The sequence below is a fragment of the Arctopsyche grandis genome, chromosome 13 (assembly GCF_051622035.1).
Source record: "Arctopsyche grandis isolate Sample6627 chromosome 13, ASM5162203v2, whole genome shotgun sequence".
Classification (NCBI taxonomy): domain Eukaryota; kingdom Metazoa; phylum Arthropoda; class Insecta; order Trichoptera; family Hydropsychidae; genus Arctopsyche; species Arctopsyche grandis.
The window spans coordinates 3,819,606-3,891,694 of NC_135367.1; the positions used below are offsets into that span (position 1 = coordinate 3,819,606).

The 72,089-nt window shown below is 35.6% G+C and overlaps 8 protein-coding genes across 10 annotated transcripts in view; 2 read left to right on the plus strand and 6 right to left on the minus strand.

Moving 5' to 3' along the window:
• Window positions 1-783: 783 nt before the first annotated feature.
• Window positions 784-2,920, minus strand: LOC143921568 (uncharacterized). Its single transcript, XM_077444920.1, has 4 exons — window positions 2,798-2,920; window positions 2,733-2,748; window positions 1,701-2,078; window positions 784-1,556 (listed from the first exon to the last, which is right to left on the minus strand). Exons 1-4 carry the CDS (start codon window positions 2,918-2,920, stop codon window positions 784-786), a joined length of 1,290 nt encoding a protein of 429 aa, XP_077301046.1.
• A 1,715-nt stretch (window positions 2,921-4,635) lies between these two features.
• Window positions 4,636-7,406, minus strand: LOC143921519 (uncharacterized). The gene is made up of 2 exons (XM_077444847.1): window positions 7,205-7,406; window positions 4,636-6,218 (listed from the first exon to the last, which is right to left on the minus strand). The coding sequence occupies exons 1-2, from the start codon at window positions 7,325-7,327 to the stop codon at window positions 4,770-4,772; spliced, it is 1,572 nt and encodes a 523-aa protein (XP_077300973.1). The 5' UTR covers window positions 7,328-7,406; the 3' UTR covers window positions 4,636-4,769.
• Window positions 7,407-8,554: 1,148 nt separating this feature from the next.
• LOC143921518 (uncharacterized) lies at window positions 8,555-13,542 on the minus strand. The gene is made up of 2 exons (XM_077444846.1): window positions 13,326-13,542; window positions 8,555-10,628 (listed from the first exon to the last, which is right to left on the minus strand). The coding sequence occupies exons 1-2, from the start codon at window positions 13,446-13,448 to the stop codon at window positions 8,688-8,690; spliced, it is 2,064 nt and encodes a 687-aa protein (XP_077300972.1). The 5' UTR covers window positions 13,449-13,542; the 3' UTR covers window positions 8,555-8,687.
• An 8,815-nt stretch (window positions 13,543-22,357) lies between these two features.
• On the plus strand, window positions 22,358-27,180 carry LOC143921521 (uncharacterized). 2 transcript variants are annotated; one of them, XM_077444849.1, is made up of 5 exons: window positions 22,358-22,631; window positions 22,694-22,927; window positions 24,346-24,870; window positions 25,313-26,508; window positions 26,900-27,180. In XM_077444849.1, exons 1-4 carry the CDS (start codon window positions 22,362-22,364, stop codon window positions 25,616-25,618), a joined length of 1,335 nt encoding a protein of 444 aa, XP_077300975.1. In that variant the 5' UTR covers window positions 22,358-22,361; the 3' UTR covers window positions 25,619-26,508; window positions 26,900-27,180. The 2 variants fall into 2 exon arrangements, with proteins under 2 accessions (XP_077300975.1, XP_077300976.1); XM_077444850.1 differs by having other exon boundaries at window positions 22,372-22,631; window positions 24,346-24,865.
• A 1,342-nt stretch (window positions 27,181-28,522) lies between these two features.
• Window positions 28,523-30,282, plus strand: mRpL11 (mitochondrial ribosomal protein L11). The gene is made up of 4 exons (XM_077444857.1): window positions 28,523-28,728; window positions 28,818-29,007; window positions 29,087-29,253; window positions 30,143-30,282. Exons 1-4 carry the CDS (start codon window positions 28,594-28,596, stop codon window positions 30,239-30,241), a joined length of 591 nt encoding a protein of 196 aa, XP_077300983.1. The 5' UTR covers window positions 28,523-28,593; the 3' UTR covers window positions 30,242-30,282.
• Window positions 30,283-30,306: 24 nt separating this feature from the next.
• LOC143921525 (N-acylneuraminate-9-phosphatase) lies at window positions 30,307-44,945 on the minus strand. 2 transcript variants are annotated; one of them, XM_077444854.1, is made up of 6 exons: window positions 44,888-44,945; window positions 39,377-39,498; window positions 36,014-36,188; window positions 33,533-33,617; window positions 33,235-33,457; window positions 30,307-32,094 (listed from the first exon to the last, which is right to left on the minus strand). In XM_077444854.1, the coding sequence occupies exons 2-6, from the start codon at window positions 39,464-39,466 to the stop codon at window positions 31,804-31,806; spliced, it is 864 nt and encodes a 287-aa protein (XP_077300980.1). In that variant the 5' UTR covers window positions 39,467-39,498; window positions 44,888-44,945; the 3' UTR covers window positions 30,307-31,803. The 2 variants fall into 2 exon arrangements, with proteins under 2 accessions (XP_077300980.1, XP_077300979.1); XM_077444853.1 differs by lacking the exon at window positions 44,888-44,945 and having other exon boundaries at window positions 39,377-39,796.
• On the minus strand, window positions 36,405-39,287 carry Neurochondrin (neurochondrin). Its single transcript, XM_077444844.1, has one exon. It carries the CDS (start codon window positions 39,131-39,133, stop codon window positions 36,926-36,928), a length of 2,208 nt encoding a protein of 735 aa, XP_077300970.1. The 5' UTR covers window positions 39,134-39,287; the 3' UTR covers window positions 36,405-36,925.
• A 13,588-nt stretch (window positions 44,946-58,533) lies between the features above and the next one.
• The window catches only part of LOC143921569 (B-cell receptor CD22-like), a 520,711-nt gene continuing 507,155 nt past the window's right edge, over window positions 58,534-72,089 (minus strand). Inside the window, exons 15-16 of the mRNA XM_077444921.1 lie at window positions 62,476-62,639; window positions 58,534-58,724 (exon numbers count right to left, since the gene is read on the minus strand). Coding sequence (XP_077301047.1) covers window positions 58,596-58,724; window positions 62,476-62,639 — 293 coding nt within the window. The 3' untranslated portion in view covers window positions 58,534-58,595. The remainder of the gene's footprint in view (window positions 58,725-62,475; window positions 62,640-72,089) is intronic.

Consider the following 72,089-nt stretch of genomic DNA (forward strand, 5'->3'; position numbering starts at 1 on the left):
CACAAGTTACTAGTTAGGCAGTTAAATCGCAAGTGAGGTTCAATAGATCCATATAAAAAGAATGATAAGTTTTAACCAATGATAGAATTTTGGTAAAACAACAAAGTGATTAAGATATAAGCAGCATCGGCGTGTAAGACATTTTTTGGTATTTGATTTATGTATACTTTGAGAGCATCGAGACATTATTGAGTAGATACACAATTGATCATAAAGATAAAGAGCGATAATATTTGAGGGTTACACGTGTCGTGAGACAAAATGCAGCTATAGCAATAAAGATTATTAAAAATAATAATTTGGATTTCAATAGGTCATTGACTGTATCGTCTTATATAACAATTGTATTAGAAACTCGTATAAATTATAGTCGATAAAAGTTAAGTAGATAGGATTGAACAGAATATGTAACTGTAGAGTCCGGGAGCAACAAAGATATTGAAAGTCTCATAAATAACGAGAGATAACTTTAAGAGAAAACATCATAAGTAGTTTAAAATTAAACGGATGTTCGATCTTGAGGTTAAAGAGTGTTATACATAAGTAGATACATAGGTTGCTCATAATGTGATTGCTAACAGAAAAGATTTTTCACTATTTTTGTGTTTGCTGCTCATAAGAATCGATGCGGTGCAAACGATCGATGCAAACAGTCTGTCTGGCGCTTGTCGATCGTTTGCACCAAACCCCATAAGAATGGCTGCAATGGAAATTATTGGGATTTACCTGTAAAGCCTTCCTGGTATATTTTAAAAATCTAAAATCTAAAATTACACGTTGTTATCATTTCTCTCCAGTATGAGTTTTAATGTGTCCACTTAGATGACATTTTTGAACAAACGATTTAAAACAAATGTCACATTTGTATGGTCTTAATCCAGTATGAGTTCTTTCGTGTATTGTGAGGCGGGTTTTTTGAGCAAACGATTTTAAGCAAATTTCACATTTATATGGTTTTATCCCAGTATGAATTTTAATATGCTCAACGAGATATTCTTTTTGAGAGTATGATTTCAAACAAGTGTCACATTGATATGGTTTTTCCCCAGTATGAGTTCTTTTGTGTAGCGTGAGGCGGAAATTTTGAGCAAAGGATTTTGAACAAATGTCACAATTGTATGGTTTTTCTTTAGTGTGAGTTATTTTATGTTTTGTAAGGTTGGCATTTTGAGAAAACGATTTTGAACAAATGTCACATTTGTATGGATCTATTCCAGTATGATTTCCTATGTGTAGTACAAGCAAAGTTTTTTCAGAGAATGATTTTGAACAAATGTAACATGTGTATGGTTTTTCCCCAGTATGAATTCTTGTATGTATCGTCAGTTTTGATTTTTGAGAAAACGATTTTGAACAAATGACACATTTGTATGGTTTTTCCCCAGTATGAATTTTTGTATGTACCGTAAGTATTGATTTTTGACAAAACGATTTTGAACAAATCTCACATTTGAATAGTTTTTCCCCAGTATGAATTCTTGTATGTATCGTAAGTATTGATTTTTGAGAAAACGATTTTGAACAAATGTCACATTTGTATGGTTTAATTCCATTATGATTTTTTATGTGTATTACAAGGGAATATTTTTCAGAGAATGATTTTGAACAAATTTCACATGGGTATGGTTTTTCCCCAGTATGAATTCTTGTATGTATTGTAAGTTTTGATTTTCGAGAAAACGATTTTGAACAAATCTCACAATTGAATGGTTTTAATCCAGTATGAATATTAATGTGTCGTATAAGACTGCCTTTTAGAGTGAAAGTTTTGAAACAAATATCACATTTATATAACTTTTCCTTAATCTGATCTTTAACAGGGATGTTAACGTTTGGTGGCGTATTAACATCAGACTCGTTTTCCCATATTAAATCTTCCAATAGAACTTCTTCTGGTTTGATATCCACACGCTTGTTTAGCTTCCGTTTCGAAATTTCATCATTTCGAAGACAGACTTTTCGAAAACTGATGAACAATTCCAGATTGTTGTTACAAGGACGACATATGGTATCTGGCAATTGGTCGTCTTTCTTGATCTGCAAATGCGAAAGTTTTAGTTTATAATGAATTCGAATGGCTAGATATTGAACAAACAGTTAAATACGAAAAATATTATAACAAATGACACATATTTGTTCAATCAATTTGTTGTATTAAAAATATATATTATAAAGACAATTACAATCTACAAATTGGAAAGGAAAATGAGTAGTTATATTTTCGCAAATAAAAATAGAATTTTCCGAACAATATAATGTACAATAACAATATATATAATATATAATATAATAACAATATAATATATCGCATTTGCGAGTATATTTTGTCCAGGGCATATTGAGAAGGTGAATAATATTCTCGTTAGTTGAGATAAAAATTTCTGATTTTATATTTTTATGCAATATAAATTAAAAATTAAGTATAGCAAGATAAAATCTTGGGGAGAAGAAAAACTAATTGATATAATATTATTGATTTTTTCGAGTTGGGGGGTCCCGGATTGACTTGGAAGTAATCTGGCAACCCTATATTGAGGAAAGCATAGAGGAGAAACTGTCATCGAATTTTTTGCAACTGATGAAATAATCGAAATGTTTATTGACAAAGAAATCGAGGTTCAAAACATTGAAGAAATATCTAATGTTGTCGAATCTATTCACACTGACCAAATTGGTCTTGGTAATTATCTGCATAAAAGTATTTTAGATGGGACTAAAAAAGTAGTCGATACATTTGTTTGGTTCTACCTTAAACATATTGATCAGATTTATGAGTAAAATTTAAAGGGTAAACGACCTGCAGCTGACAGTAGGACGAAATGCGTTCCGCAAAATGTGGCTGAGGATTTCCATGGATGGAGACGAAAGCCTCGGCTGGACCAGAAGACAAGCAAAGTCTGCACTGCATTGGAAACTCCATTGTGCATTGAAATTGATTATCAAATGTCAAATTGGCGTTCGTTGCAATTCACTCTCTAGTGAGATTTGGTCGAAAGAACACACATTTTACAGCTATAGCTTAATGGTAATTGGATTATTAGTCACATTGCGATGGTCACAAAAACAATTTTTGCTATGAAAACTGCGAATTCAGAATATTTGACACTCGAGTTTTCGTTAGTATGATAGTTATCATTAGTATGATGGACTTTTCGGCTGCCAGATGTTTCGTTATAGAGATTTTACTGACTTTAGGGAGAGCGCTTAGTGACCAATGATCACCGAACCATTATTTGTATAATATGAGAAAAAGCTACCTCTACAATAAGACACTTTTGAAGGCGTCTTTTTGAAGATTTTCTCTTACACTGTATGAAAAAATAAGGTATGATCAGACTTTAAACGAGAATTGCACCGCCAAAAATTATTTTCAAATATCGCCTTGTGACCTTTTTTGCAGTCTTTTATGATTTCTCAGGTATTATTCGTGGACTTTTTTTTTTGGCAATAGTATATATGTATTATCGGTATCATCGTGTAGAAGTAACTAAAGAGCTTTGAGTTCGTTTTATTTTTGAGAACGTTTTAATTGAAAAAGTATGAATGCAGGTGTAGGCGGGGGTATGGATGTTGACCGTAACCCGGCCTAACGATACACGGTTGTGTTTTGTTGGAATAAATTGTTTTTATTATATAGTTTTGAATATACAAGTGTATAAAAGATTATGTTGATGAAGCGTTCTGGGAGTTCTCGAAGCGGCTGGATTCGGCTGTGTTCGGGAGCGGTTCTTCCATGTTGGTTGTTGCAGGTTGAGTGAGTCTGGCTGACTGTTGCTGGTCGGTTGCTACTGACTGGTTGTTGGTGTAGCATGTTGGTTGCTGGTCTGCTGCTTGGTGTAGACTGACTGTTGACCCACTGTGCTTGTTTATAGTGGTACGCTGTATGCGACCGTTTGCAAGGAATACGGTTCGTTCCATTTGATGTGTTAGGGTGGAACGGTCTCGAATATGTGGCGTCGTCCCACTCGATTTAGTTTTTATTACTCTTTGTTGCACGGATTTTGGATGTTTGTTCAATGGGTTACAATGTAGCCGTTGTTTGTACAGCTGCGCTTTAATGGATGCAGGTGGTCTGCGACTTCGCGTCGTTTCGCTTGATTTGTTAGGGTGGAACTTTCTCAACTCGACATGACGTCAATGGTTGAGCGTGGGAAATGTATCCTCCGTCGGAGTAGGTGTTTCGATTGGGGTGAATGTGGATTCCTACACAGGAAATGATACTGTAGGAATATAGCACAACTTGTGCTATTCCGAATCAAAACCAGTGATCTTTTATATTTTACAACAATACACAAGTCTTACGATGGCATCATGATCGTTCCCGTACAAAAGTGCAGAATTAATATCGCTAGGAATTATCTTTACTACTCGAGGGCAATGACCGAGCAGAACTAATCTCGCCTGGAATTTACTTACTTACTTCTTACTTCTCCGAAGATGAGCAATTAGCTTCTTCGTCATACAATTACTATTGTAACAACTGAACATAAATAAACGATCCTCTTACAAACACAAACAGTGTTCTCTTAAACCGGGATATGGTCAACACATCTGCCCCGCGTACTACAATTCCATTTTAAATATCTTACATTCTTAAAATAATATTAATCGGAAATAAAAAAAAAATCACTTTTTTGGGTGGTCAGCAACTTTATTGATTGTCTATGGATTTTGGTTTGATACATCAAGTATTTGTAATATGATTTCTGTAAAAAAGTACAGTATATAAAGAGTTGCATTTTTTTTTAACATGGAATGAGATTATGTGTCTAATGAGAGAAACTTGAAATTGATGGTTCCTCTCCGGTATGAGTTCTTTGGTGTATAGTAAAGCGGGATTTTTGAGCAAACGATTTTAAGCAAATGTCACAATTATATGGTTTCAACCCAGTATGAGTTTTAATGTGTTCAACGAGATAGCCCTTTTGAACGAATGATTTAAAACAAATGTCACACTGGTATGGTTTTTCCCCAGTATGCGATCTTGTGTGTGTTGTGAGGCGGGATTTTTGAGCAAACGATTTTAAACAAATGTCGCATTTGTATGGTTTCAGACCAGTATGAGTGTTAATGTGTCCACTTAGATGATATTTTTGAACAAATGATTTAAAACAAATTTCACATTTGTATGGTCTTAGTCCAGTATGAGTTGTGTTGTGTATTAAAAGGTCAGGCTTTCGAGCGAATGATTTTGAACAAATGTAACATGAGTATGGTTTTTCCCCAGTATGAATTCTTGTATGTATCGTCAGTCTTGATTTTTGAGAAAATGATTTTGAACAAATGACACATTTGTATGGTTTTTCCCCAGTATGAATTTTTGTATGTACCGTAAGTATTGATTTTTGACAAAACGATTTTGAACAAATCTCACATTTGAACAGTTTTTCCCCAGTATGAATTCTTGTATGTATCGTAAGTATTGATTTTTGAGAAAACGATTTTGAACAAATCTCACATTTGAATAGTTTTTCCCCAGTATGAATTCTTGTATGTATCGTTAGTCTTGATTTTTGAGAAAACGATTTTGAACAAATGACACATTTGTATGGTTTTTCCCCAGTATGAATTTTTGTATGTACCGTAAGTATTGATTTTTGACAAAACGATTTTGAACAAATCTCACATTTGAACAGTTTTTCCCCAGTATGAATTCTTGTATGTATCGTTAGTCTTGATTTTTGAGAAAACGATTTTGAACAAATGACACATTTGTATGGTCTAATTCCATTATGATTTTTTATGTGTATTACAAGAGCATATTTTTCAGAGAATGATTTTGAACAAATTTCACATGGGTATGGTTTTTCCCCAGTATGAATTCTTGTATGTATTGTAAGTTTTGATTTTCGAGAAAACGATTTTGAACAAATGTCACAATTGAATGGTTTTAATCCAGTATGAATATTAATGTGTCGTATAAAACTGCATTTTAGAGTGAAAGTTTTGAAACAAATATCACATTTATATAACTTTTCCTTAATCTGATCTTTAACAGGGATGTTGTTAACGTTTGGTGGCGTATTAACATCAGACTCATTTTCCCATATTAAATCTTCCAATAGAACTTCTTCTGGTTTGATATCCATACGCTCGTTTAGCTTCCGTTTCGAAATTTCATCATTTCGAAGACAGACTTTTCGAAAACTGATGAACAATTCCAGATTGTTGTTACAAGGACGACATATGGTATCTGGCAATTGGTCGTCTTTCTTGATCTGCAAATGCGAAAGTTTTAGTTTATAATGAATTCGAATGGCTAGATATTGAACAAACAGTTAAATACGAAAAATATTATAACAAATGACACATATTTGTTCAATCAATTTGTTGCATTAAAAATATATATTATAAAGACAATTACAATCTACAAATTGAAAAGGAAAAATGAGTAGTTATATTTTCGCAAATAAAAATAGAATTTTCCGAACAATATAATGTACAATAACAATATATATAATATATAATATAATAACAATATAATATATCGCATTTGCGAGTATATTTTGTCCAGGGCATATTGAGAAGGTGAATAATATTCTCGTTAGTTGAGATTCTATGGACTAATGAAGTAAATATAAATATAAATTCTATAGATGTAAAACGATGATTTCAATTGTTGACACATATATGATTATGTACTTAAAATAAAGAAGGCTTGCAGAAGGCCAAATCTAATGAAAAATATACGAATTGATGTTTAGCATTGTTTTTATTCCCATATCTATGTTTTCGTTTATTGTTGACTGTTCTTGTTCCAATTAATAAATAATAAAAGGTAAAAATTTCTGATTTTATATTTTTATGCAATATAAATTAAAAATTAAGTATAGCAAGATAAAATCTTGGGGAGAAGAAAAACTAATTGATATAATATTGTTGATTTTTTCGAGTTGGGGGGTCCCGGATTGAATTGGAAGTAATCTGGCAACCCTATATTGAGGAAAGCATACAGGAGAAACTGTCATCGAATTTTTTGCAACTGATGAAATAATCGAAATGTTTATTGACAAAGAAATCGAGGTTCAAAACATTGAAGAAATATCTAATGTTGTCGAATCTATTCACACTAACCAAATTGGTCTTGGTAATTATCTGCATAAAAGTATTTCAGATGGAACTAAAAAAGTAGTCGATACATTTGTTTGGTTCTACCTTAAACATATTGATCAGATTTATGAGTAAAATTTAAAGGGTAAACGACCTGCAGCTGACAGTAGGACGAAATGCGTTCCGCAAAATGTGGCTGAGGATTTCCATGGATGGAGACGAAAGCCTCGGCTGGACCAGAAGACAAGCAAAGTCTGCACTGCATTGGAAACTCCATTGTGCATTGAAATTGATTATCAAATGTCAAATTGGCGTTCGTTGCAATTCACTCTCTAGTGAGATTTGGTCGAAAGAACACACATTTTTACAGCTATAGCTTAATGGTAATTGGATTATTAGTCACATTGCGATGGTCACAAAAACAATTTTTGCTATGAAAACTGCGAATTCAGAATATTTGACACTCGAGTTTTCGTTAGTATGATAGTTATCATTAGTATGATGGACTTTTCGGCTGCCAGATGTTTCGTTATAGAGATTTTACTGACTTTAGGGAGAGCGCTTAGTGACCAATGATCACCGAACCATTATTTGTATAATATGAGAAAAAGCTACCTCTACAATAAGACACTTTTGAAGGCGTCTTTTTGAAGATTTTCTCTTACACTGTATGAAAAAATAAGGTATGATCAGACTTTAAACGAGAATTGCACCGCCAAAAATTATTTTCAAATATCGCCTTGTGACCTTTTTTGCAGTCTTTTATGATTTCTCAGGTATTATTCGTGGACTTTTTTTTTTGGCAATAGTATATATGTATTATCGGTATCATCGTGTAGAAGTAACTAAAGAGCTTTGAGTTCGTTTTATTTTTGAGAACGTTTTAATTGAAAAAGTATGAATGCAGGTGTAGGCGGGGGTATGGATGTTGACCGTAACCCGGCCTAACGATACACGGTTGTGTTTTGTTGGAATAAATTGTTTTTATTATATAGTTTTGAATATACAAGTGTATAAAAGATTATGTTGATGAAGCGTTCTGGGAGTTCTCGAAGCGGCTGGATTCGGCTGTGTTCGGGAGCGGTTCTTCCATGTTGGTTGTTGCAGGTTGAGTGAGTCTGGATGACTGTTGCTGGTCGGTTGCTTCTGACTGGTAGTTGGTTGCTGGTCTGCTGCTTGGTGTAGACTGACTGTTGACCCACTGTGCTCGTTTATAGTGGTTCACTGTATGCGACCGTTTGCAAGGAATACGGTTCGACCCAGCAGAACTAATCTCGCCTGGAATTTACTAACTTACTTCTTACTTCTCCGAAAATGAGCAATTAGCTTCTTCGTCATACAATTACTATTGTAACAACTGAACATAAATAAACGATCCTCTTACAAACACAAACAGTGTTCTCTTAAACCGGGATATGGTCAACACATCTGCCCCGCGTACTACAATTCCATTTTAAATATCTTAAAATAATATTGATCGGAAATAAAAAAAAATCACTTTTTTGGGTGGTCAGCAACTTTATTGATTGTCTATGGATTTTGGTTTGATACATCAAGTATTTGTAATATGATTTCTGTAAAAAAGTTCAGTATATAAAGAGTTGCATTTTTTTTTAACATGGAATGAGATTATGTGTCTAATGAGAGAAACTTGAAATTGATGGTTCCTCTCCGGTATGAGTTCTTTGGTGTATAGTAAAGCGGGATTTTTGAGCAAACGATTTTAAGCAAATGTCACAATTATATGGTTTCAACCCAGTATGAGTTTTAATGTGTTCAACGAGATAGCCCTTTTGAACGAATGATTTAAAACAAATGTCACACTGGTATGGTTTTTCCCCAGTATGCGATCTTGTGTGTGTTGTGAGGCGGGATTTTTGAGCAAACGATTTTAAACAAATGTCGCATTTGTATGGTTTCAGACCAGTATGAGTTTTAATGTGTCCACTTAGATGAGATTTTTGAACAAATGATTTAAAACAAATGTCACATTTGTATGGTCTTAGTCCAGTATGAGTTGTGTTGTGTATTAAAAGGTCAGGCTTTCGAGCGAATGATTTTAAACAAATGTCACATGGGTATGGTTTTTCCCCAGTATGAGATCTCATATGTATTGTCAAGTTAACTTTGTCATAAAATGATTTCATACAAATGTCACATTTGTGTGGATTTTCACCAGTATGCAGTCTTTTGTGACTTACAAAATAAGCTTTTCGAGCAAATGATTTTAAACATATTTTACATGTATATGGTTTCAACCCGGTATGAGTTTTAATGTGTCCAACGAGATAATCCTTTTGACCGAACGATTTTGAACAAATGTCGCATGTGTATGGTTTTAATCCAGTATGAGTTCTTTTGTGAATCGCAAGATGGCATTTAAGTAAGAATGCTTTTAAACAAATGTCACATTTGTATGGTTTTAATCCAGTATGAGTTCTTTTGTGTATTACGAGGTCAGATTTTTGAGCGAATGATTTGAAACAAATGTCGCATGGGTGTGGTCTTTCTCCAGTATGAGTTCTTGTATGTTTCGTAAGACTGGATTTTTGGGTAAAAGATTTTAAACAAATTTCACATTTGTTTGACTTTACCCCAGTGTGAATTATTTTGTGTGTTACAAAGTTAGCTTTTCGAGCGAATGATTTTAAACAAATTTCACATTGGTATGGTTTTTCCCCAGTATGATATCTCATATGTATTGTAAAGTTAGATTTATCAATAAATGATTTTAGACAGATATTACATTTGTGTGGCCTTACTCCAGTGTGGAGTCTTTCATGATTTTCAAGATGAGTTTTTCGAGAAAATGACTTTAAACAAGTATCACATTTGAATGGTTTCATCCCAGAATGAGTTTTAATATGTGCAATGAGATAAGTTTTTTGAATGAATGATTTTAAGCAAATGTCACATTTGTATGGTTTTAATCCAGTATGATTTCTTTTGTGTATTACGAGGTCAGATTTTTGAGAGAATGATTTGAAACAAATGTCGCATGTGTGTGGTCTTTCTCCAGTATGAGTTCTCGTATGTTTTGTTAGGCTGGATTTTTGAGTAAATGATTTTAAACAAATATCACATTTATTTGATTTTACTCCGGTGTGAATTATTGTGTGTGTCATAAAGCTGGATTTTCGAGCGAATGATTTTAAACATATGTCACATTTATATGGTTTCAACCCAGCATGAATTTTAATGTGTCTAGTGAGATAAACTTTTTGAGCAAATAATTTAAAGCAAATGTCACATTTGTATGCTTTTAATTCGGTATGACTTTTAATGTGTCTAATAAGATAAATTTTTAGAGCGAATGATTTGAAACAAATATCACATTTATATAACTTTTCCTTCATCTCGTCATTTTTAACGTTTGGTGGCGAACGAACATCCAACTCCTTTTCGAATATTAAATCGTCCAGTATTACTTCTTCATGTTTGATATTCACACGCTTGCTTAACTTCAGTTTCGAAATTTCTTCACTTCGGAGACAAACTTTTCGAAAACTGATGAGCATTTCCAGATTGTTGTTACAAGAACGACATATCGTATCTGGCAAGTTGTCGTCTTTCATTACCTGTAGAAGAGAAAGGTTTAAATTAGAATGAATTCAGATGGCAATAGGTTAAGGTAATTATTTGTTTCAAATTGAAAATCAGGACATTTTTCCAAAAAAAAAAAACAACTTCTAAAACCCTCAATTACAATGACCCAAAAATAAGTTTGCTTTGTATGTACTTACGGGAACAAAATATAAAACTGGCCCAATTAATGCATAGTATCATGGAAAAATGTGAAAAAAAAAGTATATTTTTGACTTTCAAAATTCGCTAGAAAATTAATTAAAAGTATTTTAACGCAATAAAAAATCGCAATCAATAGGAAAAATATCTGACTATTGATCCAGATACTCACTTTTGTTACAGCAATACTAGATTTTGTGTTAAAGAATGCAAAAGCCGAAAAACTGTAAAAATTGCGCTTTTTTTTTTAATCGCTGATATCTCTTAAAAGAAAGCAAACTTAGATAAATTAATGTCATATTAGAATTAAGTGGGTCAAACTTGGTAAAGATTAGTTAATTTTCGCTCCGGTAATTGATTTTGTTGCTCAGTGTTATTAAAAACGCTCATTTATAGTTCGGAACAGATAATGAATGTAAGTGAACTATTTTTTAAGTCTCTTAGCATTGTTATGTTCCGTTGAAATCGTTACACTTGCCTTTATTATATATTTACCTATTGTGACTGCGTGAAATATAATGGTCATAGTGTTTTAAATAATTCTAATAAATAGTACCACAACTATGTAGGGTTGCCATCTCAGACCCAGGTCTCACTCGGAGATTATTACAAATATATTGTTTATAGATCGCTTCAAAGCGACATGTTCACTTTAAACAGATACAATACAATCAATCTACAATATATATAAGCATTTTATAAATTGCGAATTCATACAAATATCCAAAGTGACATATATGGAGAAATTTTGCAGCATTTTATAATAAAATTGGCGAACCTCTGAAAGTCGCCAAATAACTTGAAATTAGCAAGAGAGATAGGAAAGGAGATGACAATTTTACAGGAACCTTTACAATGAAAATCAGAAAAGTTGGCAAACTATGATAAGAAACGATCGACCTGGAGTCACAAACCAAGGCCTGGCCAGCAGTGGGACTCTAGTGGGACTCGAATCCGGGATACTCTGCTCGAAAGCATAATATTGTAGCGTATGCTAAAAGGAGCCGCCGTTATAATTGGTTTCGAGGATTATCTCCAGGCTAAGTGCAAGTAGGCTAAACAATGACCACCGAATTGGCTTAGTAACGGCACCCAGTCCCTTCTCAAAACTGACAGCGATAGCGTGGAACCGAGTGCCGTGGGAATGTATATCCGAGTACGTGACTAAACAATGGGGAAGTAACCGGACGTTGAAGATGCCCTGAGCGCGCACCGCCAGTGCTCCGTCCAGAATCTCTTGATATGGTCTAAGTACCTCCTTATAAAGGACAGGTCGCTCAGTTCATCTTCGACGTTCGGTTACTTCCCCATTGTTTAGTCGGGTTTTGTGCATCCGCTCTAAAATCGCCAGACAAACGAACGACAGATTAACAGAATGGCAGCTTTAAACGTAATTCTCGTTTTTTCGAATGATAGATTGCACATCAGATGACGAGTAACCTTTCGATGTGCACAGATGCAATTCGAGAAGACGAGAATTGCATTTAAAGCAGCCGTCCGTTAATCTGTCGTTCAATTTGTCTGGCGATTTTAGAGCGGATGCACCGCATCCGTTTAGTCCATACTCGGATATACATTCCCACGACACTCAGTCCCACGCTATCGCTGTCAGTTCTGAGAAGAAACTGGGTGCCGTTACTAAGCCAATGCGGTGGTCATTGTTTAGCCTACTTGCACTTAGCCTGGAGATAATCCTCGAAACCAATTATAACGGCGGGTCCTTTTAGCATACACTACAATACGCTATCCACTAGTTCACGCCACTAGTTATATTATGATATTTTTAAGAAGGCAGATATGTATATCATCATACAATTTATCAGCATCTATGTAATTCTACATTTACGTATTTTGCAGCATCTAAAAAAACTTAGTGTTTCAAATTTTCGTTCTTAAGATTAATTACTGGAAGATATTTCAAAGGGCTGTTTTCAAAATTATAAAATTTTTATCAAGTAATCAATAGCTTAAGTAATTAATATGTGCCACTGACCTCTTTAGTTCTTTATACGCTTTGCGTTTAAGTTATGAATTTCTAATATATGCACATAAGTACAGTTTTATTTATTTTTATGATTTTTTGGTGGATTTACTACATACCCGGAGAAATGATACTCAATCTCGGAACTTGAATACGACTGGCTGGATCTCAGAGACTCTGGGTCAAAACCATGACATCATTTTGTTAAACAGTCACTAGATGATTAAGTGTCACGCAAAGTGATAGTGTATGGTAGCTTTCACATGAAAAAGTATACTGATTTTTATCTCACGATTTACCGGGACAGATACCCAAAAAACCAGTACATATTAATTTATATATTTAGAAAAATTTATCGATATTGGAGGTATATTTTGTGTCAGGACGTTGAGTCATGGGGGAAGGATTCCTACTACTTTTATAGCTTGTTAGAAATTCTACTTTACGGTTAAGGTAAGAAATTATGAGACTGTTACCGCACAATTGTTAAAGCTTTATATTAAATATATACGACTCAGATGCGTGGGGTAAACCATAAAGGGTGAATGACCTGCAACTGACAGCAGGTTGAAATGCGTCGAACCAAATGCGGATGAGGGTTTTCATGGATGGAGACGAAAGACTCCGCTGGACCAGAACACAAACAAAGTCTACACTGTGTTGGAAACTCCATTTAGTCAATTGCGCAAAACGAGAAGTGCTGACGAATGACTGAGAACTGTCAAACGTCAAATCGTACGATTTGGTCTAAAGTACACACATTTTACAGATATAACTTAATTCGGCAATAGTGGGTCCATGATCGAATAATTGCTAAATACAAGATACAAAAAAAAAAAAAAAATATATACAGTAACGGGCGATGAAAGGTGTCCACCTCGAAAAAACTCATATTTTCTTGTTTTTCGGACTTATAAACGATTGTATTTATTTTTTTTGTTTATTAAAATTGCATTTATGAAGTTTGAAAGAAATTCAAGTAGTAATGCGAAGAAATTAAAACGAAACTACAATGTTATTCAAATTATTAGGAGTCGGTGATGTATGGAAAGATTTAGTAGTGTAATTAAAAATTTTTTTTTTCATAAAACTAATGTATTAATAAAAAATCTAAAAATCACATTTCATTTATTATAATAATACTTATATATAAAATTTGTTTCAATATTTGATTGGCCCCCCCTTATTTTTTATATTAGCCTCAACTCTTCGAGGCATTGATTTAATTAAATTTTGAATATATTCATCTGTGATATCGTTATCCCATATATATTTTATTTTTTCAATTAATTCTAATTTAGAGGAAGGTTTCTTATTATTAATTTTAGAACCCATTATAGCCCACAGGTTCTCTATTGGGTTCAAATCCGGACTGTTACCCGGCCGTTCCAAGGGCGAAATGCCACTTTCCGCAATGAAGTTCTTGACCTAAAATTTTAGATAATAACTTAATGATATATTTTTATTTTTATTTGTTGATTAGGATACATAGCAATAAAAAAAAAGATTACTTACAGTTTTGGCAAGATGACATGGTGCAGAATCGTCTTGAAAAATGCATTCAGATTCCCACGCATAGTGCATTTCTATTGCTGGTATCAAATGTTCTTTTAAAAATTTTTTATATGTTTCGGCGTTAACTGTCCCATCAATTATGGCCAATGGACCCACCCCATGGAAAGAAAAACATCCCCAGACCATCTGGCCCGCACGGTGTTTGACCGTAGGCTGAATACATTCGTCACTCAAACGTTCGCCCGATCTTCGTCGAATGTAGTGGATGCCATCGGACCCAAACAAATTAATTTTGCTTTCTTCCGAGAAGATAACACGCCTCCAGTCCATTTCCGTCCAATTAATAAATTTTTTGGCCCAATTCAGTCGTTGCATTCTCATTTTCTTGGTCAAAAATGATTTTTTCGCCGGTATCCTGGCAACTAAACTGTATTCTTTAAGGCGACGACGTACAACTTCGACGCTGATTTCTTTTCCCCCAGCTGCTATAAACTCCGATCTAATTTTCACAGCACTTTTGAACCGGTTTTTGTAGACACATTCTTTTTAAAAGTCTATCTTCGGCGGAGTTGGTCTTTCTGGGCTTTCCCGATCCTTTTTTCCTCTCTAGGGATGCTGAATTTTTATATTTTCTTATGCAATTAAGCACAGAGGTCTTACTGCATCCTACTTTCTGAGCGATGTAGCGAGAACTAAATTTTTCTTCAGCCAGAGTTAGAATTATCGCTTTATTCGCTTCGGTTAATTGTTTTACACCCGACATATCGTACACAAAATCACTTCAAAACGTGCTAATCCTTCGAAAAACAGTGGTCAACTGTTTGAATACCTAAAGATAAGGATCCTTTTCAACAAAAAAAGGTCTTTTACCTGAACATCTGACACGCAAAAAAAATGTACACAAGCTTTTGTCCCTTTTCTATGGGTGGACACCTTTCATCGCCCGCTACTGTATATATATATATATATATATATATATATATATATATATATATATATATATATATATATATATATATATATATATATATATAAATATATATATATATATATATATATATATATATATATATATATATATATATATATATATATATATATCTTGTAACGTATATATATATATATATATATATATATATATATATATATATATATATATACGTTACAAGATTAGCATATAGCAAATCGAAGCTCTTTTTGGGACTTCCTTGTTCCACCAACATAAAAAGTTAATCTATTGTTGCGTAGGGGTGGGTGGAGGATCCAAGTAAAAGGCCAAAGTTGTTTCACAGCATTTATTGGTGATAAAGGAGATACACACACTGGCAGGGCTCCGTAGTACCGCCTTAATAAATAAGGGGCAGGTCTCTCAGGGCATCTTTGACGTCCGATTTGTTTACCTATTGTTATGGTCACGTACAACCGCTGTCACGCTACCACTGTCGGTTCTGAGAACTCTACCGGAACCGCTACCCCCGCTAAGTGCATTCGGGGGAGATAATCCTCGAAACCAATTATAACAGTCACACAGTCTCTGGGATGCTACTCGGCCTAATCCAATTGCACTTACTCGGCCTAATACGAGTGTACGTAACACTATCATTACAAAAAGGTATTCTCCCAGATGCAAAATGCAAATTGTGACGATCTTTTCGCGCTTAAAACGGCTTCAGTAAAACGCGGAGGGCAAAACAGGTGTTCTTCCAGGATCGCGTGGTTAGGTAAACCGTGGACCGACCTGGGATGTGTCGTAGGGTCAAAAGAGTTCTCCTGATTGTATGCTCGTCGTCTAAATGCAGCACAGCTGTACTAGCTGGCGATCAGGTCTTCTTCTAGCGTAGATGCTTCTGGCTGTTCGGCGAACAGCTGTGTATGACGATGTCGGGAGTTTTCAGGAGCTGTGGCTACCAATGAAAGCTTAAACCGCACTTGGTTTGAAGGCTGCGTAGAAGAGACGGGGGCAGGAGATATGATCTCCACTACCTCAGGTGACGATCTGGATGGAACTGCGTGGGGCAGGGAGAGCTGGCTCGACCTTGTCCTTTGAAAGCTCGACAAAGAAGAATCGTCTGGGGTGGGTTAGCGCCCAGGAAGTTACGTCCAAGTTAGGGGGTTTGGGGTTACCATGCTAATCATTGGCATTGTTGCAATTATGAAAGTTATCTTCTTTAAAAGCTCCCAAATCGCAAAAGCTCACGAGTATAAAGTTGACCGAATTTTTGAACGTAAAAAAATCCCATACTCAAAGGCTGAAAAATATGAAATCTCGCATTTTATTTTGCTTTTTTCACGTAATTTTCACCCGTTTTTGTTTAAAATTTGAGATTAAAATGACTTTTTCTTAAATCTCTGCTTGAGATCATACAGTAATATATGCAACCTTTTGAGACACGTGATAATTCACTCTTTTAAAAAACCTTACCAATGCGAAAAATGTTTAAAATGATTCAATTATAAGTTTTTCTTGACGGCACAAATGAAAACTCATACTGGAGAAAAGCCGTATACCTGTAAAATATATTCTTTTAAATCATCATTCCACGGAGAAACTGTGTCATTGTGAACAATGTTCGAAGTCGTTTACTTGTAAGTCTTACTTTACGATGCACATGAAAATTCACTGATCGATGATGACGACTGAAAATGACGTTTTCATGATTTATAAAAAATGTGTGCGTCATTATCAAATTTTGTTTTTTATACTTCTTATATTTCTCAAATACATAGATAAAGTCATGGGTTGGTCACATTCGATTTTTTTTAAACAAAACATACATTTTATGATCGATGACATAATAATAACAAAAAAAGGAAAACATTTGTTTAACACGATGATTGTTGTTAATCATTATGTCTATGAACGTAAACAGCATTATATGATATGTAGGAATATGTATTATGATAAAATGAAATGATTGATATAAATTTAATTTGCTTTATTTGTATACTAATTAAAATAAATAATATATTTTCAGATTAATAAATAAATAAACGTATTTTAAATAAATATTGTAAGTGTGTAACATAATTTTAGTAATCATGAATTTATAACTACTCTATTCATCTCGCCTGTTTTTGGGTATCCAGCGCCTTCTGGCAGGATTATTATAAATACTGATATCAATTTTATTATTTGTGGTTTCTTTTTTGCTTCCCACTTTGATACTGGATTTAACGGAAACTGGTTTGTTTTCACTTGGCGCTGATTCTTTTTCGTCATCGAATACATAAGCTGGAACAGGTTCGCCAAACGAAGACACTTGCCCCGGTGTACGCTCCAAATGTACACCTTCATCCAAAGGAATTTTACTCAATTGGGAATACGAAAATCCAGGCTGTTCAAATTTAGTTTGAAAGACTCGACGTTGGTTTTGAACGGGTTTCAATACTTTAGTATTGCTAGTATACGAAATGGGACCAGATGAAAATGAAAATACTGGTTTTCCAAAGTGGGGAAGGGATTGGAATTCTGGAAGATTTTCTGCTTCTGGCAGAGAAGGAAGTTCAGGTAATATTGGGAATGGAATAAACTGCTCCATTGTTCTTTCAGCGCTTGAAGGAATCTTTTCAGGTTTTGGCTCCCCGTAAATAATTTTTGGTTTAACAGGCATGGGAATCGTTGCACTTGCAAAATTATTGCTTTGATCATTACCTATGGGTAAACCGTATTTTTCGTTCGAAACATCCATAGAAGGCTTGAATACACCATCGTGAAAATCACCTTCAACGACCACTATGGGTTTAAGTCCAACTTTTTTAGGAGGATCGTACTCTTTGGCAGGAACAATGTGTTTCTTTTTGGATGAGGTTGTCTCGTGGAATATCGGCTTGATTTCTTCCGATGAAGCTGAAGGTATTTCGAGTATGGGTAGCTCTTGATTGGTGATTTGTGATCTTGAAGCGAGTGAGTAAATTGGAGATGGGGTGATGTATTTATGAGCTGATATTTGTCCATCAGTGTGTCCTAGGAGATCTGGAGTATACTTATGCGTTGTAGGTTCAGGTGCTGCAATATTGGGTAGACTCTCTTCGTGCTTCTGTATTTCGTAGTATGGAATCATAGGTACGCCATACTTCGTATAGGGAATTAGAGCTGATTCAGTTACACTTTTACCAGCGTCTGAAATCGTAGGAGCTCCATACATTTTAATAGGAATTGGTGTTTCGGGTACCTTATTGCCTTTGGCCAGCATTGTTGAAAAATCAGAAGATGGTTCAATTATTGGCATTTTTGGAACAGAGTATGTTTCAAACGGTGGATTATTAGGTGGTCCGTATACATTAGGTGGGCCGTAATTATTTAATGGTACTTGGAATGGCAATTTAGATTTAATTTGACTAGCTCCCATTTGAATTGAATTGAAAATCTTTTGATGCACAGGAATATGTTTTTCACTTCCCCTTTGCGTTAAGAAATCAACTGATGAATGCTGAGTTTTGCTTTCAGTCAATGTGCTAAATTGATCTATAGCAGCGTCAATTTCTTCCGACATCGTCTCAGAATCCAAATTGGCGTTGGCAATATTCGCTTTGATGAATCCAGCTATCATTTCAAGACCATTTCGGGTCGAAGCAAGCTCTTTCAGAGCATTTATAGTTTCAGTGTCGCTTGTAGTTCCCAATATTAACTTCACTTGTTCCAGCGAAGGAAGAACTTGGCTCTTTGTAGGAGCTGAGGTAGACGGCGTAGCTATAGAAACTTTTGCGTATGGAATTGACGATAGTGGCACTGGTTTCAAATGTACTCCATTGTATTTGTGTATTTTCCAAATGGGATATAAAGGCGCTGGGTTGACTGGCAAAACGTCCTTTTTAGTGTTGCCAAAGAAACTGAAGTCCGTGAATGATTTGAGTTTATCCATTATTCCAAAACTTCTAGCATTTCGATTGGATCGCTCAATTTCTTCACCAAAAGTATATTGAACGGTCGTTGCTATAATGAGGCAATATGCCAGTATGATGATCTACAAATTAGTATAAACATAGAATGAGTATATACAGATTCATAATTAATACCAGAATTATGTAAAAATTAATGGTCACTCACCAAACGTTCCATATTTTCTACAGTGATGTTCTATAATACAACTTCTTCTGTCTGGCGACTTCGTTCGAATGATCATCGAATAATTACGATGGATATTCTTGTAACGAATGTGACAAATTTCACATTTCGAATTTATAGAAATCCATTGTGAAATTGAAAACATCCGCCTAGTAAATTTTTGCAAGACATACCTGAGCTTGAAACCTGATAGAGATTGAGTATGAGTATGTATCATATATCGCTTCAGGCATTGTGTAGTGAAAAGTTTCTTAATTCTTTAAATTATAGAATACACGCTAATTATATAAATCTTTTTGAGACTTTATTACATTCATTCATTAAATTATTTATATTATTAGAATATACATATGCCTTTAAGCTATATTTACTATATTGAATAAATTAAAAAAAAATACTTTCCTAGGAAATTATATTCTCAAATATATTCTCAAACTGTCTTCTTAATGTAACTACCAGAGTCGGCGGCCAAGTTGCTTTTACCCACAAAAAATGGTTCACCATTGTCAATTACTATTGTCAAACAAAGCAAGAGAAAAAAAAGGGTTGAAAATAGTGAACCATTTTTTGTGGAGAAAAACCTATTTGGCCGCTGATTTCTGGTAGCTACATAAACAAATCGGTGATTATCAAACTTTTTTATTCAAAAAATGCTGTTTTGTTTTGCAAATTATGATAGTTTAAGACCAATATGTCGAGATAGTGATGTTGATTTTTTTTTATTTATTTATTGTTTCTGAATAAATATTAAATTTTTAATATTATTCGGATGAAAATGTATATATAAACCTTTCATACACGATCTTTAATGTACAAATAAATTAAAAATTTAATTTAATAACTAGCAGAATAGACTAGTGATTAGCATATAAAGCTTTGAACAGAGTGGTCACGGGTTGAAATGCCACCGGTTTCTGCTGGCCAGACCATGAATTTGTGACTCCAAGTCGATCGTTTCCTATCAGAGTTTGCCAATTTATCTGGTATTCATTGAAACAGTTCAAAAAATTTGGCAACCTTACCAATTTTCTCGCAACATCTCCAGTTTTCAGCAATCTCGAATTTCACTGAATTGCATAAAATACTGCAAATTTACAAATTTGACCATAAATGTCTCTGTGGATGTTAATTGATATGTATTTATGTACTTTGTATAATACTAGTAATATTTGTATCAAATGTACAATATTTCAGACCATGGAGGCACATTGGGTTTACCTGTTAGGCCTTCCTGGTATAAATTAAAGATAAAAAAATGTATGTAAAATAAAAAACACGCCAAACGAAAGTTTTACTTTAATTATGAAGATATTCCATTTATTTCTTCGGGATATTATTTTTTCACATATTCATAAAATTGTTAAATTACATATATTTACAAATCCCTATAGGCTAGTTTTGTGAGGTGATTTTTCAAGAAGGGCAGATGGAAACCACCAGGGACGTCATTTGGTCATCTGTCACTTCCGGTTAACGGGTGTTTACGAAATTTTATATATAACTTATAAGTTTAAGTTAAGGCATTAAGAGGGCTGGACACCAGCGCCTTGTCCATACAAACGTATTAGACTTCTCCCTTCCTCAATTATGGCACTAGACAAATTATTTTTTAATATGCTATGGATATCCACCATTGGCATGCATTTATGCTTTAATTTTTTTGTTTAGTTATTTTTTATAGGAGCTAGGAGCCGCCAAACATCTATAAAATCGCCTCTTTTTTACACCCACGAAAAGAGTCCAGCGTGCTTATTTAACGGTCGGTTTTAAACAAAATACGCGCACAGGTGCATAGAAAATATCTTTCTCATACCGATAATGAAACTATTTTAAAAATTGGTCCAGTTTCGGAGGAGAAAATTGGAGAATACGAAACCTCGATTTTGTCGATTGAAAATACGAATTATTTGGTCGAAGCGCAACTGTCGCATTCACTCAGTATATATATTGATATATATTGTCGCATTCACTCAATATATGCATTCATTCAATATATATATCGAAGAAAGGAACGGCAACAAAATTAAGGTTTCGGGTGTACAGCCCTCTTAAGTTTATTAATTCTAGATATGAAATGTCGGTTCAAAATTTTCCGAGTAAAACATAAAAAAACCTCACAATTCCTTCCTTTTTATTATTACATACCTCCTTTACGTTTCATTACATACCTCCTTTACGTTTCACATGGCTTTCGTGTCAGTGGTCATTTTTATCTCTTATCCGATCGTTTTCATACTTTGCCATATTGCTCATTTTGGTCATCAATACACGTTAATGTATCGTCTGCCATTACGTTGGAGATAAAATATCGTATACAACGCGTTTTAAACACGCGGAAAGTAAATCTCCCTGACGTTTAATAAGCGTTCGTCCCGTATCTTCCAACCTGTTCGCCTTGATATGGCGATATAAGTTTTTATTTGTTTAAACGCCTATAATTCACTCTATATTTTAAGAAATTTGCTCTATTGGTTCTCGTTATCTCTAATATATAAATATTTATAGTTTTAACTCTCATATGTATATATCAATTTCAAATTTGGCGTGTAGCTTCTTGTTATTATTACATACCTCCTTTATTATTACACACCTCTTTTACGCTTCACTTACGATTACAATTCAGGAAAAAGTTTGCCTCTTATCCGATCGTTTTCACACTTTACCATATTGCTCATTTTGGACATCATTATAAGTAAATGGAGCCTCCGCCATTACGATAGAGATAAAAAATCGTATAAGAAGCGTTTCAGGTCCGAAGATTTTTAATCTCGGTGACAGTTGGTAGTCATTAATTTTATACATAGATGGCGGTAGTAAAAAAAAATATTGGTGTTTTTGTTCAAAATAATAATTTTATATACAAATTATTTCATTACTAGTTAAATCCCGCTAGTTAAACCCCCTGCGCCCCTCAGTTAGTGGCGACATTTTCTTCAGGAAAATTTGTATCTAATGCTTTATTATATTATTCTACATTGTATATCTATGGTTCACATACACACTTCCATGCATTATTTCGGTTTGACGTTTGACATTTTTATTGATTGTGAACTTCCCTTTGTGCAAAATGGAATCAAGTTTGAATATATGCTACCCGATGGCCACTGTCCACTATCTTTTCTCCTTTCTCGAGACGTTAGTGCTTCTGCTATCGAAGTAGCGATGGAGTGCAGACTTTGCCTGTGTTCTGCCTCACCGGAGACTTTCGTCTCCATCCATGGCGATCCTCATCAATCGAATTTGGTGCAGTGCATTTGGACCGGCTGTCGACTTCGGGTCAGTTATTGCTTTGCTATCCTGTCAGTCCTTGCAATCGTCACTCACTTTCTCATTTACAGGTTGTGAAAGACGACAAGCTGCCAGATACGATATGCCTTTCGTGTGTCAACAATCTGGAATTGCTCGACAGCTTTCGAAACGCTTGTTTTCGGAGTGACACAACGTCGCGGATGGAATTAGACAAGTGTTTGAAAGTCAAGCCAGAGGAAGTTTTGCTGGAAGATTTGAATTGGGACGATGAGCTGGGTGCTGATTTGCCAGCCAACATTTCTAGTTCATCAGACGATGGCGACGTAAGTAAATGGGATTCGAGTGCCTCGGAACGATTCTAAGCAAATCATATAACCATAGAAGTAGATTGCATAAAATGGTCATTATTAACTCTTTGCCCGCGGTAATAAATATAGCGAACAAGTCCTGTACGCGGCACCTTTTTCGCGAATTTGGCAATCGAGTTTTCGACCTTAAATACAGATTTTAATATTTACTCAAGTAACCAGATATGTTAATTAACACATAAATTATTATTTTAAATAATAAAATACATAATATATCTCGTAGTTTTGGATTCATTGTCAAATAATCATTCTTCATAATTGTATGAAGACATGACGTCACATAAGTGAGGTTTCAGTATGGTTCCACAAAAAATTAATTTTGACTGGTATATATGAATTTTAAGCAAATTGAATAGATGGCATTCAACTCTCAGTAATATATTCAACGAATTTTGAACCTTAAAACAGTTGAAATAGGCGCATATAAGACTCAAAATCCCGTGCAAAGTTCAGATATTCTATGGAAGACAGCCGCGCTACAGACTTGTCGCCCAAAGCTTCCATAGAAGACGGCCGCGGGCAAACGGTTAACAAAAGTATCGTCTAAAAGCGAGCCATCGAAGAGAGAGACGGAAAGTCAGAAGAGAGACAAGAGAGAGAGAGCCGAAGCTTAGCAAACAATGAACAAACTCTGCCGCGCAGAGTTTTTGTAGCAACATTTTTGGAGGCTGAGAGCGATTCTATGCATTCTACTTCTATGCATATAACATATAAAGCAGCAGCATGGACTAGTAGTTAGCATACCTTGTTATGATCAGTGTGGTTACGAGTTCGAGTAACACTGGTTGCTGCCGGCCAGACCTTGGTTTGTGACCAGGTCGGTCGTTTCCAATTCAATTATTTTGATTTTTCATTGAAACGGTTCCTGCAAACTTGGCTTTCCCTGCCTATTTCTCTCGAAAATCTTGAGTAATTATGTTATACCTCAAGGTTCGCCGGGTTTCTCTCCATAGATGTCTCTGTGGATGATTATTGTATAAAAATTCGTATTGTTGTATAAATATTGGTTGATCGTATTGTATACGATGTTTGTAAATTCACTTTGCTATGTTTGACCATAGATGTCGTGTATAATTTCGAATTATGTATATAATTTGGTGTGTTTCTTGATCTATATAGTACACTCGTCGCGTTGGAGTGATCTGTAATGACTAGAGGTAGGATAGTCACAGTGCTATCCATTGTTCGGCAAACCTTTAACAATGCATTTACAACTTTTGAACAATACACGGCCCCCTCAGGCTCCGGTGACTAGTAATGACGAGTGTACATAGATTGATTGATTGAATAAAATAAATAAATATAATTCAATGAAAAAATCACATTCACACAATTCATAATTAAAATTGTATAAAGTTAGTTTTATTTTTTAGATACATCGAGGGAAAATTTCTTCAACTGAAATGATGGATGCCGTTAACACTCCAGCAGACAAATTCAAATTACGAAAAACCCTAGATAAGAAGCATAATTGCAACATTTGCTCAAAGTCGTTCAACAGGAAAAAATACCTGAATGCACACATGCATATTCACACCGTGGCAAAGCCATACCAATGTGACATTTGTTCAAAATCATTCTCTTTTCAATCTCTACTTTCAAGGCATGTGAAGTCTCACAATAGGGACAACTTATATAAGTGTGATGTGTGTTTAAAATCATTCACAAGAAAATCTTCCCTCGCTGTACACATGAGTATTCACACGGGGGTAAAGCCACACAAATGTGACATTTGTTCAAAATCATTCGCTCGAAAACATGACCTTATGATACATATGAGATGCCACTCCGGGGCAAAACCGTTCAAATGCGATCTTTGTTTAAAATCATTCATTTTAAAATATGACCTCAGTGTACACAAGGTCATTCACACTGGAGAACAGCTACACAAATGTAAGGTTTGTTTAAAATTATTTACTAATAGATTTTACCTTGCGAGACATATGAAAATCCACTCTGGAAAGAAACCGTTCGAATGTGATATTTGTTCAAATGCATTTGCTGATAAATCTAACCTTAAGAGACATGTGAGTCGCCACTCTAGAGAAAAACCTTAGCAAGAATGTCCTTATGAAACATTCGATACGTCATACTGTAAGCAAGAATTCTCTTAAGATTTCAACTACTATCAAAATATTTGCAGTTCTCTTTACAAATTAATACCTTATTAAGATTCATACATAATAGGGGTGCTAGAAAATTCGCCATTATTTTCAAAGAGGCAACTTTGAATCTGTCTGCTTCCATCCGTGGTCGAAGAAACATCTTGGTGACTTATTTTCTTTGTAGAGCTGCTTGTTGTCTTTATATTTTGAGCATAAAATATATTTTTTTTAAAAGGTAAAAATGTCCAAGCCCGAAATCGACGACGAACATATGCCACCATGTTGTTGTTTTTTGAAAAGATTGAACGCAACCAAAGCCATCAACCAAGTTTATGGCGATGTCCTTACAGTGAATAGATGTCAATCTTGGTTTCGAAAATTCAAATCGGGTGATCGGAGCCTGCAGGAGCTCCCTCGAAGCGAAAGACGTCCAATGTTTGATGAAGATGAATTAAAAACACTAGTTGAATCTAATCCATGTCTAACCATTGAAGAATTAAGCCAGACACTTGGAGCTTCATGGTCATCAGTGCAATTTTAATTGAAAAAGATCGGAAAAATTAATAGAGCAGGTGTTTGGATGCCGCACAAACTCTCCCTGGTTGACAAAGAAGCGCCCTTTTTTGCATCAAGTTGTAACAGGAGACGAAAAATGGGTCTGCTACGACAACATGAGAAACAAAACACCAATGGCTTTCGAAAAATCAAACACCGATACAGATACCGAAAAGAGGATTGACATTATGCAAGGTCCAGTTGTGTGTATGGTGGGATATTTATGGGATCATCCACTTCGAATTATTAAAACCGGGTGACAACAATAACAGCTGAAGTATACAGGCAATAATTATATAGATTAAACCATAAATTAAAATCAAAACGTTCGATTTTATTGCAATTTTTTTCAAATAATGGTTTACTTCCTGGTACCCTAAATATTAACACTAAACATCTATTATATGTATGTTGATATATGAATCTGAAGCTGGGTACTCACTTGCGAGCTGTAACTGTAGCCGAGTGGATACAATAACTAGTGTGGTCGCCTTATTTATTGGTTCGTGAGTGCGCTCCGAGCCGGCAAGATCAGCTCCCAGCAATCCGACGTTTTTGCGACGAATTGAAGCAGGCTCTTAGTTGATTCATGGACGTTTTTTAAAGCGGTAAGCCCTTCCCAAATGTTGAAACCGTTTTATTTGCTCAGTGATGGATTGGAACGAAGAGAAATGCTTGTTGTTGATACGAATTGCAAAGTATAATGGAACTCCAAAGACTAACATTATTACAAAAAGCACTCAAAAGAAGATTCATGGACATATAACTGTGGTTTTAAATGAAAGTGATGCTATTTGCATACAAAAAATGATAAATAATTTAATTTAATACAGAAGAGAGAAAATGAAAACAAAAAATCTACCGGAATGGGAAAAGGTATTTATTTAAAACAATATTTTTACATTCACTATTTTTTTATGATACGTATTTACTAGTGCTTCCAATCTCCTGGAAGGTTAATTCAGCACCGGGATTGCGATGCTGGGAATTTTAGATCTCAGAATATCGGTGCTGGCACCGGAAAATCAAATGTATAAGAAAAAAAAAAAGTTCAATTGCATTTTGCAAACTCCTCTATGTCGAGATTTCTGTAAGATTTAATAAAACATATTCTATAATGTAATTAAATATATTGGAAAACATCACTTTGATTTCCATCTATTGTACCTATTTTTTGAGGGAATTATAAATATAAATTCATCGCTAACTTTAACGCATTCTTCTTCATTTTTTCGGAATCTGAAAAAAATATTTTTACTATTTTCAGAACGGTGGACAACGAAGAAAGCAATTAGACCATAAACTTAGCAGATGAGCCATCTAAAAATAAAGCAGATCCAAAATTACATTTGCTTATGGAGGCTTTTGGCAAACTGAAAACGGTAGCAAATGAGATGAAAAATGACCAAGTTGTAGAACTGAGCTCATATTTGGATTATATAAATAGAAAAGATGAAAACTTACGATAGGACGATTACTCAGATATAAATATAGAAGATCTGATTTTATGTATCATATTTTATAAAATAAACATTGTTTTACCTAGATATATGTACTCTTTTAATCCTTCGATGATCAACTAACACACTTCCGGGACGATAGTGTTGATGATTTGTTTAGATATGTACTGTACACTTAGTGAAAGAATCGCCAGTAGTCAAGAATCTTAGTGTCACTGCTAGTTTGTTTTCAATGCTCTTGGAAAATTTGTATTTCTTCTCTTTATCTTAGGTCCGATCAATTAATTACATGCTCAAAATCTGCTGGACTCATTCTGGTAAAATTTTTGTAATGACCCGTAATATGTTGATATTTCTTAATCTTAGCCCTAATCTGGATAAGGTGGATCCGATGGAATCCCGGCCCTTGGTAAAAATTATTTCGGGCCTTATGATAAAACTAAAGAAAAAGATCTTATCGATATATTTTAATATGCTAAAAATCTATTAGAACTATTAGAAAAATACCTATATGTTGGTTATTATTTTTTTAAATAATTAAAAAGAAATGATGTAACAGGTATGATTTCCGACATGGGGCCCCTCAAGTAGTTCAGGCCCTGGATCCACTCGCCACTTGAAATATCAATAACTCAATTATAGAAAAAAAAATGTTAATATCCTTCTGCTACTTCCTTTTACTGACTAATTATCTTATTTATTTATTATAATAAAACATTTTAGGACGTGTTAGATAAACAAAAACAAGTTTTTCTAACACGTCCTGGTTACGAGGGTCCATTAGACCCATGAAGGTTCTGCATTTTAAAAATAATTGTAGTAAAAATAGTAATTGCAATTGATGACAAAAAAAATTGTTAGTATTTCAGATGTTTGAGTATAAACGATATTATTTTATATTGACTATCACCATAGAAGTAGAATGCATAGAATCGCTCTCAGCCTCCAAAAAGGTCTGGCCGGCAGCAACCAGGGTGACTCGAACTCGTAACCACACTGATCATAGCAATGTATGCTAACAACTAGGCCATGCTGCTTTATATGTTATATGCATAGAAGTAGAATGCATAGAATCGTTCTCAGCCTCCAAAAATGTTGCTACAAAATCTCTGCGTGGCAGAGTTTGTTCATTGTATGCTAAACTTCGTCTCTCTCTCTCGTCTCTCTCTTCGACGGCTCGCTTTTAGACGATACTTTTGTTAACAATGACCATTCTATGCATTCTACTTCTATAATTATCACAAATTATGAGTCGGAATCTGTTTTTGAATATCCATTTTGTCAATATGTTATCAAAAACCTGATGTAGATTTCAATTGATGGAGTTTTGGGTGCCAGATGTTCCATGATGGAGATTTTAGTGACGTGCGCGAGATCGCTTTTTGCGGAATAATCACCGAACCGTAAAAAATATGTTTATGTTCTTCATATTTTTACGTCTGGCTACACTGTAAGTTTTGACAGATAGATTCGTCCCGGTGTAATTTAAGGTTAACCAAAGATGTCTAAATCGGTGAGTCGTCTAAAGGCTTTGAAGTCTGCAACGGTGAAAATCGAACATAGCCAATGGATGATGACGAATATTCCAGCCGGAATGGCCACAGCTGGACCACCACTTGGCTCCATGCTCGGTCAGGTACCTAACCTAAATCCTTCAGCCACATACAAGTAGACGGAGACTTTGTAGCGCTTTAAACCTAATTGTGATCACCTTTAAATTCACAGAGAAATATAAACATAGCCACATTTTGCAAAGACTTCAACGAGCGAACCGCCGAAGTCAAAAAAGGAATACCAATACCCGTTAGAGTTGCGGTGAATCCAGATCGCTCGTACACACTCATAATGCATCAACCGCCTGTGACGTATTTTTTGAAACAGGCCGCAGGAATCGAAAGTGCAGCGATGTTTTCAAGTATTGATAACACTTACTTATCTTCAGTATTGCATATATATGTATATTTTGTGTTAGTAATTGGGGTTGATGTGTTTAGGCAGAGAAATCGCCGGCAAAATCACACGCAAACATCTCTTTGAGATTGCCAAAATAAAATCTCAGGATCCTCCATTGCAACACAAGTCGCTGCAGGAAATATGTAATTCGATCGTCGGCACTGCACGCACGTGCGGTATTCAAATAGTAGACAAACTAGACAAAGAGGTGAGTTTTTTTATGAAGATATCCTTTTTATATTTTATTTTATACCAAGAAGGCCTGACAGGTAACCCCGAAGCGCCTTCCTGACCAAAAACATTGTACATTTGATACAAATATTATTAGTATTGTTGCGTAGGGGTGGGTGGAGGATCTTAGTAAAGGGCCAAAGTCGTTTCACAGCATTTATTGGTGATTGAGGAGATACACACACTGGCAGTGCTCCGTCCAGAATGTCTTGATATCGCCTAAGTACCTCCTTGTAAAGGGACAGGTCGCTCAGGGCATCTTCGACGTCCGGTTACTTCCCCATTGTTTAGGCATGTACCCGGATATGTATTCCCATGTTATCGGTCACTTTTAAGAAGGGATTGGGTGCCGCTTACTACGCCAATTCGGTGGCCATTGTTTAGCCTACTTGCACTTAGTCTGGAGATAATCCTTGAAACCAATTATAACGGTCACACAGTCTCTGGGATGCTACTCGGCCTAATCCGATTGCACTTACTCGGCGGTGTACGTAACAGTATTATACAAAGTACATAAATACGTATCAATTAATATCCACAAAGACGTTTAGGGACAAATTTGTAAATTTGCAGCATTTTATACAATTCAGTGAAATTCGAAATTGCTGAAAACTTGAGATTTTGCGAGAAAATTGGTGAGGTTGCCAATTTTTTGGAACCGTTTCAGTGAAAATCAGATAAATTGGTAAACTCTGATAGGAAACAATCGACCTGGAGTCGCAATTCCAAGGTTTCAAGTCCTAATTCCAAGAAACCAGTGGGATTTGAATCCGTGACCACTCCGTTCAAAGCATTATACGCTAATCACTAGTCTATTCTGCTGGCTCGTATGTATGTATGTATATAAATAATGTGTTTGTTTGTAGGAATATGCACAGTTTCTCGAAGAGAGAAGGGCAATCGTCGAAGAACAGAAGAAAGAGTTGATGGAAAGGAAGGAAGCGAAGATGTTGCGAACGGCGTAGGTAATAGTGTATGTCATATTTTATAATGTATAAATAGTTAGTGATAGAAAAAAAAACGAGCGATTCAAAAATAAATCTTTATTTGAAAATATTACAATTTTGATCACAATCACATTTTGAGATATGTATAATAATTTGATCACCCTACGATACTATTACGCTAACCCTCACACTACATAAATACCAGTCTAAAACGCACATTATTAAGTAAATAAAATATAAAAAAATAATGATTGGTAACTTATTGATTTAATAATATCAATATTTAGATTTCTTAAATTAAATTCACGACACAAATAATAAAATACTATTGAACCTTTCTATATATATATATATTATACAACCGATACGTGTCAGTGGTTTCATTTCACATTATGTATATTAATACAATTATTAGTTGCTTATAAATGAGACGATACTTCGAACTTACGATCCATAAAAAAAACATAATAAAACGTAATTTCGAAGATCGGTGGTATTTACAAAGAATTTTCTAGAACACACGTCGGAAAATCGATAGTCTATGCGTTAATACAATAATGGTTCCTATACTTTTAGTAGCATTTCTCAAATGAAACGCACTGTGAATCAACTAAGAACTATGCAATATCAAGATGTGTCAATGAAAACTTGTACCGAAGAAGTTTTCGGCTGTTGCTAGGATATATAATACAAAAATAATCATGTATTACTTACTACAAGTGGGTTCTCGACGTGCAGGTACATACACATTAAAAGCTAATTTCTGAGATGTGTAAAAACACACGTTAACGTTTAGTGGAGGCGGCGTGCTATATTTATAATTAAACAACATATTTCAAGGAACTTTATCTTAGATATACAGTTGTTAAAAAAATATATAAACTCTTTTATTAGTAAATAATGTAAGACAATTCAACAACCTTAAGTGTAATATACCCGAAAAATCTAGGAAAAAAAAAAAATACTGTCGACAACAACGGAATATCAAATAACACACACCTAGTATATATACATAGGTTGAACTAAATCATACAATTTCGAGCACCGACTTTCATTTAACAAATTACAAAACATCTACACGAATATTAAGTACAAAATATAATTTTACGAAGTCTAAAATTAGATCTGAAAGAGTTAGACGACCATAACTGTGAGTGTATTATTTATATAAGGAGTAAAACAAAATTAAAAGCATTTCTAATAAAAAAAACTTCACTTATAAACTACCAAACAAATATATTCAATTAAAATTTTGGACGCCATTTTTAGCCTTTTTCATTATAAAAAGCTTCGAAATATCAGCTGCTTACACCGAGGAACGAAGAAACGAAGAAATATACAAAAAAAGAATCTCCCGTTACGTTGGGATTTAAGACTTCCCTATATATGTATACGCTAAATATAAAAAAAAAATCAAATTACAAACGTGACACATTTACATATACGACACACCAAACGACGACTCCGTCCGGAATGAAGCAAATAATCGATCTACGACACTGTTGTTACGACATCGCCCGTCAGGTTACGGAACCCACGTGTGATAGATCGATTAACGAGGTGTAATTTTTAAACATATATCAGCTGCAGTCGTTGCTGCTGTCGTCCACTCTCATGTTTGAATCGTTGCTGCTGTCGTCCTGTCTGATGTTGGAGTCGTTGCTGCTCTCGTCTCTGATGAAGTCGTTGCTGCTGTCGTCCTCTCGCACGAATCGGCAACAATCGGCCCACATGTCACTCTCCGACAAGATGTCCGGCAGTTGGGTCACGTCGTCGATGGTGTAATCGGGCGTGACGTCGAGCGTATCGTCCGTGGCTTCCGAGGTTAGAGGGATCCAAACCGTGCCACCCAATTCGGCTTCTTTGCCACCCTATATATATGTATATACAATCAAGAAAATTTTTAATCAATGCTCCATCATACGTATAGTAAATCGAACCGAGTCTACATCACATTACAATGGGAACAATTTCAACGTCCGTTTTATAAAATAAATGTGCATTTGAAAAAATTTTTGTACATTAAAAAAAGTTTCTGTATATTCCAAAAAAATTGTGTGCATTTCTAAATGAAGGATACAGATTGCAATAGAAACTTTGCTTTGATCATTGAAAAATATATTTGCTACTTAAAAAAGGGATGAAATGTGTATTAAAATGACAGATTTTATTTTTTTACATAGATATTATACCAGGAAGACTCCAATGCGCCTTCCTGGACAATTAATTGCAAACAATGCAGCATTTTTATTACATAAATCACTGTATTTTGAGAAGCTGCAGAACACGAAATTAACAATTAATCTATGGATTTTAAGTATTGTACATACATTAATAAAGAAGATTTGTGACAACAGGTGGGATGATTTTTTGCCAATTTTAAGGAACCGTTTCAACAATGATCAGATAAAATTGGCAAACTCTGATAAGAAACGATTGACTTGGACTCACAAACATCCAAGTGTAACCAGCAGTATATTAAAGATTAGCCCGGGATTGAACTCAATAATCTCTTGGTGCTTAACATAAACGCAACTACTGAGCTATACTGTTGGCTATTGAACTGTATCGGCAACGTCGCGAATACCAAAATACGAACCGACAACGACCAACGCTTCTCTCTATTGTATTCCTTCTTGTTTTTTACTCTTCGGCTTGCGACCTTCGACACCTCCAACTCTACGACCTGACATCATCATTCATATTCATATACATAAACAAAACTAAACACTTGACAGATGACAGTTGTCAATAGTGGAAGACTGCAACGTTGTCACTTCTTGTATCTATTCTGATGCTAAAATCGAATGATCGTTTCATATTTTTTAATGGTAACAAAATATTTTATTCAATGCACAACACGAGATTGTTTAATATTAATGCACCGAAAATAATGCAAATTTTTAATGCACAAACAATTTTTTTAAGATACAAAGTATTTTCCTCAATGTACAGTTGAATCGCGCCCCATTACAATTGATTGACGGCCTCGACGGGTTTCAAATATTTACCTGAATGTCAGTTTCAAGCTTATCGCCGACCATTATGCAGTTTTTCGGTTCAACGCCTAAGATTTGACATGCTTCTTGGAAAATTTTCTGATCGGGCTTCTCCCAAGGCAAATCGCCCGATACTAAAATGCAGTCGAAATACTCTCTGAGATGAAGTCGTTCAACTTTTTCCCATTGAGCACGAGACGGACCGTTCGTTATCAAACCGAGCAGGTAATGCTTTCTGTACAAAAAAATAAAATCAGTTATATAGTATGCATATTAAAACATCGTGTACAATCATTTGGCAAGGACGTACCTTAACGACAGTAAAAGTGATAGGATTTCAGGGTTAATGGCCAGGTAATGGTACCGCAGCTCCAACCATTGCACGTATATGTCATCTGAAAATAGAATGATAAATTCAATCCATGACATCTAAGCGTTACTATAAATAAAAACTCGCTGGATGCGTCTGAAAGACAACACACGACACGGAACGTATGCCGACCAATGTCATAGATTATTAACGTATATTCTCGGTGATACTACACAATAACACTACCCCCACATATATATGTACATATTTTATTGTATATCGAATGAAATGTGTGTGATTGTGGTGTGGCAGACGACCGAGAAAGAGATGATCCAAATCGATGCACAGTGGAACGATGATTATACAATTGATTCAATAAATATAATTCTAAACCTACGTATGTATGTATATTTGACTTTATAGCTAACTTGTCCCGTTGTGCGGTGTCGATATTGAGAACACATTAGAAACATTATTTTTGATTTTATTGCTCGAGTGACCAGCACAATCAGTCAAATTTGTATCGAGTATTGATTAGTCGCTGCATCGTCACATATTGAAAATTATTATAGGTATTAATGAGTGGATTCTCGGTTTTTGGTTGCTACGAGCAATTACGATAGGGCGAATTTGATCGGTCGATTAGTTGCGCGATCAGACCAAATGTATGCAGTTAGATGGAGCATGCCACACCTGGCAACTCCAACATTTGGTCTAAAAATCTAACAGTGGGGTCTACCTCACGGGACCGAAAGTGAAAAGCCCGAAAAAGCAAAGATCGAAAATCGAAAGATCTTAACCTTTTGAGTAGTGAGTTAATTTGAACACCAGAAACGTCTCAGGAGCGAGTTTGTTTTTCGGAATCAACTGACTTGAAAAATCCGAGTGAACACTCTTATTTTGTGGGAAGTTTTAAAGTTGACATATTTCGCTCGATTATATGATTGATTTATTGCCCGGCGGCAGCTTTGCCTTGCATCCCGGACCAAATTCTCTCGAAAATAAATCTATAATTTTACGCTAAATTATTTTTATGAGGGTCAAATGAAATAAATTTAGTCATACGTTTCAATGTTATTCGTTCGGAACATATTTTATAGTTTTTACATGTGGAAAATATTACTTTAGAAAAAAAATTGTCATCATGTTCAGTCATAAAAATTTAACTGGCTTTCACGCCTCGTTAAATTTGGTTGCTTTATTCGAATACAAAAATATATATTCACAAGAGTGAAAGAGAAACCTCAGCAACACTTGAAAAAAAAAAAAACGAGATGCAAATATGTCGAACAATGAGAGAGGTAGAGTATTTTGAGTGATTGAACGTGTCAAACCGTACGGGTACGGTCATACTCTGGCGGGGTCATTTTACTTTGCCCGTACCCGTACGGTCGTACTCCTGAAAGGGTTAAGTCGAAAGATCAAAAAAAAAAATGGTGCATGGTAAACGGTACTATGTATATATAATATATATATGAGTGGCATGCGGTGAAATTATCTCTCTTTTTGTCATACAGCCTTGTTTAATGTGCGCGCGCAGGATACGGGAGGAAAAGCCTGTTCCTCTTGTATACTGCTCGCGCAAATTAAGTGAGGATGTACGACGGGGGGAGAGACTTTTACCGCACGCCACTGATATATATATATATATATACTAACCATTTTTCATATGTATGCATGGTAAATGAACATTTTCGACTTTTTAACATTCGGTGCGGTGACGGTCACCCCTAAAAGTGTTGTGGTTTTAATTTGAATAGGATAATAGACGGAGAAAATCGAGCAATGATAATTTGTGTCTAATATGTCCTCAAAAACGATTTGTATGCAGTCGGTATCGATCGGTGATATGGTTATAAACGAATTAGTCGATAATGGAATGTATGTTACATCAGGCAGAATTCTATATAGGCGATTGCGCATTGTAAAAAAAAAATAGGATTAGTCAGATATGTACCACGATTTGTTCGAAAGTCCAAAATCAAAACTAACAATGTGTCTTTGTATAGCTTTCTATTTGCTTGTTGTTGTATATTATATACGTCATATTATAGTCACATGTTTTCGTTTAAAATGAAAGTATAATTTTATTTAACCGTTATATTCTCATTCGGCTGCTAAGCTCAACTAAAATAAAATCCAATACAACTCTGTTATACATAAAGTATCATATTATTAATATATAAATATATTTTACCACATACGATTTTATTTTGATTTAATTTGATCGAAAGTAGCCGCCGGAGATTGTAAGGGTTAAATACGAGAGTCCATATGCTTAAAGTTAAAGTACATAGATGTGACCTTGATTTTGGCGTTAGTGTATCTGCCTTACGTGTGATACGTTGATGAGGGCCTCTGTTGAAGAGATACAGAATATTACAGCAAAAGTTTGATAAAATAAAAATGAAAAATTTTGTTTGAATAATAATAACATGAATTGTCAGAGAATTCTCTGGCGGCTCGAAATAAAAAACATACTTGCTAGATGGCTATACTCCTCGCCGAGGGATTCGCTCCAGAGGAGGCTACGCCACGCGTCTAAATCGTATTCCGGATTGTCGGGACACCTGCGGAAGTCTCGCAAGAATGCCGACGTGGCCGTCACAGCATCACATTCGGGCACACCGCATTGTTCGGTCAAAATACTGACGAGCTAATGAGACGAGAATAGAATTAAGATAAACCGACACAGTCATTGCACAAATACAAATCATATCCATTACGTTTAAATATTTTATGATTCTTCTATATCAACATATTATAGGTATATCTGTAAAAATTGTCTCATCCAGTCTTGAATGTATCATTTAGGCATCCATTTTTGCATTATTAAGCTGAAAATTGACAAGTTTTCTTTTTATTTCATTCTATACAGGTATAAATTCTTGATTGGGAGGATTATAAGGTCGGCTGAAAGTGGATATAAAAGGAACATACAATATAAGTGTGTATATATTTTCATTTGAAGATTGATTAAAAATTATGCGGAATAGACGATGAGTGGTTCTTTATGAGGATTGACTCCAGCGTTGTGTATTTATATTGGTTTTTCTTATAGAAAATTTTAAACGAAGTTGAATGTGGCAAAGGAAACGTTCTAGAATTGGAACGATGTTGAAAATGACTTCATCGGAAAAGTGAGCTCGGTCGTGGAAGAGCAAACACCCACTGGAAGATCAAAAATAGATTTAACTATTCACGCTTTCGTCAGCTGTTTACATATGTATCTTAGAAGCGAGCGGTGTGTGTCGGGGCGAAGCTTAATAATAAAACGCATCCAAAAATATATACGAAAAAAACATTCTTTAATTTGTTATTATTACATCATCAGTACAAAATAAAAAAATCAATACAAAAAAATATACATAGAATTATTAATACATAGATGGGTCAGTCTCCAAACAGTTTCTTCCCCAGTTCCATGAGTCGGTGATTTCGACAAACTTTAAGAGCGTCCGCTTTCTTTAAAACTTTAACTACATCTGGACTAGCGTCGACCAAGTGACATAGGAAATCTTCAAACGCTGACTTCACGTTCGGTGGAAGCGTGCCAACTTTGACTTTCACGAGCATTTCGAGGATACCCTCGGCCCAACCGCTCTCAATGGCGAACTCGGAAATCCACGGCACGAGAGCCAACACCGAGCTCATTGTCTGCATACCCAAAAACCACAACTCCATAATCTCCGACCATCGCTCTTTGTAAATCATCGACACGACTAGAGCAGTGGGATCGTTAGATTCGTCGACTGTGTACGCGTCCCACAGGAAACGAATCGAAGATTGAATATAGCGACAGATTGAGAAGTCGTTCTTCTTTACTTTCTTGGACTGTTGCTTCAACAGAAGCAAACCCAAAATCGCCAAGTGTCCGTATAGGACGAGATTCTCAGGCGAATTCTTCAATTCGGGCAGATTATTGAATATGAACTTCATCAGTGTGTTGAATTGCACGCTCTCTTCCACGTGTTTCGCTTCTAGCACTGTCAGGTTCATGAATATGTTGCAGAGGCTGACCATGGCGACGCGCGAATCTTTCATTTGATCTAACAATATTGGGTCTATCTCCGGTTCGGGGTTCGTTCTTGCTTTGCCACGCTCTGACTTCGGAATCGGTGGTTTTTTATAATGTACGATGTCCCAGTGGAATGCCATACACTCGTACAAGACTTCGTCTTGCTTTGACGATAGAATTATAGATCTCGCTTTGTCCTCGACCGCTAAATGGCACAGTGACGGTAACATGACTCTCAATATATCCACTTGGCTCAGAATAGACGATTCGACTTCCATCGACGGATCCGTTTGTTTCTTCTCCATCAACTTTCTCGATCTGTACGCGTAGAAGGTGTCGTTAGCCAACGATAGCATATACGGCAACAGGGCATATATCTGAGCCCTCATAGCCGTCGTCTCTTGAGCGATCCAAGCGACGAGCACGCGCACCATTGCGCAAACGTAAACCTTTTCAACGTCGATCAATTTATCCCGGTTCTTATCGTTAGATACCTTCGTAAGCACGGACACGATAGCCGAGAAAGCACCCTTCAAACCGGTGTAAACGGTTTGCTTCTCCTTCTGTTCCAAGTCGATCTGTTCACTCGCCATGTAATTGATAGCGAGTTCCAATACAATAAAACAAGAGGTGACGAGTTCCGCGTTGACCGTAGCCTGTTTGAAGCTCTTATCGTCGAGCTGCATCCGCACTTCGATAGAAGCCAACTGCACCAGCAGCAGGAAGATCTTCTTGGGATTGTCGTCATCGTTCAGCGTCCACTCGATGCCGAGCAGGTCGACGACGGCCGACGTCAACTTGAGCGCAGGATCCCGCTGAGCCTTGCCGATCTTGCTCGTCAAAATATCAGTGAGGCCTTTGTACAAGCTCAACGGCCAGATCTCATCGGAGGCCGTCTGCGACACGACCGACCGGTTGCAGCTGAAGATGAGCGCGTTCAAGATCGTCGCCAATTCGAACTTGCGCTCCGAGTGATCCGTCTCGAAGTCCAAAGCGATCTTGTTCATCAGAGAGTGGAAAGATTTGGGATCGTTGCCCCAAGTCCTCGGCCCGTCCCGACTAACCAAAACGACGAGTAACTGCAACGCCTCGTCAGTTTGAAAACTCTGTTGGGCATATATCTCGGTCATTTTTTCGATGCATTCGGATTCTACTAGGGCTTTTCGTCCGGCTTCGCACGATGCGATGCTCTTCAGACAGGTGTAGGCTTCGTTGACTAGCATGAGGTTGTCGTCGCTGTCGTCGTCGTCCGACGTGCGGACTATGTCCAGCAGCACGTTCAGGTTCGATAGGGTCTCCGGGTGAGCTGCTATGTGAGGGTCCGAGCAGAAGGCTACGAGTACTGATAGGGCTACTGATTTGTAGAGAGAGGCCGGGCAGTCTTCGGGGAGGTCGCGGGTGAGGAGGAGCTTCTTCAGGAAGTCGAAGCCGATGGCTTCGAAGAGGGCGAGGCGCGATGGGGCGTCGCATTGTCCCGCTTTGAGGAGTTTGGCGGCCAAGAAGAGGGCTGCGAACTTCTCGGTGTCTGAACGAGCGTCTGCAAGGGCAGCTGCGCAACGGCGCACGCCCTCCGGTAGCGACATCACGCGGCCACGACTCGAACTACACTGACGTCTGAAGCAGCACGAGCATGCCGACTGACAGGAAACGGAAGGGGAGGGGCTCACCAAGTGTCAAATCAGCTTCGCGTTTTCGCCGCTAGTCTGCGGGGGCGCTGGAGTCAACCCTCGAAGAACAGACTGCGGGGTCGGATGACATGCTAGCGGGGGGTTGTGGGGGGGGGAGGGGGGCGAGTGTCAAAATAGCTCGGGCAGAGACCCGCTTACCTTGTGGCAGGCGCTGGAGTCAGCTCTCCTCGTGCCGATGAGCGTGTTGTCCAGGTCGAACAAAATGGCGCCCCTTTCCATCTGGTGCATGTCTCTGACTGACTCGTCGAACGGTTCGCTCTCTGCGAAACAATCGATACAAGACGCCGTCTTATTATTTGATCGATGCATTTGGAACGGCGAGCTCCACTCTGACCTTCTGACCGTCGGTGGTCGAATGGTCAATGTCAAATGGTGTCGTGACTCGTTCGTGTGCGAGTTTTAAATTGAGTCGAGTCGTAGGGGCGATAAGGCAATGCGATATGACTAATGATTGTGTGTTCCAGCAAGGGAAAATTTTCTCGATCTATTGCGGAGCTGAAAGGATTGCGTGCGCGTTCGTCATCGCACGTGCGTATGTGTCTCGGCTGTACGTAATTCGAAACGTCATACGATGTTTTGGGGTGGGGGCGGGGTTGCCATGCGTGAATACATCCTTTTTTGGGAAGTTTTTTTTACGGTAAATGGACTACTAGTCATATGCGAACCAGTCACAGGACAACCGGTCGCTTTAGATCGGTCACACGTGATCACCCGTCACACTAAAACTGGTCACACCCTAAAATCGGTCACGAGAAAACTGGTTTACTGATTTTAGGGTGTGACCAGTTTTCTCGTGAGCAGTTTTAGTGTGACGGATGATCACGTGCGACCGATCTAGAGCGACCGGTTGTCCTGGGACCGATTCACATTTGACTGGTAATCACCGAACCCTTTTTTGGGAAGGTTTTTACGCCACATTTGGTTCGGTGGTTAGGTAATTGGAGTATTCGTCACATTGCGGTGGTCATAAGGTCACAAGGACAATCAAAGGATGAAAATCGTGAATATACAATATTTGGCACTCAAGTTCTCGTTAGTCTGATATAGTTATCGTTAGTATGATGGACTTTTCGGCTGCTAGATGTTCCGCTATAGAGATTTTAGTGACTTTTGGGCGAGTACTTTGTGACCAGTAATCACCGAACCGGATTATTAGTCACATCACGATCGTCCAATAGATAATTTCTGCCATGAAAATTGCGAATACACAATATTTGGCACTCAAGTTCTCGTTAGTATGATATTGTTATCGTTAGTATGATGGACTTTTTGGCTGCCAGATGTTCCGTTATAGAGATTTTAAGGGTCTACCTCACGGGACCGAAAGTGAAATAGTAGAAAAAGCAAATACCGGAAGGCAAAGATCGAAAATCGAAAGATTGTAAGTCGAAAGATAAAAAAAAGGGTGCATGGTAAATGGTACTATGTATATATAATAATATATGAGTGGCATGCGGTGAAATAATCTCTCTTTTTGTCATACAGCCTTGTTTAATCTGCGCGCGCAGGATACGGGAGGAAAAGCCTGTTCCTCTTGTTCCTGTTGTATCCTGCTCGCGCAAATTAAGTGAGGATGAACGACGAGGGGGGAGATAGACTTTTACCGCACGCCACTGATATATACATATGTATATACTAACCGTTTTTCATATGTATGCATGATAAACGAATGTTTTCGACTTTTTCACGGTCACCCAGATTTTAGTGACTTTGTGACGAGTACTTTGTGACCAGTAATCACCCAACCGGATTATTAATCCCATCACGATCTTCCAAAAGATAATTTCTGCCATGAAAATCGCGAATACGGAATATTTGACACTCGAGTTCTCGATAATATGATAGTTATTATTAGTATGATGGACTTTTCGGCTGCCAGATGTTCCGTTATAGAGATTTTAGTGACCATGTGACGAGTACTTTGTGACCAGTAATCACCGAACCGGATTATCAATCACATGACGATGGTCCAAAAGACAATTTTTGCCATGAAAATCGCGAATACACAATATTTGGCACTCAAGTTCTCGTTAGTATGATGGATTTTTCGGCTGCTAGATGTTCCGTTATAGAGATTTTAGTGACTTTTGGCGAGCGCTTTGTGAACAATAATCACCGAATCGGTGGTTATTGGTCACAAAGCGCTCACCCAAAAGTCACTAAAATCTCTATAACGGAACATCTGGCAGCCAAGTCCATCATACTAACGATAACTGTCATACTAACGAGAACTCGAGTGCCAAATATTCCGTATTTGCGATTTTCATCGCAAAAATTGTCTTTTGGACATAATCCAATTACCGCCACATTTATGCCGACACTATAAAATATAAAACTACTTGTAGTGTAAGGTGACCATTCGTACTAATTTTACCAGGACAGTACTTTTTTTTCGTATCTGTCCTCAAGGCCGGCTGGGGGTTTTCACAGGAGATTCACATTTGGTTACATCCCAAATGTGAATCTCCTGTCACACGAAAACTTGACGTACAGGAAAATTGCCGTAAAGAAAACTGCCCAAATATTGCTTAGCAAATGCTTTATTTTACGAGATTTTTATTGTTATCTAAAATGACGTTACGGACTCGTATGTCCGTATCAACATGTGAAGTTCATATGTCTAGTCGATAATAATACAAAAATTGTAAAAAAAGCATTTGTTGAGCAATATTTGGGTAGTTTTCTGTACAGAAATTTTCCTGTGCGACGAATTTTCGTGTGACAGGAAATCCGCGATTTTCGTAGCGGCAGTTATCCTAGTAGCGATTCACATTTGGGATGTTATCACTGAACCAAGCGGGGCCCCTAACTCTCAAAATAATACCGGAAGTGACAGTTTACTCTTGTTAGATTTTTCTTTAACCACTTTTTTCGAACCCTTAAAAATGTCTGCCCTTCGTGTGAATTTTACTACATTTTCGCTCAATTTGTATCGTAAATGCTCTCATAGCCGGTGTATGTGCGTACGAAAATGCTCTCATAGCATGTGAATGTGTATGAACGTATTATATGTTTCGCTATCGAATTTTGTTTTTTATACTTCTTTATTTCTCAAATACATAAAGTGGTTGGTCACATGCGAATTTTTTTTGTTAAAAGCAATACCATTTTACATTTCTATATACCGGCCTAGACATTATGAATTGAATTTGGGATAAGTTTTGAAATCATATAATACTATTTTGATATCTGTTGATGTTCTTTATCGTGTACCTCTAGCATATGGAATTGTCATTAGTCAGTTGATCAATAGAAATCGCCCATTTTTTTCTTCCTACTACCAATCTATGAAAATGTAATAGTTGTATAGTACATATATTGATTTAGTCATGCTGATACACTTTTTTTGTATTTGTACATTTCAAACATTTTTAAATCCAATTTTAAAACATGTGACTGTGAGGCATCTCAACAGAGAGTTATATGGTATCGGTTTATTAATATCTCTCATTGTATTAATAAGATTAGTTTGATAATAAATATTGACATACTCATTTTAGGTACAAATGTCGGTTTGTACCTAAATGTTGAACTAGTAAACTTCTTGTTTTTATGCAAAAATGTGTTCATCGTAATAAAAATTCAACTGGGTCTACCTCACGGCACCGAAAGTAAAAAGGTCGAAAAAGCAAATATCGGCAGGCAAAGATTGAAAATCGAAAGATCAAAAAATAAGGGTGCATGGTAAACGGTACTAGGTATATATCAGTGGCATGCGGTGAAATTATCTCTCTTTTTGTCATACAGCCTTGTTTAATGTGCGCGCGCAGGATACGGGAGGAAAAGGCTGTTCCTCTTGTTCCTGTTGTATCCTGCTCGCGCAAATTAAGTGAGTATGTACCGTTTACCATGCACCATTTTTTTTTTGATCTTTCGACTTAAGATCTTTCGATTTTTGATCTTTGCATTCTGATATTTGCGTTTTCTGTAATTTAACATTCTGTAAAATCACGGAGACCGAGTAAAAATACATACAAATTACATAGTAGAAATACACATATTACATATATATGTATATTACATTCATATATATAGGTATGTTTGAAATTTTTAAGTAATGGAACATTGGCTACGTCAATCGTATAATCTATACAAGAAATTAATTGTAAATAATAATTGATTTTTATGAAATCCAAGATGACGTGACAATTCAATATAATTTTTTGATAAAATTTTTGAATTTATGGGTATTAATTATATTGTATCCAGTATGATGATAAGCATTGAGTTATCATGAGAGGTCCGTGAACTTAATAAATCACACCTTATCGCAATGACGCTAATGATCGATTAAATATCTCGATGATACATCGCAAGAATGGCAATGATAAGGTCATATTATTATTGAACTTGAAATACATATGTTAGTCAACTGCAGTATTATCGACAGACTGTAATTAACAGGGCATAATTTATATTAGAAGGTCAAACAACCGTTTAATAGCCGTAATTTCTTACACGTGACATTTTCATTTCAGTTTGGTGATCTTTAAATATGTAATAATATAAGTGACACCTCTTTCAAGGTGATCTGAAATGCTCTTCAGTATGCAGGTGCTAGTTTTCACGGCTGAAGATCAAATTGTGCTAACTCATCTCTATCCAAAAATACACAAAAAAAAAAAATAGATAAAGAAGTCAAAGTACGGACTATTATTGGTTGTAGACATCATTCAATAATTGTGGAAGCAAACGCTCATACTGAAATTTTTTGGATTGTTACCAGAAAATTAATTCAACTGTGCTATAAATTATATTTAATTTTTCTTCGTATTTAGTAATATATTAGACCGAAAACTGTGAATGTCTTAAATTGTGTTCAATGTGACGATTGAATTTCTAAAGCGGATATGAAATATGCACACGATTCTATTATTACTAAATATAGAAAGTGAATATGTACATAAGTGCGTCATCGACAGGGTTAAATCAAACTGTTACCTTTAACCAAGTTCCTGTTGATATTGGCACATTAATTATAGTCCGGAAGTCAATATTTTATGTGAGCATATACACATGTACGAGGCTAAGGGCATATATTTAATATTTAACTGTATAGACATTGCGATGATTATCTACATGTACTTACAGGGAAAAATAAATTTGCCAAAAGTTAGACAAATCCAATAAAAAATTCAGATGATTGGATCTATGACCTAGAGTTGGTTTTAAATTTAAACTTGGCCTTCGCCTCGTAAATAGTTTGCTCACAGACAACGAAATGGCGCACATGTAAATTTTACATAAACGCGTGAACATATATTATATATAAATTCAATTTTATGGAAAATTTTTGTACTTTGACGCAGTGGGTGGTAATATTAAGTAATCTGAGGGGGAGTTTAGATGATATATGCTAATTTGAATGTCACATGTGTATTCTGTAATAGTTTTGAAATGTGAGAGAAATTACAGTAAAGTGAGTGAGACTCAACATACATATCTTCGGTTATATGTAATTTAAAATATATCAGTCTATCATAAAAAATAAATTATGAATTAGGTATGTACGTGTGAAAATATGAGATTTTATGTAATAAATTGAATCAGATTTGTTACAGATTGTATTTTTAAATATAATCTGTTAAAAAATCTCGATGATTCTTGATCAGTACATAAACAAACAGATTTGAGAGGAAGAAAGAATACCTGACAATCCGCAAACGGACAAATCTCAGCTGGTAATCTTTTATCAGCTGATTCTCACATGTGGGAACAAAGCGAATGCCACGAGGCAGATCTGACAAACCATTGAAATATCTTATGAAGTGTTAAATATATAATTGACAAAACTTCGCGAAAACCTTAGAGAAATATCCATTTTTTTTACAAATATTTAAAAGATGTGTTAGTATACAATTTCATTACGTATGAAAAGACTATTTAATTAACATTCAACATTTTAAGCTGTGTACATATATTATTATTACTAATAGCCTTTTGATATTTACTGCTGGATGAGTTTTCGAATCCTCCTAAATTATTCCTGTCTGTATTGGAGGAAGAATTGTTAACTATACTTCATATACTTTTGCTTGTAGTCCATCTTCTTCATAGATTATTCAACATTACTTTGTGTTAAGAGGGTAAGGGTTTATCCTACTTGTGTTTATATAACATAGCCGATTTAAAATGTTGAAGAAGATTCCGTTTACTTAGCTGTTACGACCAAAAGTTTCAATTGACATCTGTTTTTGGCCGTAATGTGTCTAAATTTACCCAACAAAAAATGAAATAACTTTGTTTCTCTCCCCTTTATGATTTTAGGATAGTTTAATGCAGGAGCAAAGGTTTGCGTTTTCATTTCAGAAAAAGGTTTGTTAAATATGAAAATTGGAGCATGCGCCGTAGATGGCTATCGTGCTGACATCTGGTATCGCCACCACGCAGACACGATCCCCGCTTATTCTCGCGAAACAACCGAAGCGTATTATAAATAGATGTCTATTTTAGGTGAACATTCTCCCCGACGCTAGATGGGAACGCGCATGTGATTTCTTTCGTTTCGTTTTAATTTATAGCGATATTCTCGCGTTCCGACTTATCGAGAAACGAATCATTTGCCAACGTAGAAACAAACATATCAGGGTAAACATTCGTATGAAAATGAATATATTATTATATATTCGCAAGTAAAACAAATATTATAATTTATTTGTTAAATCGTACTTTTAATTGACAAAATTTGGACGATTTTATTAAATAACTAGTGTTGTACCTGACAAAATATCATCGCATAGGTGTTGGCATATTAAGTTATTAAATAGAAAAAATTAAGAGATGTTTTTTTTTCAAATACCTTTTAAATATATTTAATTTATTGGTTATATTTAATTGTTTATTATAAAAAAAAAATGGTAAAAACTACCTACCTACCTACCCACAAATAAACAATATAACACACCAATAGAAAAAAAAATTGAATTAATTAAATAAATTTTCAATAGATGGCGGTAAATCCTCAGAGACTATGTGCCATTTATTAGCTTAGAGGAAACATTGGTAGCAAATAGTATGTATAGAAGTTTTTTCTTTTGTTATTATATTCGTACGTTTTGTTGGTATTGTTTCTATATGTATATGTTGAATCGAAACGGCTATTATAGTGCGGCGATCGTTATATTACACAGACACACAAACACACAGACACACAGAATAGCGATATTACATATATACGGTTTTTGAAATGAAAAATAAGAAAAGCTTGTAAAAACAGCGGAAGACAAAAGAAATATATGTGCACTTACAAAAGCAAGTAGAGATAACAATTTAATTTGCAAGAATTTCTTCGCGAGACAAGTTTTCTCTGAAAATTTCCCTGTTTCCCTAGTTTTCTTGATTGCGTTTTCAACGTGGTTTTGTTTCTTTAGGAACCACTGCATATCCTTCTTATCCTTTTCGTCTTGGTATTATACTAGTGTCTAAAATTAAATTTACTTTACGTAAATTTTAAATTAAAATGTCATTCTAATATATGCGAGTGCAGACCCTTGCTGTAGAAATGAATGAAACGGAAAAAACCGCAATTAATTCATAAAATGATAAAATATTTTGAGGAAATTTATATTTAACAAATTGTGTATAGGAAATAGGCATGTATGCATGTTTATTTTGATACAATACTAGGGTTGCCAAATTTCCAAAATCCGTCTCCATTTCAAACGATCAAACAAAGAAGAAATTAAAAAAATATCGAAGATTTTAATTAAATTATATCATATGTATGTAAATAAAATACACAAGAGAAGATATAAATAAGTCATAATTCGATACATCTACAGGAATTACGTTTTGATTTAAATACAATTATGTATTAAGGTTTTATTAAAATTATTTTTTCGATCTTTTGGCTTGTTTCTCTGTCCAATGAGATACCCGTTCCATCGTTAATGAAATATCCATACAATAAAAAAGATATCCGTTGAATGGGGGTATTACACTCGAAATTGATCGTAATTCTAGTAATGCGGAGTTCAAAACAGCCCGGAAATACTACTCATTATAATGATACTAACCTATTACACTATCAATACGGATCGCGATAGACGTGGATCGTGTGATAATGTTGATAGTGAAATATACCCTAATGCAGTAGTGTAGTGGGGCCGGAACGCGCCGGAGCGATGTATCACCACCTCATTTTCAAGCCAGAACGCGTTCCGTCATAAATTTCACGTTTTTAATATCAAAATAGTATTAAACTTTTAGGTGGAAGACATATTCCAATAGATTTATCTCCAATAGCTAAGTACTATAAAATCATTCATTGTAGTATCTCTGTATGTGCACGAGGGTTTAGTTCAGTGGCGGCTCGTCCATATGGGCTGCGGGGCTGCAGTCCTCCCAGTACAGTGTACAAATATATACATGCTATTTTCGTCTTCCGCGTGGGCTGCAGGGCTGCAGATTTTCCAGTATAGTACATATGCATGCTATACTGGAAATCACCGGTTCGGTTAATGAGCTAATACAGCCTGATCAATCTTTGCAGTCCCCCCACTCTGAATTCTCACGAGCCGCTACTGGTTTAGTTGCATGAATCATATTATAACTAACACTAGGTCTAGATTAGAAATAGAACACGTATCTAAATTATTGTTTATTAAATTTCACGGTGCTCCTCTTGAACAATGGAAACCAAAGGAATATGTCCAAAAATGGCTCAGAAGCCATAGATCAGCCATCGACAGATCAGACAAGGCGAACTCTGGATATAATTATAATTTTTTTTTAGAGATCGAGCGTTCCGGCACCTTCAAATTTAGCACTATACCACTGCCCAAATTATTTTATTTTATTTTATTGTCACAAATCAATACACACTCGCCATTACAGATTTGCTCCAATGCGACGGGTGTACGTTAACGAAATACACAATACATAAACAATCAGAAATCAGAAATACAGTAATACATACATATACAATCAGAATATATAGCATATAACAATTAATCAGAAATAATAATCATAGTGACAACTATGGATTATTTTTTTAGATTTTTTTGTATACAATTTTTATACATACAATAAATACGAAATTATAGAGATGTCTATAGATATCAGATTACTGTGTATAATTATTACAAATTATACACAGGCAGATTTTGTGACAACAGGATTAGATCTAATACCAATTTTCAGGAACCGTTTCAGCAATGATCAGATAAAATTGGCAAACTCTGATAGAGAAACGATCGATTTGGAGTCACAAAACCCCCAAATCTAACCAGCAGTGGCGAGGACTCGAACCTTTGACCTCAGTGATTCTAAATATATACGCTACCACTAAGCCAAACTGCTGGCTAGAAAGCCAAATACCCGTTCCAATACCCAAACACTCTTCCCATTAAAATAAATATTCGGGACACCTAGCAGCCCTGCGCAAAACCTAATTTATTACACCAAAGTTCAAAAGCAATTTTATGACTTTATTTCTATTTTCTCACGAATGACCGACGTTATGAGATTATTGTGTATATAGTATAAAATAGTTTACGACTGCAGACATTAAAAATTAAAAAATGCACCGTTTCATTTTTCAAGTATATGATCGTTGTAAAATCTAATTATGGCCAAAGCGGCGAGCGGCTTGCGGCATTTGACAGCTGTCAGTCGCGCGCACTTAACCTTAAAACTCATCCTTCTCGTGCCGTAAATCCCGTTTATTTCGATACTAAATTCACCAATTCGGATTCTAATTGAATTTCAGACACACGTAATAATGTAAACTATCGTAAGTTACGCCGACTACGTAATTACAGGTCGTGTCAACACCTGCAGGCACATACGCCACTCAGTTACGCTTCACTTGACAACAACACCGTTCCATACGCAAATGTATCAATACGAAACTTGAAATGATGTAAACTATGATGCTATTTAGAGATCATTTATCGTGTTCCGAGGGAGAGAAATCTATTTACATCGCGTAATATGTGCAACAGCAGACTCCAAGAACGATGCTTTTATATGTTTTTCAGGAAATATTCATTAAACAGAGCTGAGATCCAGATTATAACAGTAAACATATAGAATCATAGGAATTTTCATTTAATATACTGTAGTAATGAAGTAGGTAAGTATGATAGTGTAACGTGGGAACACGGGAGATGGTATTCGGTGCCACTTTAGTATGCGGTCTACCTTCACATATCTGTTTTAGTATGCGATCTACCTTCACGTTTTTATTTTAATATGCGGTCTCACTGTCTCAGTTATCGTGTGTGACAGTGAGACTTCAGTCTATTAATTATTCAATTATTATATTAATGTCAATTATTCATAATACCGACCCTAACAACCTAATCTTAAATTAATACGGCCAAACCTAACTTAACCTAACCTAACCTGACCTTGAAATAAATAGGTGTTGGCTGTTAAGAGGGCTGTACACCCGAAACCTTAATTTTGTTACCATTCCTTTCTTCGATATATATATTGAGTGTATGTATATATTGAGTGAATGCGACAATATATATCAATATATATATATTGAGTGAATGCGACAGTTGCGCTTCGACCAGATAAAACGTGTTTTAAATTGACAAAATCGAGGTTTCGTATTCTACTATTTTCTCCTCCAAAACTGGACCAATTTTTTAAAAAATTTCATCATCGGTATGAGAAAGATATTTTCTGTGCATTTATCGACGTATTTTTTTTAAAATCGACCGTTTAATAACTACGCTAGACTCTTTTCGTGGGTGTAAAAAAGAGGAGATTTTATAGATGTTTGGCGGCTCCTAGCTCATATAAAAAATAATTAATCAAAAAAATAAAACCATAGATACACCCCAATGGTGGATATCCATAGCATATTAAAAAATAATTTCTCTAGTGCCATAATTGAGGTAGGGAGAAGTATAGTACGTTTGTATGGACAAGGCGCCGCTGTCCAGCCCTCATAAGATATGTTTTTTTGTGAAAATATTGATGAAATAAAACTTAAAAAAAGATATCTTAGCAGCCAACACCTATTTACTTAAAGGTCAGTATAGGGTTGGCCCTATTCATTTAAGATTAGGTTGTTAGGGTCGGTATTTTCTTCGCTGCTGACGATATTTTGATAGAAATGCTTCGACAACATTTTGAGGCGGCAGGAAAAAACAAATTTATAATAAACGGGGCGTTGCTACGAAACAAATAAAAAAATAGTCGACTGAGATTCAAAGGTAGATCGCATGCTAAGGTAGACCGCATACTAAAGTAGCACCGAGTAGTCGCTGTGGATAATAGAGACCCCCGGATTAGGCCGAACGGTACTCAGTAAGTACCTGCTAGAATTCTCAGAATCCGGACGAGTGCGTGAGACTCACTTAAACCTGTACGTGCCTAGACAATAGATATGTACATAAACGGATCGGGGAAGCTGTGGTGAGGAATTTGTCCTTTATAAGGAGATACATACGCTATATCAATTTATTCTGCAGTGAGTGCTGGTTACGTTTGGATCTCTCGAATCATTAAATAAATGCTGTGAAGCGACTTTGGCCTTTTATTTGGATCCTGAACTCACACCTACACAATAATAGTTTATGGCTAGTAACTAGAATGTGTCTTCGCAATCTTACGGCTAAATATGTAAGGTAAAAGTATTTTGGAGGACTTATAAAGAGAAGGTTTTTTTTTATCCTGGAATATCGTTCTCATTTAATTAAGGAATATGATGGGTAGGATGTTGAAATAAATACAATAAAAAAACATTTAAACCAGTCCAGCAATTTATTAATTTTATTTACAATCATAAAATTACTCGTATTTAACACATAACAGCCAAATTGAGTTAATGTAAGTTGTTATTTTTATGTATTTATTTTTTTATATAAAAAAATTCATTCTTTTAAAATAAAACGTAGGTATTTTCGAAGTCTTTTTATTTATATTAAAGACGAAGATTTATGATAGAGAGATAGATAGAGAGAGAGAGAGAGAGACATTCATTACCGTTATTATCATCACAAATATATTTTTAAACAATTTATTTATAATAAAAACTGCATACAAACAAAAATTAGCTCACGGTACAAAAATTTGGCATGGCATTATTTTGTTCCATTAGACGAAACTGTGACACGACATCAATGTGACAATACATGTATGCTAGATGCTTAAATTATAAAAATAAATCGTCAATAATAGATTGCATTGCGGCGCTCATTTTGTTTAGTACTTTGTTACAAACCAATGAAGCGGCTAAGCAATGCTATCCGCATCATAGTTTTTAAAACAGGTGCCATTGACGAAAAACTGTTACAGCAACTGACTGGAATGTATGATAGGATGTAATGAAGTGACCCTTTCTTTATGGTGTCAAATATCGAGATCACAGGCGAAATTATTTAGTACAGAAATCCTATATTTGATTGCTTAACAATGTACTAGTGGCCTGTTGCACGCATTCGTGCACTTGATGATCACTGTCACAAAACTCTCAATCAACAAACTGCGCATGCGCATTGTCATACGCATGCGCGCTTAGTCTGGGTCGTACATACGTTATCATATATATAATAGCGCTATTCTGTCTGTCTCTGTGTGTGTGTGTGTGTGTGTGTGTGTGTGTGTGTGTGTCTGTGTAAGATAACGCTCGCCGTACTATAATAGTCGTTTCGATTCGACATATGTACATACATATGTACGTCATAGCTAAAACACTGCCAATAAAACGTATGAATATAATACGAATATAATAGCAGATCGAGAAAAAACTTGTATATACTGTTTGCTACTAATTTTTCCTTTAGGGAAATAGGTCTTTGTGAATTTAACGACATCTATTGAAAATTTATTTAATTAATTTTTATATTGTTTATATTTAGGTAGTTTTTACCATTTTTTTCACATTAAACAATTAATTATAAATATTAAATCAAATATATTTAAAAGGTATTTGAAAAAAATACGACCACTTGCGGATCAAACACAGGGCCGATACATTTCTTTTATTGTTTTTTTTTTAAATTAATAGCTTAATATGCCATAAACCATGCGATGATATTTCATCGGGCGCAACACTAGTATGTTGTAACACTTTTATAAGTTGAGAGTGTGTCGAGATCTGTTCAAGTGGAGACAGCACGGACGTGTCGAGACAATAGCCAATCGCTGAGGATGTGCTCTGTTGCTTGACTTTTAAAAACAAAGCTGGTTATGTTTACAGTTTGGCGTTTTTTTTTTGAGGATGATTCGTCTTAGTTCGATGACGAATCAAGGGAAAAGTCTTAAGTAGGATTCAGAGAGCAGATATGGTTCCGTAACTGGTTTACGTAATCGACGCTTTAATTAATACGACTGTTTAAATTTATAGCGACACACTTCCGCCGGAAGTCTAGCAGCCTAGCAATGCGCGCGCGGGAAACTCCCAAACCGGAAATGGCAGACACGCTGGAGAGGGGAGGAGATGGTGAGATGGGGTGGGAAAAGCATCCCGATTTTCCGACGAGGTTCGTTTTATAATTCAACCGCGCTTTCACCTACACTTAAACCTCCGAACGAGCACTCAAACAAGAAATGTCACGAATGTATACACAGAAGATTTTCAAAACATAACCTTCAAAATATGGATTTTAAATCAGTTATTGGTGATCAAGATATGGGTAGGCAGGTATAATATACCCTTGAAATCTTAATGTATGTCAAAATTGTGAATTGTTTTGGAGCAAATTGATGTACAAAGGAAGTGAGTTTCATTTGATGAATTCCACGTGCATGCATACTCTCTGCACTATGTGATTACACCTCGTACGTATGCATGAAATATTAAGGCTCTTGTTTTACGGCGAGTGCATGATGAAGACATCAATCTTGCGCGTTGATATTAATTGCGTTGAGTTTGCGTTTTAAAGAGGAGAATAAATTTCGTCCATTATGGTGAAGTTGTGGAGGAGGGGTGGGGTCGGTTTCCCGCCGCCTTCTCTTCTTCCTCCACCTGGGAAATTCGCGAGAGCTCTTCCGGATGAAAAACTAAGGTGGAAAATTGTCTCTGGAGTATAGACAGCGAGAGCGGCAGCTCGCGAACGTCTCGGATGAAAGAAGGCAATTGTTTCAGTTTCATTTTTCAACTGTTTCAAATTGTCGGATTCCCTCCCTCACCTCCGTTTTCAATTGGAAAATTCCCCAAGAAAGGTGTAACAATCATATATCGTACAGGTATTGTGAAACATCACCAATAAATGCTACACATCAACGAAAAGATCAAATTCAGCCAATCGTTTATTTGAATAGTATCAATTTTTCAAACTTAATCTTTGAAGACCCAAGAGCATTCACATCCAAACACTCGAAAAGTGTTTACTTTTGAATGATTTTCAGCTTCTTGAATGTGGATATACTGGTCAGACGTCCTTCTTTGATCTACATACAAACATATATAGTCCTGATGATCGTGACGATGGAGAAGTTTTCTGCCTGATCGGTTGTTTTCATTTATCTATATTCATAGATTTGGTAAACACAGAGGGCTGTCACTAAGGTCCAGCAAGGTGGGAACTATGATTCCACTTCTTCCTTCCACACCAGCTTTTCCAGGTTTCTTCTCCTCTTAGTGCTATGTTACCGAAAAACTGTGGAATGCATCTCAGGAAAATCTATTCTTAATCTTGATCTCCTCAAGTATGGATACATATGTGTATCACTATTGACGTATATTTTTCAAAAGCTTTCTGCCTGATCAGCTGTTTTCTGCCAGATCAGCTGTTTTCTATCTGATCAGTTGTTTTCTGTTTGATCAAGATCCAGTGTATCGAGGATCTATCTCTTCCTCTACATCACCGACTACAACCCACTTTTCCAGGTTTTCCTCGACTCTTAGTGCTGTGTTACCGAAAAACTACAGAATGCCTCTCAGGCAGATCTGTTCTTCATTTTGATATCCTCAAAAATGGAGACATTAGCAGCATGTCAGTCTATGGAATCTATGTACATACATATGTATATCACTATTGACGTATAGTTTTCAAAAGTATTATGCTTGATCAAGATCCAGCTTATCGAGGAACTATCTCTTCCTCTTCTTCCCTCCACTACAATCCAATTTTCCAGGCTTTCCTCGACTCTTAGTGCTATGTGACCGAAAAACTAGAGAATGAGTCTGAAGCAGATATATTCTTAATCTTGATCTCTTCAAAAATGGACACATTTGTAGCATTTCGGTTCATGGGTTTGACCATTGATTTATATTTTTGGTGTATTATATTTGACACATCGAAGTGGTGAATGGTTTTTCGTTTGGGCCAGGCTATAGGTATTTGAAAGTATTATCAAAATCTAGATTGTCCTCTCTAGCTATTTAGAGTCTGTTTTATGCATTGTTCCATTTATTTTTGGATCTAGAAGATAATAAAAAAATACAGGAGTATCTTTCTTTCAGCACCTATGTATATACTTTTACATGAAAGATGTACTGCTATTTTTAGACCTTTTTCAATTAAAAATGTATTAGACTAATCATTTATTTTATATTTTCTTGATAATCTCCAATGAAACATTATGTGCACTATTTGAAGTGACTTCATTTCATCAAATTATTTGAATTAAATATATTGGCCAACTTAGAGCACTAGTCCTATCTTATGGAAAACAGTGATTGGAATCACATCTGATAAATATATTTGATTAAACATGAGTTGCCACCATTTGTCAAATAGTCACCTTCGGAGAATTAGTACCTTATTGTGCTTCAAGGCTACCGATAATCTATTTATTTGTAGTGGTGGGTTTGTAATTTCTTGAAGGTATAATACATATTAGGGTATGGAATGTACCAAAATTAATCAACCAATTGAAACAACTTATAAATTAACGTTTCGATGTACATAGAGCTCGGCCAAAGTTCTCAATGTGCTTTCAACTTGCACGAAGCATTATCCATAGTTTGAAATTGTTGTTTAACATATGTTTATATGTAGAATGCAATTGATAGAGCATTACACTGCCCCAGAATACAAAGCAATGTTTATTATAATAGAAGAACTCGCGGAATGTCTGTTGATTTACATATGTATATCGGACGGAACATATCGAAAGGTTTAATTCGAAATAGCCTACGCGAATATTTCGCATACTCGAAGCCCGAATTCCCGAAGAGTGAGGAGATGAAATTTCGATCTACTAAACTACGTTTTGATAAAATCATTTTTTTATACAGAGACATGTATTCATTTGAATGTTACGCAATATATTATATATTATATGCAACGATCAAAGCAACCGCTGTAATGTGGTCTTACACATAAACAATTCGGAAATGTTATGGACCTTAGCCAAAAATTTACAACCATCACAATTGCGTTATTTCAAGGTTGAACAAATTCAGAAATAAATGATGAAAAGTCGATCGATCGAATAAACAATATACGTAGTACGAGTCAAAGCGTATTTTAATAATTGTATGGGTACAAATTGGCGTGGCTCTCATATACAAATGTATTATAATCTTTTCTACCCAAGATATTAAAGTTAGGAGAATAATTTTACAGCAAATTATAGTACATACTATGCACTTTTGGTTGTAATTATTATTTTATTTCAATTTGTAATTTGATCAATTAAAAAAATAAAGTATACAAATGTATACAAGCACAGCTCAAGCCGGCAACTGTTCATAAAGAGCAGTACTAATAAAAAAAACTAATTTTTTTAAAAACGTATCTCTTCTATAATTTGTATATAAGAGTATTATTTAAAATACCAATAATTTTATTTCACTACCGCCATCTATGTTTAAAACTAAAAACTGGATAGACGTCAGTCACTTTTCAGACATTCTAATTTCAAACGCGTCTTACACGATATTTTTGCACCATCGTAATAGCGGAGGATCCATTTGATTATATTGATGACCAAAATGAGCAATATGGCAAAGTATGAAAACGATCGGATAAGAGGCAAACTTTTTTCTGAATTGTAATCGTAAGTGAAACGTAAAGGAGGTATGTCAAAATTATAATTTAATATATTCTATATTAACACATTCATATGCTCCGTAATGTGTAAGTGATGTATTCGAAACAGCAGCAACCAACACGATGTATTCATATTACATATATATCAGTACATATGTACATATATATATATGTCATCGAAACGACTATTGTGAAAATATTCACTCATAACGTAACGTCATAGTAGCGAGTGCACCTATACTAGCGAAAGTGTTGCCAGTGCGTATGCATATTTACGAAAACGTCATATTGTGACAATATTGACTTGACAAGACGACGCAAGCAATATTGCACCGTATTATCACGCTCTGTAATGTATATGTGAGCCGATTTTGCCTTGCACTCGTCCAAAACAAGCATGAACGTGCCGAAAACGAGTGGTACTGTATAGCACGAAAATAACTAGTCTCATCCGCGCAGTTCTGTGCAGTGTTGCGTCGAGCTGTTGATGTACAGCGCTGGATAGTATAAACGGACCCTTAAGTGGTGTTTAATTTGATTATTTTTAGTGCATAATGTTGAAGATCTTCCAAGGAATATATTAAGCTTATAAAAAATATCTTGAAGTAGCTTGTAACTGATTTTAATTATGTTTTATATCATGTGCTTAAAACAAGTCCCATTTATTTGTTTGAATCATTTTTAACACATTTTTTTTGTGATTATAATATAAGCTATTGTAATAATATAAACTGGATTGTGTATGCATTTGATTTTCATTTAAACAAGTTCAATTTCATTTAAAAATAAATATTTTGAAAAGAGGCTGTGCCACTTTTAATACAGATAGTATTTGTATTTAAGAATATGTAGATCTATTGCCAGTTTTTTTTATGATTGAAATTATTACTCATATTGTATTGTCACATTGTAAGTATATTTTTATGTAAATAAAAAATAAAAAACAATTATATATTAATAATAAATATTATTACATACGAGTCCAAACTCTGCTCTGCTCTGCTTTGTTTTTTTTTTGAGAACATATATGAATTTTTAATTTATTTATATAATATTTTTAATTCACTCACATAGCCGTCTCTCATTTTGATCATATTATTTATTTTTTCCTAGATAGTTCGTATATAAAAATTTACAAATTACACTACTTAACATTAACAATATAAAGATTTCTCCACCACTATACGTACATACAATATGATATTTACATTACAATAATATATGTAATAGGAAGAAGTTACACGTAAACACTTTTATGTACTTTCCATCGAGTCATATGCTTTATTCCTATTTACATTTATTAATTTATTTATATATCACTTTACATGTTCGTTTGCGTTTCACAAATAAATATGGGAATAATAATTACGCTTTGATTTACACGTTGAATGTTTCGTTGAACGTTTTCATCGAATCTATGTAGGCCGTGTGTATTTTTTTTAACGGTTCAGTTTGCAAAATAAACAGCGCACAATTTATCACTATGGAATATTTATGTATGTATTTTTAGCCTTTTATTGTATGTATAATAGTATCATTCGACGTAAATGAAAGTGCATCGTCTGATTTTGATAATACATAAGTAAAAAAAATGCATTATTTCAATATAGCATATGTATATGAACTTGAAAAGCAACAGATTGTAATACAAAATTTCATATTAAAATCTGCAACTTTATACAATAAGAGTACAATTACTGAAAATAAGTTTCTAACGAATAGACATTAATTCATATTTATCGCTTAATACATTAATTTTTTTGTAATTAGTCTGCAATGTAATATATCAATGCAACATATGACCGTTTTTTTGCATCTTAAAAATACGCAATTAATTTGAATATAATTTCCTGTGAGTATTACTATTTGTTATTGAATGATTGCATAAGTTCAGTGCAATCATCCAATATTTCCAATCATCAATTCATTTTATGTAAATGTCAATTAAATGGCGAATGTTACAAGCTAAGTTACAGGCTGTAATTATACTCGTCCAAATCTTAAATAATTTAAAGTAACGTGTAAAAGCTTTTCAATTTACGTAGACACATACATATATACGAATATATGAATAGTTACATCGATGAAAATGATAAGAGTGAATTATAAAACTTATTTTTCAGTATAAAAATAAGCGATTGTCAGTGGATGACGCAGTATACAATGTAATTGTGTTACAGTATAGGCCTGTAGAGTTTATGTATGTAATAGGTATTATAAATCCAAACGCGCAATTGATTTCATTGTCGATTTTAACAGGTAATTTGGTCTTATCGTTTATGATACAAATATAATATTTTATTATACATTATGTGGATATATATTATTTATATATGGAATCACGTTTACATTTAGTAATATTTATTATTTTATCTTTTTTTTTTTTGTTTGTTTAGCTAACCCTTAGAAATTGTCTTTTGAATTAAATATTTTATTTATGATGTATTATCGTCGGCCTAAACACAACTTTCTGGTCCTGGTATCGTGTTGGTGATGATGTGGTCTCTCCGACGTGGGGGCCTCCCGAGGGTCGCAGCCCCTGACAGGCCGACTGCGCCCCCCGACGCTGTACTCTGCGGTGACATCTGGGAAAATACACGCACATTTAGTAATATATTCATTGAAATCTATTCAAATAGGATCAAATATTTAATTTTTATGTATATATAATAGAATATTTTCAAAATATTTTAGTGTAATGTTTTTGGTTTAGGAAAAACTCATATAAAGTTTATGTTAAATGTATTTTAGGATTCAAGTTTCATGCGATAAAAAAAAATTTCCCGCTAAAACTTTTTTCATATTATTTAATTTATTTATTTTGTCAGGAAAGTTTACAGTTTTATGGGATTTAAAAATTCATAAAAAAAAATAATTATTAGAAGATAAATTATTTAAGAAATTTTCGCATATAGGTGAAAGAAAAATTTAAGCGTTAAAAAAATAAAAAATAACAATAAAATAGTAGCAATGATAGTGGTAAGATAATAATATTAATAATTATAGATTATAGTGATAACAACAATAAAATAATAATAATAATTATATTCAAGTTAAGCAAATAAGTAACAAATTAAGTAAGATAATTAGAAAAAACACAAAAAAAAAAAATAATTTTGACTCGGTTTAATTTTGACTCACTTCTATCGAACCTTTTTTCTTTAAATTTCTACAATACAATCAAAATGTAAACCAGTGAACCTGCGTGAACCGGAAAAAGTTGTGTGCGCGCATTACACGCTCGTCAATCTAACCCGTTCACCCGTTCGAAATGATGAATGAACGTGTGTGAGTGTGTGTCTTCGTGGATTTATGTATGTGTGTACGCTCCCGCGCATGTTTAGGCGCATCTGACGTTGACGTCACCCGTCGCTCGGCCTGACATTCTCGGCTCGGCACTCAATATTAAGAGTTAGTTGTTGGTTTACGCGTCCGCCACATACCCTCAAACATACATACATCCGTTTTATTATATACTAAAAAATATTTTCCAAAACAACCAGTAGGTGTCGCCATTGCGATGCAGTAGGCTAAAGTGTTTCGTTTCACAACCGGTCTAGACTAATTCAAAGGTTGAAATGTACATATTATACGTACATATATGAATGTATTTCCCAGACAAACCATCAATGGTAATTCTGCCCAGCGAGTTCAATACAAACGACCATTGTAACGCTTTTCCTCGAACCGGGGAAAATCCTCAAACACACCGGACACCAAACCGGTCGTCATAGCGCAATACATACAATATATTTGTCATACACGCTTATATAATTAATTTGGAACATTTTGCGGCCAAGTCGTACGTGTGCAGGCCTCTGCGAGTCCCTTATCGGCATCTCCAGATAATGGTCCTATTCATTGTTCCCGAATATCGCGAACGTGCCCTCCTTGCAAACTACACACCACCCCCTACAACCCCCCTCCTCTGACAACCCCATCCGCAATTTCTGAGTTTCTTGACACCACAGTATGGGGGACGGAGGGGGTAGATCCAGAATCGTGAATATAGTTAAAGCACGCTCGGAATAGCAAACCGATGGTTATTCGGTGCCCGTTTACTCGCAATTATCACTGCATAGAGAGCCCCCATTAGGGACGGTCCTGGATAGGGATGCGAGAGGGGAGGATGGGGGGGGGGGGGGCGTTCGAGACAGGTGGAGCTATTATATGTACATATGTATGCATATCGTACGTTTGAATTTCCGTTTGATAGACAGGCGTTAAGCGATCGGATCGTTGCGCCGTTGAGGCAAATTAAGCGAAATTAATTATTTCTATATGGAAATTTCAGTTCAAAGTTCAAAGTTAATGCGGTTCAGCGTTGATGATGCGTAAAGGAATCGATATGAGTGCTGGGCGTCGCTCGGAATTGATTAATTTTGCGAGAAACGGTCGGCGAATGCAAATGAATGTTCACTCAAAAGTGCGATACGGGACGTGCTTCTGGTGTCCAGCTATGCTTTAACTCTTTCCCCACGGGTGACCGCTATAGACGTCATGCGTAAAATGCCATGAGCGCAAATGGCGTAACTCACTGTGTAAACAAAATAGTTCAGGCGTGATTCGCTATTAAAAAAAATACTTCCGGTGTCAATTGACATATTTGGTCACTTAATATTAAAATATACATACCTATTACATGTATAGTTATGGTCAAAAACTCGATTTACAAATTCAAGGCAAAGATTTAAAACGTAAATTGATGCAACTGGAGTATGGAATCGGAAGAATCATTGAAAATATAGTAAACTCTGTAAAATATACAGTTGTCTGGTTTGAGTTTGTTTATAAATTTTGAAATTTTATGTATTTCTAAATTTTAGAACAAGATAAAACTACCATTTTTATTCAAAACTAGTGTTGTGCCTGTTGATTTCAACGGGTGGCTTCGAAAAGGGATTGATACACGAATTCAAGTAAAGTTATAAGTTATATACATACTATGTATAAATATGTAAAGTGTAAGGTAATTTATAAGCGCGCGCGCGTAATAAAACGCTCCCCGTTCGTCCACGTCGAAATGATGAATGAATGTGTGTGGTGTGTCTTCGTGCATGTGTGTATGTGTGTAACGCTCCCGCTTATTTGACGCTGATGCCACCCGTTTCAACTTAGGCGCTCAATATCAGGAGCACATGTCAGACGCTCTACACCCCTCCACTTCCCCACTGCCCCGGTTCCCTGCGTCTCGACAGGATCGGTTGTCACGCCACATTCCTATGCATAACATGTGTTCTAAAATTTGATTTTTTGGAATCCCCATACTTGTCAATGCACCACACATACAAACATCGAGTCCGTTTTTATATATAATATTATACTAGTGTTATGCCCGTTGATTTCAATGGGTGCTTTCGGAAAGGAATTGATACAAGAATTAAAATAAAGTTATATGTTGTAATATAAATATTTAGTAAGGTAATATAATACTAATTGTAATAAAAAGTGTGTGTGTGTTTCACCCGTGACTCGGCCCAACGTCGCACATGCCTGTCGTAAAATGACGCTTCACACCCCCCTTCCGACTTCCCCGCTACCACGTTACCCCGCGTCTCGAATACTTTGCTCTGATTGGGTGTGTGTCCACGCGTCTGCCACACATAAAGTCACATATCCTCATCGGTCGCGTCTCTTTTTATATATTATTCTAATTATATGTCCGTTTTAATAAGTTATAGGTATGTGGGATGAGTCTAATGCCAAACAGGCGTGGAAAAAGTACAGATAATGTATTATGTATATATGTATATGGATCACACCTGTTAAAATATCCAAAAGCATATCGGGTTAACAACCTAGCCTAGTCTATTTATGACATGCCTGAAGCGTCTATCAATTACTACACGTTTTTTTAATATCGTCCATTTTTCAATCTGATGAAGCGATAAATTTAATTAAAATTTTATCAAATTCGTAATGTATTGAGTGGACTCATTGAATACAATCACAATTATGTATTTTTCTGCGATACATTGAGAATTGTGATGAGACAAAATAGGGTGATTTATTTTGGTCCACCCGTAATGCGGAATGCACCGTATTATGTCGGGGCCGTATCGTTCGTGTTGCACGTGAACGAGATTAAATTAACGATTACGTGTAATCAAAATGTTATTATTTCAGTTGGTTTTCTGACAACGAACGTTGAAGATACCCTTTAATTCGAAATGATACACAATCGCTTTCATGTCATGTCCGCAAATTGAAAGCGCATTCGAAATCGCATCACGCAAAGCTCGCGTTTCGTACGACTGCGAGAGCGTCTTCCGGGTAATTTTCCCCGGTTAAATATAGACATAGGTAAGTAAGTTAAATACATATTTGAATACTTACGAAAGATGTCGGCAGGTCGGGCCTGTGCCTCGTGTTGTCTAAATGTGCTAAATCTCTCGCCGAAAAGAGTGCATCGGGCCTGGCAGCCGGTTGAGTGCCCAAAACCGGCGAATCCGACCGTAGATTTCCGGAATCGTCGTCGCAATCATTCGAAATTTCTAATTCTGAAAATGAAAGGATGTACGAATTATTAAATGTATTTCGTGGTATGAAATTTTCAGCCTATTTTAATATTAAAGAAGATTTTGCGTCAATCAAAAATCTTGATATTTCATTAGATTGAGGTCGAAAATAATAAAAAAACGCGAACAAAAGAAGGCTTACAAGGGTTCTTTTTTGTTTTACAATTTAAAAAAGATCCCTTTTCGTGTTATCTTTCAGCGATGTTCTTTCATCTAACTGTTTGAGAGATTTTTAAGGGCGTTCAGGGTTGTGACCGAAATGTTCTACAGCTTTTTTTTCCATGGGATGAGAAGTCATCAAGGGGTCGTTAAGTGTGTCGACGAAGGAATAATATTTTTTTAACATTCAATTCGATTTATAAGCGTCAGCATATTTGGGTAATTATTTATACTTTATCCGTATATTTGGATCCCTTTATCTTTCAGTAACCATTTTCATAAAACTTATCTACATTCCTATTTGCTAAAAGCATGTATAAAATAAAAATGAAAACGTCCACAGACCCAATGACTTTCCAAATTTAAAATCACAAAAAAACTTTTATTATTAAAAATATTTTTATTTATTTATTTTACATAGATATATACCAGGAAGGATTGCCAGGAAGACCCCAATGCGACTTCCTAGAGAATTAATTACAAACAATGCAGCATTTTTATTACATAAACCATTGTATTTCGAGAGGCTGAAATTAACAATTAAATTGAAATTTTAAGAGGCGATACATTGAGTACATTGGACACATCTTACCTGGATTAGGTAAGTATACCTATTACAAAAAACTGTCACATAGCCCTATATGCAGTTGATACCGCTTGCTTCACAAGTAGCAAAAAACCAGACACTATTCTTAAAAATCTGGAATTTGCAATTAAAACAATGACTGAACACTTCACTAAGTGGAAAATTCAAATTAATCAAACCAAAACAGACGGCATATTCTTTAGTGTTAGAAAGCATAAGCCAAGTTCAGATCTGAAAATCCCCTCTGGGGAAAGTCTGAAATGGCAGTCAGTAATAAAATATTTAGGAGTAACGTTCGATAAAAGAATGAGATGGGCACCTCACATTGAGGGAGCGAAATGCAAGGCGATGCGGGGTATATCCTCAATATATCCAATATTTAATCGCCATAGTTCTTTATCAACTCAAAATAAAATAAAATTATATCGCGCGCTCATATTACCATGATTAACCTTTGCTTCATCTGTATGGAATATCGCCTCGAATACTAACCTTTCCAAGCTCCAAGTAATACAAAATAAATCCCCAAAAAATAATTTATAATACACCCATATATACTAACTTGAAAAAACTGCATGCCATATACGAGTATAATATTCCGTTTATTACAGACATTACTAACAAACTAACCAGTAGATTCAACGACAGAATCACTAATAACCATACTAACACACTTGTGAAGAGTCTCGGCGATTACAACAAAATGTCTATACCCTTCAGGTATAAACACAGATTACCTAAACACAATCTGCTTTAGGTCATCGACTTCTTTAGAGAGTCTTTAATTAATATTATGTATTATATGTATTATGAGCATTTATAAGAATTGTAAATAGGTTTTTGAGCTCTTTTTCCTATTATGCTGTACATTAACATTAGAATAATATAATACTATCATTACTAACCAAATTAAATTAAATTGTAAAATAGAAAATGATCAGTAGATCAGTAGCTATTAAAATAGATTGTATTGTGAACATAATTTCGTAATAATAAAAAGCATTTAAAAATCAAAATCAAAACCCGGATTAGGGCTAAACAAGTTTCATCAATAAAGGTGATAAAAAAAATACGAGAATTGTTCTTTGTATAAGATTGAAAAGTTTTATACATTTAGTTGAATGATTGTCAACGAGAAATGCCCGAGTACGTACATATGATACGCAGATGTTAGACAGGGCTAATTATAAATCATAAGGAGGTATAATTCGCGAGGGCCACAGCGTGGGCTATAAAAGGCCATAAAGTTGTTTAAACTTTCGCAAGCGAAAGGCGTCACAAAGCGAGTGCCGAGATTTATTTTAATTTGCGTCTCGTCCCTCTCGTTAACCTCTTCGCGGCCGTTATGGCGACGGGATGGGAAAAAGCCAAAAAGCCGGAGAGGAAAAGATAAAGAAAAAGTGTCCAGTTTCGTCGACGGAGTTTCTCCCTCTCGTACAACGGAACAAGTGGAAACAAAATTTGGTACGTCGTACAAAACGCACAACATTTAAAACGGGAGACTTGCGAATTGAACAGTATCCTTCCGCTTGGAGAAGACGAAGAAGAAGAAGTGGCCCGCTTTGTGAATTTGGGTCTACTCTTTCATTGTGCTCAGCTCGTAGCTTGTTCCTGAAATGCGGTTTATTGTGTGTGGGTACCAGGGTCGGTTTAGTACGTTTTGCATCACTCCCGCTGCCTCCTTTTATCATTTATTAAGAAGGGACGATCATAGTTTGCTGTGATGTCTTGGGGCTGTGTAATTCTTAACGTATAAATATTTGAGTAAGTGTGGGTAACACAAGAATGATTAAACGTTAGAAATCCAAGCTATAAATTGCAATAAAATGCGCAATAGTAGGTAAATATTATGTCACTTATCATAATTATTATGGCCTGTTATTTTCTGCTGGTTCTTGGCCTGCTGGTGTTCATTTTGGTAGATTTAAAGATTGGGGAATGAGCATTAAGAATATAAAATCGAATACTAATACTACTTCTATGTCTGCCACTGACGTTGTTTCATCATTAGAGCTGCGCCCAAGTATTTCATTTGCTGATGTTTGTACGGGAGCTGCTAGATGTTTGAAGCCTGATATTAAAACTACGTCTGCAAGTATAAGTGAATCTTCTATGGAAACGGTCGCAGTGACGTCGATGTTTGCCTCTTCTCCTACATCTGACTGCTCAAATGGTCCTGATAGTCGTGATTCTGTTGTGACTGTGTTGGCCTCTTCTTCTGCTTCCTCTTCCGTTTCGTCTCCATTGGCTCAACCTCCGTTGGCTCAATCAAAACTGCCATTTCTTGTCTCAAAGAAAGTCGCGCGCCAAACTGGGAGACCGAAAATTGGTAATTTATTACCAAAATGCACGAGGTCTCAGGACAAAGCTGGCTGCGTTTAATTTAGCCGTTGTGATGATATGGTAGCACTAACGGAAACATGGTTGACTTCATCATTTTTTGATGCTGAACTTTTTGATTCTTCCTGGAGGCTGCATCGTCGCGATAGAGTAGATCGACGTGGTGGTGGTGTATTATTTGCTTGTCGTGATTGGTTTCGGTCAGTCCGGATGACAAATTTTGAAACTCTATCTGGTGAGGACTTATGGAATTCATAACTTGAAAATCATAATCGAGAAAGAATATTACGTAATACAAAAACCTTGTAAACATAGAATGAATTCAAGACGATAAACGATATATAATAATAATAATTATTATTTTTAGTTGTTTGTGTATATATATGTTTTGTTTTTGTTATGTCTAATTTATTATTTTGTTTCTTGTCTTTTCTGTTATATTTTTGACCATTGTGGCGCATTAGGAATTCCTGTAATGCTACAATGGTCCAAACTTTAAATAAATAAATAATTGTGTTGAGTAGCATAGCTCGGTTGTTAGGCTTCTGATTAGCGTTGTGAGGTGCCAGGTTTGATCCCAGGGCCGGGCCTCGAGTTTGCCAATTTTCTCTGGTGGTTAGACCTGGATTTATGACTCCAGGTTGATCGTTTCTTATCAGAGTTTGCCAATTTTCTCTGATTTCATTGTTGAAACGATTCCCGGTAAAAATTGGCCAAAAATCCTTCCTATATATATACAATATGTCACCAATAATTTGTGTTTGATTAATGTGCAATAAATAAGTTTGTGTACGATTTGATAGATGTCTCATTGATTTGCGAGTTTTTCAGTGTCTCGTAATTCAGTTATTTATGTATATAATGAAAAAAGCTGCAATATTTGTAATTAGCCAGGAAGGTGCATTGGGGTTGCCTGTAATGCCTTCCTGGTATGTGTTATCATAAAAAAAATATATATATAAAAAAAACAAACTGCATAAAAAAATAATGATTAAATGTATGTTTTGTTTAAAAAAAATCGGATGTTACCAACCAATAACTTTATCTATGTATTTGAGGAATATAATAAGGTCACAAAACAAAATTCTATATTGAATCGTATAGACACATTCACACATACCGGCAGCATTATGAAATACTAATAGCTATGACAGCATTTTCGATACAAATTGAGCGCAAATGTATGGAAACTTGCACAAGACATAAGTTCTACTTCCGGTCGTCAGATTTTGTTCAATTTTTTTATTAATTAAAATCACTATCAGTATTATACACAGTAAATATCAAGAAGATTAAAATAATTTAAAAGGTCGGTTTAGTTATCAATATCAGTGGAAATGACGTCCGCCATTACCATGGTGAAAAATAATCGTGATAGACACGTTTGAAAATATTGCATCTTCCTTCACGGTGACGTCTATCGTTGACAGTGACGTCTATCGTCCACACTGTCCCATTTGTCCATACTGTTCTGATCGTTTTTTTAACTTTTCGCCCCCTTCTCGCTATGGCAGATTGAGCACTTTGCCATACTCATAATCAAAGATTACAGGGAGAATTGGTGATCTCTTAATTAGGATTTTTATATATTGTCTTATCTTACAGTGATACTGATATCCGTCCATATTTCACTCCCTTCATAGGGATACTATATTTTATCATTTTTTTTTAATGTTACAAATCAATATACACTCGTCATTACATATCGCTCCAATGCAACAGGTGTACGTTAACGAAATACAGAATGCATAAACAATCAGAAATCAGACATACAGTAATACATATACAATCAGAATATATAGCATATAACAATTAATCAGAAATAATTATCATAGAGACATACATGGATTATTTTTTAGATTTTTTTGTGTACCATTTTTATACATATAATAAATACGAAATTATAGAGATGTCTATAGAGATATCTATAGATTTCAGATTACTGTGCATAATTATTATAAATTATACACAGGCAGATTTTTGTGACAACAGGAATAGATCTAATACCAATTTTCAGGAACCGTTTCAGCAATGATCAGATAAAAACTCTGATAGAGAAACGATCGATTTGGAGTCACAAAACCCCCAAATCTAACCAGCAGATTTGGTGAGGACTCGAACCTTTGACCTCAGTGGTGCTAAATATATACGCTACCATTAAGCCAAACTGCTGGCTTTTTTGAATGATTTTTTTTTAATGTATATGTACCTACATATACTAACTACACTTTCAAATAATTATATTAATGAAAAAAAAACATACGAGACGCATTTTGATCTCAGTTCATCTATATTTAAAGCAGTCAAATTCATACAGTCGGTTTGACGGCAGAGTACACACCCTCGACACTCGACAGTGCGACGACGAAATTTGAATTACACATATAAAATTGAACACGGCAGGTGTGTACGTATCCACATTTCCCTCGGCGTATAGAATGGACCGCAAACGAGCGTCGAACGTTCAATTAAAGGGCTGTGCATCGCTGGCTACAAACGGGTTCACAGTTCAGGCATTCGCCAAAGGGCGCGAAAGCAGTGCACTGTGGCGCTAAAATCGCTCGGTTAATTTGTGTCGCTGTCAAAACGACGAGATATTTACTGGAAGGGGGCGCTAGTTATGCCCGTATTGTTCGTTTCGGTAAGAGGCATGCATGCGACTCCTTTGGCGGTTAAAAGATGAAAGGGCTCAGAAGTGAACTGGGGTGAATTTTGTCCCGCCGTCATAAGGGAGGAATAGTTCAATTTTTGGGCGAGAATTCACTTTTACCACGACAGATGGTGAATTGTATTCTATTACTATTAAAGAGATAGTGTTCACGAATAATAAGCAAGCCCAATGCACTAAAAAAAAGTATGAAACGCTGTATGCTGGACTTAGGGCGGTTTCAGACTAGCGTATTTTTCTGCGCGTATATCGTCGTTTCGGCATACGCGCTTACACGCGCGCTACATTTCGCGCTTCAAAAAACCGGACTCGCGTACACGGGCTTATTCCAGCGTGTTCGCTCCAACCGGTAGTGGTGATTTAGTATCAACATGGATAATACGAGCTTATAAGCGCGTCTACGCTCGTACGAGTTGCGCGTATGGAAAACGACGCGCCTATACGCGCCTACATGCACTTCAAAAAACGAGATTATACGCGCGTATAAAACGCTAGTCTGAAACTGCCCTCAACGAGAAGAGATAGGAAACGGAATGCGTGGGTGAGAAGTATGACAAGAGTAGTGGATATACATATGTACATAGTGGAGATAGTGAACAGATTGAAATATCATCAATCTAATATATTTATTTATTTTATTTATTATTTATTTATTTACATATACATATACCAGGAAAGCCTTACAGGTACCAATGCGCCTTCCTGGCCAATTACAAATACAAATGCAGCATTTTTATTACAAGTCGTTGAATTGCGAGACACTGAAAAACTTGCAAATTAACGAGACATCTATGAATTGTACATAAATTTTATTGTACATCAATCAAACTTCAAATAGTGGTGACATAGTAGGTGGGAAGGATTTTTAGCCAATTTTTTTCCGGGAACCGTTTCAACAATGAAATCAGAGAAAATTGGCAAACTCTGATAGGAAACGATCAACATGGAGTCACAAATCCAGGTCTGACCAACAGCATACAGCATAACAGCATACTCTGAAAAATTCATTGTCATTCAGGGATTGAATCCGGCACCTTCTTGACGCTAAGCAGAAGCTTAACGACCGAGCTATGCTGCTGGCTATATCATTTCGAAATAGACTTTGTATATATGTATGTATGTATGTATGGGTTTGGTGCATCCGCTCTAAAATCGCCAGATTAACAGAACGGCAGCTTTAAACGTAATTCTCGTTTTCTCGAATGATAGATTGCACATCAGATGACGAGTGACCTTTCGATGTGCACAGATGCAATTATTAAAATTGATTTGGATCTTTCTGGCGAGTTTAATAAGGCAAGATTCGGAACTTATCGAATCTTGCCTTATTAAACTCGCCTGAAAGATCCAACTCAATTTTAATAATTACCATTTTAATAATTGCATCTGTGCACATCGAAAGGTTACCCGTCATCTGATGTGCAATCTATCATTCGAGAAGATGAGAATTGCATTTAAAGCAGCCGTCCGTTAATCTGTCGTTCAATTTGTCTGGCGATTTTAGAGCGGATGCACCGCATCCGTATTTGTATATGTAGCCTTCGTTGGTTGGTTCGTAAACAACACTTCGATTTTTTTTTTCGATTCATAGGCGCCGATTCAATTTTTTTTCGATTCAAAAGCCCCGGGGGCGAAGTTCCGAGGGGTGCCGAGGGGGGGGGGGGGCTCTGGATTCTGGTATACATATAATTTCGAAAGAGATTTAGTATATATGTTTGTTAAATAAAATAAAATAAAACTATTCAAATAAATTTAATAAAATGTTTACTATTAGATTAGTCATGTTTAAGCGGTTTATATTACAAATAACGAGCGAAGCCGGGTAAAACCACTATTATTATTATTAGAATACGGATATAGAGCGTGCTTTTTCCAGGAATCGAGGCGGTTTGGCTCTATTTACAAAGCTAGAGTGCAAAAATAAAAGGTTCGGTGAACCTTTAACAAAGCATTTACAACAATGGCGCGCTCTTGGTCCGCTCTTTGATTATTATATTACTTAAAATAAATTAGAACATCAGACTTCCTATAAAACATATCGCTCAAAACGTTTAGCGATCACTGATCTATGCTATAAAATAGTGTCTAAAAATTAAAAAAAATCTAATTTTTACTCATTTACTTTCCCTAGGAATAATTATGTATTAAAAGTAGCTGGAATACCTTGGAAACTATGCACATACATTCACTACGATATTTACACTGTCCATAGTGCCATTAGTAACCACTGCAATGGCCGCGCGTTTGTACAGTCGGTAATCATACAAACTAAGTAAATATAATATAATATCAAGTGGACAAATATTGGGAAATTAGACATTAGAGTGGCTGCCGAAGCGACTCGAGAATCGGTCGGTTGAGCACCCCTATCATACGTGTTACATTATATGATGCATATAGGGTTATTCGTAACGCACGTCGCCTCCAGCGAAGATGTGTTTATGCGGTGACGCCTCTTTCACTTTGAACCTTTACATGCATTGCATGTTCAAACGTTTTGTTTGATGTAATGAAACAGGGTTTGACAATCATTTCAATGAACATTGGTCGTAATTCATACTGGGCTACGGCCAAAAGGGCAATATGTAAATTAATTATTGAAATATAAACTTTTTGGAGAGGATTGGAGCGAAAAGTGGTTTCGAAAATGGTGTAACGGAAGCTTTTCTTTACTTTCAATTGTATCTAGCTGTACGCAAAACACGTCCGACCGTGCGAACGCTTCGCGCCTTTCTGCTGTCAGCTGTCACATTCTTACCAGAGCGCGCGTTGTCTCGTGCCGTCTCGCTCACTCTACCGGATTATTTAATATAGAACCATGATATGTCAAACGCGCTCTTATTTGAAGTATGAGAAAGTACTTATTAATTTCGTAACGCGACTAACGTTGGTGCAAGCGACATGGCATGTAATCCACCCCACAGAGTTCAGCGGTCGGACTACATGCCATCTCGCTTGCACCAACGTTAGCCGCCTTACAATTATCTACACAGCGAAAGAATTTCTATTGCAATTACCGCTCGAGTTAGTACGTTTAGATAAAAAAAAATACTGAAATAGAAAACCAATCCTTATAAACGTGGTAAAATAAAAAAACTGTCCAAATAAACGCAACATAGCACGGAGAAAAAAATCCGGAAAAAATAATAATTTTTGAATTTTAAAATTCGCTAGTTTACAGTACAATTAATTTAAAGCAATGAAATTTCAGAATCAATAGGAAAACATCTGACTATTGATTCCAATATTCACTTTGAGCATAGCAATACTAGATTTTGAGTTAAAGACCGCAAAAGCCAAAAAACTGTAAAAATCGCCCATTTTTTTAAACGATCACTAACCAACTAAAATGATTATCATATTCGAATTCAGTGGGTCAAACTTAGTAAAGATTGGTTAGTCTCCGCTTTGGTATTTTTTTTGTTGCTCAGTGTTATTGAACTCTATTGCTGTTGCTGCTTTTATTTTCATCTTTGGAGATACGTAAACATGAACGCATTTGTTGTCAGACAGACAGTGAGATAATGCTAGAAGATTTTACTTTTATACTCATTTTGGATGACAAGTATGTAATTATACGCACGCGAGCACTGTGCACACTTTTTTTTTCTTTATATTTCAATAATCTTTCTGGTAATTGTGTATTTTCATGTGGAATGAGTTCTAGTATAACATTTAG

Bases quoted from the DNA above. Each gene is read 5' to 3' on its own strand.
- LOC143921525 (XM_077444853.1), bottom strand. From the start codon at position 39,547: ATGCATCGATCAAATAATAAGACGGCGTCTTGTATCGATTGTTTCGCA. The intron at 36,189-39,376 runs GTAAGCGGGTCT...TCGTCTCATTAG, and splicing joins ACTCCAGCGCCTGCCACAAG to CTCGTCAGTATTTTGACCGA. The intron at 33,458-33,532 runs GTACGTCCTTGC...TTTTTTGTACAG, and splicing joins TCACTTTTACTGTCGTTAAG to AAAGCATTACCTGCTCGGTT.
- LOC143921521 (XM_077444849.1), top strand. From the start codon at position 22,362: ATGCATTATTTCGGTTTGACGTTTGACATTTTTATTGATTGTGAACTT. The intron at 22,632-22,693 runs GTCAGTTATTGC...TCTCATTTACAG, and splicing joins GGACCGGCTGTCGACTTCGG to GTTGTGAAAGACGACAAGCT. The intron at 24,871-25,312 runs GTTTGTTTAAAA...TTTTTTTAAAAG, and splicing joins AACAGCTACACAAATGTAAG to GTAAAAATGTCCAAGCCCGA.
- LOC143921519 (XM_077444847.1), bottom strand. From the start codon at position 7,327: ATGGAGTTTCCAATGCAGTGCAGACTTTGCTTGTCTTCTGGTCCAGCC. The intron at 6,219-7,204 runs GTCGTTTACCCT...TCGCATTTGCAG, and splicing joins CGTCCTACTGTCAGCTGCAG to ATCAAGAAAGACGACCAATT.
- Neurochondrin (XM_077444844.1), bottom strand. From the start codon at position 39,133: ATGTCGCTACCGGAGGGCGTGCGCCGTTGCGCAGCTGCCCTTGCAGAC.
- mRpL11 (XM_077444857.1), top strand. From the start codon at position 28,594: ATGTCTAAATCGGTGAGTCGTCTAAAGGCTTTGAAGTCTGCAACGGTG. The intron at 28,729-28,817 runs GTACCTAACCTA...TTAAATTCACAG, and splicing joins TTGGCTCCATGCTCGGTCAG to AGAAATATAAACATAGCCAC. The intron at 29,254-30,142 runs GTGAGTTTTTTT...GTTTGTTTGTAG, and splicing joins TAGACAAACTAGACAAAGAG to GAATATGCACAGTTTCTCGA.
- LOC143921518 (XM_077444846.1), bottom strand. From the start codon at position 13,448: ATGGAGTTTCCAACACAGTGTAGACTTTGTTTGTGTTCTGGTCCAGCG. The intron at 10,629-13,325 runs GTCATTCACCCT...TCTCTTCTACAG, and splicing joins CAACCTGCTGTCAGTTGCAG to GTAATGAAAGACGACAACTT.
- LOC143921568 (XM_077444920.1), bottom strand. From the start codon at position 2,920: ATGGAGTTTCCAATGCAGTGCAGACTTTGCTTGTCTTCTGGTCCAGCC. The intron at 1,557-1,700 runs GTGAGATTTGTT...ACATAAAAAATC, and splicing joins TGGATTAAAACCATTCAATT to ATAATGGAATTAAACCATAC.